At 53.2% G+C, this 70964-nt stretch overlaps 2 protein-coding genes across 5 annotated transcripts; both read left to right on the forward strand.

The window, feature by feature from the left end:
- Positions 1-2388: 2388 nt before the first annotated feature.
- Positions 2389-15140, forward strand: PHF23 (PHD finger protein 23). Of its 4 annotated transcripts, none has more exons than XM_077261451.1 (5): positions 2389-2709; positions 11859-11890; positions 12014-12112; positions 14313-14730; positions 14815-15140. In XM_077261451.1, the coding sequence occupies exons 1-5, from the start codon at positions 2673-2675 to the stop codon at positions 15003-15005; spliced, it is 777 nt and encodes a 258-aa protein (XP_077117566.1). In that variant the 5' UTR covers positions 2389-2672; the 3' UTR covers positions 15006-15140. The 4 variants fall into 4 exon arrangements, with proteins under 4 accessions (XP_077117566.1, XP_077117562.1, XP_077117564.1 ...); XM_077261447.1 differs by having other exon boundaries at positions 2534-2709; positions 11856-11890; XM_077261449.1 differs by having other exon boundaries at positions 2534-2709; positions 11856-11890; positions 12017-12112.
- A 7707-nt stretch (positions 15141-22847) lies between these two features.
- Positions 22848-52699, forward strand: DVL2 (dishevelled segment polarity protein 2). Its single transcript, XM_077261452.1, has 15 exons — positions 22848-23165; positions 30075-30144; positions 32058-32206; positions 32302-32408; positions 32873-32999; positions 36323-36413; positions 36843-36912; positions 37023-37162; positions 37816-37892; positions 38000-38067; positions 49634-49768; positions 49848-49997; positions 50397-50573; positions 50966-51190; positions 51274-52699. The coding sequence occupies exons 1-15, from the start codon at positions 23005-23007 to the stop codon at positions 51714-51716; spliced, it is 2190 nt and encodes a 729-aa protein (XP_077117567.1). The 5' UTR covers positions 22848-23004; the 3' UTR covers positions 51717-52699.
- The last annotated feature ends 18265 nt before the right edge of the window (positions 52700-70964 follow it).

Here is a 70964-nt window from a genome sequence, read left to right on the forward strand (position 1 = left end):
TGTACAGGCGCTCTCAGTACACGCACGCTCCCCGCTTTGTACAGCCGCTCTCAGTACACGCACGCTCCCAGCTCTGTACAGGCGCTCTCAGTACACGCACGCTCCCCGCTTTGTACAGCCGCTCTCAGTACACGCACGCTCCCAGGTCTGTACAGGCGCTCTCAGTACACGCACGCTCCCCGCTCTGTACAGACACTCTCAGTACACGCACGCTCCCCGCTTTGTACAGCCGCTCTCAGTACACGCACGCTCCCAGCTCTGTACAGGCGCTCTCAGTACAGGCGCTCTCAGTACACGCACGCTCCCCGCTTTGTACAGACACTCTCAGTACTCGCACACTCCCCGCTCGGTACAGGCGCTCTCAGTACACGCACGCTCCCCGCTCTGTACAGCTGTTCTCAGTACACGCACGCTCCCCGCTCGGTACAGGCGCGCTCAGTACACGCACGCTCCCCGCTCTGTACAGGCGCTCTCAGTACACGCACGCTCCCCGCTTTGCACAGGCGCTCTCAGTACACGCACGCTCCCCGCTTTGTACAGGCGCTCTCAGTACACGCACGCTCCCCGCTCTGTACAGACACTCTCAGTACACGCACGCTCCCCGCTCGGTACAGGCGCGCTCAGTACACGCACGCTCCCCGCTCTGTACAGGCGCTCTCAGTACACGCACGCTCCCCGCTTTGTACAGGCGCTCTCAGTACACGCACGCTCCCCGCTTTGTACAGGCGCTCTCAGTACACGCACGCTCCCGCTCTGTACAGGCGCTCTCAGTACACGCACGCTCCCCGCTCTGTACAGACGCTCTCAGTACACGCACGCTCCCCGCTCTGTACAGGCGCTCTCAGTACACGCACGCTCCCCGCTTTGTACAGGCGCTCTCAGTACACGCACGCTCCCCGCTCTGTACAGGTGCTCTCAGTACACGCACGCTGCCCGCTCTGTACAGCCGTTCTCAGTACACGAACGCTCCCCGCTCGGTACAGGCGCTCTCAGTACACGCATGCTCCCCGCTCTGTACAGGCGCTCTCAGTACACGCACGCTCCCCGCTCTGTACAGGCGCTCTCAGTAAACGCACGCTCCCCGCTTTGTACAGCCGCTCTCAGTACACGCACGCTCCCCGCTCGGTACAGGCGCTCTCAGTACACGCACGCTCCCCGCTTTGTACAGGCGCTCTCAGTACACGCACGCTCCCCGCTCGGTACAGGCGCTCTCAGTACACGCACGCTCCCCGCTCTGTACAGCCGCCCTCAGTACACGCACGCTCCCCGCTTTGTACAGCCGCTCTCAGTACACGCACGCTCCCAGCTCTGTACAGGCGCTCTCAGTACACGCACGCTCCCCGCTCTGTACAGCCGCTCTCAGTACACGCACGCTCCCCGCTCTGTACAGCCGCTCTCAGTACACGCACGCTCCCCGCTCTGTACAGCCGCTCTCAGTACACGCACGCTCCCCGCTCTGTACAGCCGCCCTCAGTACACGCACGCTCCCCGCTCGGTACAGGCGCTCTCAGTACACGCACGCTCCCCGCTTTGTACAGGCGCTCTCAGTACACGCACGCTCCCCGCTCGGTACAGGCGCTCTCAGTACACGCACGCTCCCCGCTCGGTACAGCCGCTCTCAGTACACGCACGCTCCCCGCTCTGTACAGGCGCTCTCAGTACAGGCACGCTCCCCGCTCTGTACAGGCGCTCTCAGTACACGCACGCTCCCCGCTCTGTACAGCTGCCCTCAGTACACGCACGCTCCCCGCTCGGTACAGCCGCCCTCAGTACACGCACGCTCCGCGCTCTGTACAGGCGCTCTCAGTACACGCACGCTCCCCGCTTTGTACAGGCGCTCTCAGTACACGCACGCTCCCCGTTCTGTACAGCTGCCCTCAGTACACGCACGCTCCCCGCTTTGTACAGACACTCTCAGTACACGCACGCTCCCCGCTCGGTACAGGCGCTCTCAGTACACGCACGCTCCCCGCTCTGTACAGGCGCTCTCAGTACACGCACGCTCCCCGCTCTGTACAGCCGCTCTCAGTACACGCACGCTCCCCGCTCTGTACAGACGCTCTCAGTACACGCACGCTCCCCGCTCTGTACAGCCGCTCTCAGTACACGCACGCTCCCCGCTCTGTACAGCCGCTCTCAGTACACGCACGCTCCCCGCTCTGTACAGGCGCTCTCAGTACACGCACGCTCCCCGCACAGTAGTGCCAGTTTCTCAGCACTATAGCACAAGGCGCATGCGCCACAAGCAGACGGAGCCGAATGCCAATGATAAGCCTACTGTCACGTGACTGGACGCCATCCAATGGCACTACAGCTCTGTTACTAGTTCCCAGAATGCTTTTCTTCCACACATGCGCTATTAACAACTTAGTCACATGTTGTTACATTGACGTATTTGTGCGCAATGTCTGCTGGGAGTTTTGCAGCTGGAATCGCTGTGCACGCCGGGTTTTGTAGTTTCTTGCCCTTAGTTCAGGCGGTCCTTATTGCTCTTCATGACTACAAGTTCCAGCAGTGACTGCGCGGCCAGCGGACTACTGTTCCCAGAGAGCATTGCGGGAAGCGAGCGGGCGACCAGGAGCGGCGGGAGGGGGTGACGGCGAGCTGTGTTGTTCTGCCTCAGGGGCCCGGCCGCGGAGGTTTGGCCCCATTTGGGGCCCTCACAGGCCAGTATGTTGGAGACTACGATGGGGGAAGCCAACAATGAAGGTAAATGGGGCTGAGGAGCGGCCTGTGTGTGTATATGGAGGCTGAGGAGCGGCCTGTGTGTGTATATGGAGGCTGAGGAGCGGCCTGTGTGTATATATGGAGGCTGAGGAGCGGCCTGTGTGTATATATGGAGGCTGAGGAGCGGCCTGTGTGTATATATGGAGGCTGAGGAGCGGCCTGTGTGTATATATGGAGGCTGAGGAGCGGCCTGTGTGTATATATGGAGGCTGAGGAGAGGCCTGTGTGTGTATATATGGAGGCTGAGGAGCGGCCTGTGTATATATGGAGGCTGAGGAGCGGCCTGTGTGTGTATATATGGAGGCTGAGGAGAGGCCTGTGTGTATATATGGAGGCTGAGGAGCGGCCTGTGTGTATATATGGAGGCTGAGGAGCGGCCTGTGTGTATATATGGAGGCTGAGGAGCGTCCTGTGTGTGTATATATGGAGGCTGAGGAGCGGCCTGTGTGTATATATGGAGGCTGAGGAGCGGCCTGTGTGTATATATGGAGGCTGAGGAGCGGCCTGTGTGTATATATGGAGGCTGAGGAGCGGCCTGTGTGTATATATGGAGGCTGAGGAGCGGCCTGTGTGTGTATATATGGAGGCTGAGGAGAGGCCTGTGTGTATATGGAGGCTGAGGAGCGGCCTGTGTGTATATATATGGAGGCTGAGGAGCGGCCTGTGTGTGTATATGGAGGCTGAGGAGAGGCCTGTGTGTATATATGGAGGCTGAGGAGAGGCCTGTGTGTATATATGGAGGCTGAGGAGAGGCCTGTGTGTGTATATATGGAGGCTGAGGAGAGGCCTGTGTGTATATGGAGGCTGAGGAGCGGCCTGTGTGTGTATATATGGAGGCTGAGGAGAGGCCTGTGTGTGTATATATGGAGGCTGAGGAGCGGCCTGTGTGTGTATATATGGAGGCTGAGGAGCGGCCTGTGTGTGTATATGGAGGCTGAGGAGCGGCCTGTGTGTATATATGGAGGCTGAGGAGCGGCCTGTGTGTATATATGGAGGCTGAGGAGAGGCCTGTGTGTATATATGGAGGCTGAGGAGCGGCCTGTGTGTGTATATGGAGGCTGAGGAGAGGCCTATGTGTGTATATATGGAGGCTGAGGAGAGGCCTGTGTGTATATATGGAGGCTGAGGAGAGGCCTGTGTGTGTATATATGGAGGCTGAGGAGAGGCCTGTGTGTATATGGAGGCTGAGGAGCGGCCTGTGTGTATATGGAGGCTGAGGAGCGGCCTGTGTGTATATATGGAGGCTGAGGAGAGGCCTGTGTGTATATATGGAGGCTGAGGAGAGGCCTGTGTGTGTATATATGGAGGCTGAGGAGAGGCCTGTGTGTATATATGGAGGCTGAGGAGAGGCCTGTGTGTATATGGAGGCTGAGGAGAGGCCTGTGTGTGTATATATGGAGGCTGAGGAGAGGCCTGTGTGTATATATGGAGGCTGAGGAGAGGCCTGTGTGTATATATGGAGGCTGAGGAGCGGCCTGTGTGTGTATATATGGAGGCTGAGGAGAGGCCTGTGTATATATGGAGGCTGAGGAGCGGCCTGTGTGTATATATGGAGGCTGAGGAGCGGCCTGTGTGTGTATATGGAGGCTGAGGAGCGGCCTGTGTGTATATATGGAGGCTGAGGAGCGGCCTGTGTGTATATATGGAGGCTGAGGAGAGGCCTGTGTGTATATATGGAGGCTGAGGAGCGGCCTGTGTGTATATGGAGGCTGAGGAGAGGCCTATGTGTGTATATATGGAGGCTGAGGAGAGGCCTGTGTGTATATATGGAGGCTGAGGAGAGGCCTGTGTGTGTATATATGGAGGCTGAGGAGAGGCCTGTGTGTATATATGGAGGCTGAGGAGAGGCCTGTGTGTGTATATATGGAGGCTGAGGAGAGGCCTGTGTGTGTATATATGGAGGCTGAGGAGAGGCCTGTGTGTGTATATGGAGGCTGAGGAGCGGCCTGTGTGTATATATGGAGGCTGAGGAGAGGCCTGTGTGTGTATATATGGAGGCTGAGGAGAGGCCTGTGTGTATATATGGAGGCTGAGGAGAGGCCTGTGTGTATATATGGAGGCTGAGGAGCGGCCTGTGTGTGTATATATGGAGGCTGAGGAGAGGCCTGTGTATATATGGAGGCTGAGGAGCGGCCTGTGTGTGTATATGGAGGCTGAGGAGAGGCCTGTGTGTGTATATATGGAGGCTGAGGAGAGGCCTGTGTGTGTATATGGAGGCTGAGGAGCGGCCTGTGTGTATATATGGAGGCTGAGGAGAGGCCTGTGTGTGTATATATGGAGGCTGAGGAGAGGCCTGTGTGTATATATGGAGGCTGAGGAGAGGCCTGTGTGTGTATATATGGAGGCTGAGGAGAGGCCTGTGTGTATATATGGAGGCTGAGGAGCGGCCTGTGTGTATATATGGAGGCTGAGGAGAGGCCTGTGTGTGTATATATGGAGGCTGAGGAGAGGCCTGTGTGTGTATATGGAGGCTGAGGAGCGGCCTGTGTGTATATATGGAGGCTGAGGAGAGGCCTGTGTGTGTATATATGGAGGCTGAGGAGAGGCCTGTGTGTATATATGGAGGCTGAGGAGAGGCCTGTGTGTGTATATATGGAGGCTGAGGAGAGGCCTGTGTGTATATATGGAGGCTGAGGAGCGGCCTGTGTGTATATATGGAGGCTGAGGAGAGGCCTGTGTGTGTATATATGGAGGCTGAGGAGAGGCCTGTGTGTATATATGGAGGCTGAGGAGAGGCCTGTGTGTATATATGGAGGCTGAGGAGCGGCCTGTGTGTATATATGGAGGCTGAGGAGCGGCCTGTGTGTATATATGGAGGCTGAGGAGCGGCCTGTGTGTATATATGGAGGCTGAGGAGCGGCCTGTGTGTATATATGGAGGCTGAGGAGCGGCCTGTGTGTATATATGGAGGCTGAGGAGCGGCCTGTGTGTATATATGGAGGCTGAGGAGAGGCCTGTGTGTGTATATATGGAGGCTGAGGAGAGGCCTGTGTGTATATATGGAGGCTGAGGAGAGGCCTGTGTGTGTATATATGGAGGCTGAGGAGAGGCCTGTGTGTATATATGGAGGCTGAGGAGCGGCCTGTGTGTATATATGGAGGCTGAGGAGCGGCCTGTGTGTATATATGGAGGCTGAGGAGAGGCCTGTGTGTGTATATATGGAGGCTGAGGAGAGGCCTGTGTGTATATATGGAGGCTGAGGAGAGGCCTGTGTGTATATATGGAGGCTGAGGAGAGGCCTGTGTATATATGGAGGCTGAGGAGCGGCCTGTGTGTATATATGGAGGTTGAGGAGCGGCCTGTGTGTGTATATGGAGGCTGAGGAGCGGCCTGTGTGTATATATGGAGGCTGAGGAGCGGCCTGTGTGTATATATGGAGGCTGAGGAGAGGCCTGTGTGTATATATGGAGGCTGAGGAGCGGCCTGTGTGTGTATATGGAGGCTGAGGAGAGGCCTATGTGTGTATATATGGAGGCTGAGGAGAGGCCTGTGTGTACAGTTAGGTCCATATATATTTGGACAGAGACAACATTTTTCTCATTTTGGTTATAGACATTACCACAATTTAATTTTAAACAAAACAATTCAGATGCAGTTGAAGTTCAGACTTTTAGCTTTCATTTGAGGGTATCCATATTAAAATTGGATGAAGAGTTTAGGAGTTTCAGCTCCTTAACCTGTGCCAACCTGTTTTTTAAAGGGACCAAAAGTAATTGGACAATTGACTCCAAGGCTATTTCATGGACAGGTGTGGGCAATCCCTTCATTATGTCATTCTCAACTAAGCAGATAAAAGGCCTGGAGATGATTTGAGGTGTGGTGCTTGCATTTGGAAGGTTTTCCTATGAAGTAAACATGCGGTCAAAAGTGCTCTCCATGAAGGTGAAACAAGCCATTCTTAAGCTGTGAAAACAGAGAAAAAACCCATCCGAGAAATTGCTACAATATTAGGAGTGGCAAAATGTACAGTTTGGTGCATCCTGAGAAGGAAAGAAAGCACTGGTGATCTCATCAATGCAAAAAGACCTGGGCGCCCACGGAAGACAACAGTGGTGGGTGATCGCAGAATAATCTCCATGGTGAAGAGAAACCCCTTCACAACAGCCAACCAAGTGACCAACACTCTCCCGGAGGTCGGCGTATCAATATCCAAATCTATCATAAAGAGAAGACTGCATGAAAGTAAATACAGAGGGTTCACTGCACGGTGCAAGCCACTCATAATTGTCAAGAATAAAAAGGCTAAAAACATCTAAAAAAGCCAGCACAGTTCTGGAAGAACATTCTTTGGACAGATGAAACCATGATCAACCTCTACCAGAATGATGGAAAGAGAAAAGTATGGCGAAGGCTTGGTACAGCTCATGATCCAAAGCATACCACATCATCTGTAAAACATGGCGGAGGCAGAGTGATGGCTTGGGCATGCATGGCTGCCAGTGGCACTGGGTCACTAGTGTTTATGGATGATGTGACACAGGAATGAATTCTGAGGTCTTCAGAGCCGCCATACTGTGTGCTCAGATCCAGCCAAATGCAGCCAAACTGATTGGTCGTCGTTTCATACTACAGATGGACAATGACCCAAAACATAAAGCCAAAGCAACCCAGGAGTCTATTAAAGCAAAGAAGTGGAATATTCCGGAATGGCCAAGTCAGTCACCTGATCTCAACCCAATTGAGCAGCATTTCACTTGTTAAAGACTAAACTTCAGACAGAAAGGCCACAAACAAACAGCAACTGAAAACCACCGCAGTGAAGGCCTGGGGAGCATCAAAAAGGAGGAAACAGCGTCTGGTGATGTCCATGAGTTCAAGACTTCAGGCAGTCATTGCCAACAAAGGGTTTTCAACCAAGTACTAGAAATGAACATTTTATTTAAAATTATTGAATCTGTCCAATTACTTTTGGTCCCTTTAAAAACAGGGTGGCACATGTTAAGGAGCTGAAACTCCTAAACCCTTCATCCAATTTTAATGTGGATACCCTCAAATGAAAGCTGAAAGTCTGAACTTCAACTGCATCTGAAATGTTTTGTTTAAAATTCATTGTGGTAATGTCTATAACCAAAAATGAGAAAAATGTTGTCTCTGTCCAAATATATATGGACCTAACTGTATATATGGAGGCTGAGGAGAGGCCTGTGTGTGTATATATGGAGGCTGAGGAGAGGCCTGTGTGTATATATGGAGGCTGAGGAGCGGCCTGTGTGTATATATGGAGGCTGAGGAGAGGCCTGTGTGTGTATATATGGAGGCTGAGGAGAGGCCTGTGTGTATATATGGAGGCTGAGGAGCGGCCTGTGTGTATATATGGAGGCTGAGGAGCGGCCTGTGTGTATATATGGAGGCTGAGGAGCGGCCTGTGTGTATATATGGAGGCTGAGGAGAGGCCTGTGTGTATATATGGAGGCTGAGGAGAGGCCTGTGTGTATATATGGAGGCTGAGGAGCGGCCTGTGTGTATATATGGAGGCTGAGGAGAGGCCTGTGTGTATATATGGAGGCTGAGGAGAGGCCTGTGTGTATATATGGAGGCTGAGGAGCGGCCTGTGTGTGTATATATGGAGGCTGAGGAGCGGCCTGTGTGTGTATATGGAGGCTGAGGAGCGGCCTGTGTGTATATATGGAGGCTGAGGAGCGGCCTGTGTGTATATATGGAGGCTGAGGAGCGGCCTGTGTGTATATATGGAGGCTGAGGAGCGGCCTGTGTGTGTGTGTGTATATATGGAGGCTGAGGAGCGGCCTGTGTGTATATATGGAGGCTGAGGAGCGGCCTGTGTGTATATATGGAGGCTGAGGAGCGGCCTGTGTGTATATATGGAGGCTGAGGAGCGGCCTGTGTGTATATATGGAGGCTGAGGAGCGGCCTGTGTGTATATATGGAGGCTGAGGAGCGGCCTGTGTGTATATATGGAGGCTGAGGAGCGGCCTGTGTGTGTATATATGGAGGCTGAGGAGCGGCCTGTGTGTATATATATGGAGGCTGAGGGGCGGCCTGTGTATATATGGAGGCTGAGGAGAGGCCGGTGTGTATATATGGAGGCTGAGGAGAGGCCTGTGTGTATATATGGAGGCTGAGGAGCGGCCTGTGTGTATATATATGGAGGCTGAGGAGAGGCCTGTGTGTATATATATATATATAGAGGCTGAGGAGAGTCCTGTGTGTGTATATGGAGGCTGAGGAGCGGCCTGTGTGTGTGTGTATGGAGGCTGAGGAGCGGCCTGTGTGTGTATATGGAGGCTGAGGAGCGGCCTGTGTGTATATATGGAGGCTGAGGAGCGGCCTGTGTGTATATATGGAGGCTGAGGAGCGGCCTGTGTGTATATATGGAGGCTGAGGAGCGGCCTGTGTGTATATATGGAGGCTGAGGAGCGGCCTGTGTGTATATATGGAGGCTGAGGAGCGGCCTGTGTGTGTATATATGGAGGCTGAGGAGAGGCCTGTGTGTATATATGGAGGCTGAGGAGCAGCCTGTGTATGTATATATGGAGGCTGAGGAGAGGCCTGTGTGTATATATGGAGGCTGAGGAGCGGCCTGTGTGTATATATGGAGGCTGAGGAGCGGCCTGTGTGTGTATATATGGAGGCTGAGGAGCGGCCTGTGTGTGTATATATGGAGGCTGAGGAGCGGCCTGTGTGTGTATATATGGAGGCTGAGGAGCGGCCTGTGTGTGTATATATGGAGGCTGAGGGGCGGCCTGTGTATATATGGAGGCTGAGGGGCGGCCTGTGTGTATATATGGAGGCTGAGGAGCGGCCTGTGTGTGTATATATGGAGGCTGAGGAGCGGCCTGTGTGTGTATATATGGAGGCTGAGGAGAGGCCTGTGTGTATATGTGGAGGCTGAGGAGCGGCCTGTGTGTATATATGGAGGCTGAGGAGCGGCCTGTGTGTATATATGGAGGCTGAGGAGAGGCCTGTGTGTATATATGGAGGCTGAGGAGCGGCCTGTGTGTGTATATGGAGGCTGAGGAGCGGCCTGTGTGTATATATGGAGGCTGAGGAGCGGCCTGTGTGTGTATATGGAGGCTGAGGAGCGGCCTGTGTGTGTATATGGAGGCTGAGGAGCGGCCTGTGTGTATATATGGAGGCTGAGGAGCGGCCTGTGTGTATATATGGAGGCTGAGGAGCGGCCTGTGTGTATATATGGAGGCTGAGGAGCGGCCTGTGTGTATATATGGAGGCTGAGGAGCGACCTGTGTGTATATATGGAGGCTGAGGAGCGACCTGTGTGTATTGTTATGATCTGGTGGCCTAGGAGCAGCATGAGACGTACTCTGGAGAAGGTGGTACCTGTACTGACCGCAGACCCTGAACTTAACACCGCAACTAGAAGTAGCCGTGGAATGTACCTAGCGCTCCCTGGACATCTCGACACAGCCGGAGGACTAATTACCCCTAGAGATAGAAAAGGGAAAACTATCTTGCCTCAGAGAAAATCCCCAAAGGATAGACAGCCCCCCACAAATATTGACTGTGAGAGGAGAGGGAAAAAACTTACACAGACTGAAATCAGAATTTAGCAAAGGAGGCCACTTCTAGCTAAATAGAAAGGATAGGACAGAGTACTATGCGGTCAGTATTAAAACACTAGAAAATATCCACCACAGAAAATACAAAATCTCCACATCTAACTAAACATATGGAGGGTATATCTGCATCTCCAGAGATACCAGCTTGGCAAAACAAATCCTTATACAGACCAAGCTGGACAAGACAAAAACATGGAAAAGAACTGAACAATAAGGCCACAGCATGTGGACAGCAAAAAATCAAGGCCAGAACTTATCTTTGTTGAAATGATCAGCAAAGCAGGAGAGACCAGGCAGGGAAGTGAATCCTCCAGGAACAGTGGACAACTGGCACTGACTAAAGGGTCAAGCAAGACTAAATAGCCCAGTCCGAATTGCAAAAAGTGGACACACCTGATGAATGCTGCGATCCAGAGACAGCAGCGCTACCACTTATAACCACCAGAGGGAGCCCAAGAGCAGAATTCACAACAGTGTATATATGGGGGCTGAGGAGAGGCCTGTGTGTATATATGGGGGCTGAGGAGCAGCCTGTGTATGTATATATGGAGGCAGAGGAGCGGCCTGTGTGTGTATATGGAGGCTGAGGAGAGGCCTGTGTGTATATATGGAGGCTGAGGAGAGGCCTGTGTGTGTATATGGAGGCTGAGGAGCGGCCTGTGTGTGTATATGGAGGCTGAGGAGCGGCCTGTGTGTGTATATGGAGGCTGAGGAGAGGCCTGTGTGTATATATGGAGGCTGAGGAGCTGCCTGTGTGTATATATGGAGGCTGAGGAGCTGCCTGTGTGTATATATGGAGGCTGAGGAGCGGCCTGTGTGTATATATGGAGGCTGAGGAGCGGCCTGTGTGTGTGTATATGGAGGCTGAGGAGCGGCCTGTGTGTGTGTATATGGAGGCTGAGGAGCTGCCTGTGTATGTATATATGGAGGCTGAGGAGGGAACAATGTATATAGACATCTGATGGTTGGAGTGTGGTATATCGGGGGGGGGGGGGGTGTTGGGTCTTCTGCACTGCTTGCTGGGAGAGCTGCCTTTTGGAGCCGTCTATGTGGCCTGTTGGGGCCCTCTGAGCGGCCTGTTGGAGGAGCGGCCTCTTGGCGGAGCGGCCTCTTGGCGGAGCTGCCTGTTGGGGTCCTCTTGGCGGAGATGCCTGTCGGCGTCCTCTGCGCGGCCTGTCGGGGTCCTCTGCGCGGCCTGTCGGGGTCCTCTGCGCGGCCTGTCGGGGTCCTCTGCGCGGCCTGTCGGGGTCCTCTGCGCGGCCTGTCGGAGGAGCGGCCTGCCGGGGTCCTCTGCGCGGCCTGCCGGGGGGTCCTCTGCGCGGCCTGCCGGGGGGTCCTCTGCGCGGCCTGCCGGGGTCCTCTGCGCGGCCTGCCGGGGTCCTCTGCGCGGCCTGCCGGAGGAGCGGCCTCTTGGCGGAGCGGCCTGTCGGGGTCCTCTGCGCGGCCTGTTGGAGGAGCGGCCTGTTGGGGTCCTCTGCGCGGCCTGTCGGGGTGTGGCGCTGTTTGTGGATGGTGATGTGCTGCACTGGGGGGCTTGCGCCGTATTTCGGGCCTCCTTGTATTTGGAAATGATTTTCTTACTCTTTTCTTCAGCAGAATCTGCCATGAGTGGGAAGTCTGTTGCTCAGGTAAATCCTTTGCCATGTTTGATATCTGCTGTCCTATGTGGATGCTGGGGGTCATACTTCCCTGGGTGGGGGTTGTTGGGACCCCCAGAGTGCGCAGGATTGTGACTCTGCTCCTTTCTCCAGCAGCCTCCTCAGAAACGTTCTCGGACCGTTGAAGATTTCAACCGTTTCTGCACTTTTGTCCTTTCATATGCGGGGTACAGGCCGACGCCAGCGAAAGAGGTGAGAGCTGGGGAAGGGGACGGGGGTCTGCAGTGGGGGATGGTGGGCTGTACGTGATGGTGGAGGAAGTGGGGAAGGAGTTGGAGGTGATGGTGGGGGAGTCTGATATGATGGAGGAGGGGGTGTTCAGTTGGAGGCAGGGTACGTCGGTTATTGCGAGGTGTGAAGGTAATGGAGGGTGCGTGGGGAGTAGAGATAATGGTCCGGAGGTGATTGGGGGGGATGTAGTCCTGGAAGTGATGGCAGGTAAGGTAGGCCTGTGGGTGATGGGATGGGGGAGGTAGGTAAGCCAGGAGGCAATGGCAGGTAGGTAGGTATGGAGGTGAGTATGGGGGAGGTAGGTAGGCCTGGAGGGGATGGCTGAGTGGGGTAGGTGGGCAGGCCGGCCTGGGGTGATGGCAAGGGAGATGGGCAGGCCTGGAGGGGACGTCGGGATGGGGGGTAGGTAGGTAAGCCTAGGCAATGGCTGAGTGGGGGATTTAGGTAGGCCTGGAGGCAACAGGAGCCGGAGGGGTATGTCAGTCTTGGAGTTGACAGCGGGGCAGGGGAGATAAGTGGGACGGAGGGGCTATGGTGGGGAATGGGGGATAGGCAGGCCTGGAGGCTATGGTGGGGCATCAGAAGTAGGCAGGGCTGGAGGCGATGGTGGGGCAGTGGAGGTGAGCAGGCCTAGAGGTGATGGCGGGCCAGGGGAGGCAGGCAGGCCTGGAGGTGATGGTGGGGCAAGGGAGGCGACAGCAGGCCTGGAGGCGATGGTGGGGCATCAGAAGTAGGCAGGGCTGGAGGCGATGGTGGGGCAGTGGAGGTGAGCAGGCCTAGAGGCGATGGCGGGCCAGGGGAGGCAGGCAGGCCTGGAGGTGATGGTGGGGCAAGGGAGGCGACGGCCGGCCTGGAGGTGATGGTGGGGCATCAGAAGTAGGCAGGGCTGGAGGCGATGGTGGGCTAGGGGAGGCAGGCAGGCCTGGAGGCGATGGTGGGCCAGGGGAGGCAGGCAGGCAGGCCTGGAGGCGATGGTGGGGCAGGGGAGGCAGGCAGGCCTGGAGGCGATGGTGGGGCAGGGGAGGCAGGCAGGCCTGGAGGCGATGGTGGGGCAGGGGAGGCAGGCAGGCCTGGAGGCGATGGTGGGGCAGGGGAGGCAGGCAGGCATGGAGGTGATGGTGGGGCAGAGGAGGTGAGCAGGCCTAGAGGCGATGGTGGGGCAGGGGAGGCAGGCAGGCCTGGAGGTGATGGTGGGGCAGAGTAGGTGAGCAGGCCTGGAGGCGATGGTGGGCCAGGGGAGGCAGGCAGGCCTGGAGGTAATGGTGGGGCAGAGGAGGTGAGCAGGCCTAGAGGCGATGGTGGGGCAGGGGAGGCAGGCAGGCCTGGAGGTGATGGTGGGGCAGAGGAGGTGAGCAGGCCTGGAGGCGATGGTGGGGCAGGGGAGGCAGGCAGGCCTGGAGGTGATGGTGGGGCAGAGGAGGTGAGCAGGCCTAGAGGCGATGGCGGGCCAGGGGAGGCAGGCAGGCCTGGAGGCGATGGTGGGGCAAGGGAGGCGACGGCAGGAATGGAGGTGGGCAGGCATGGAGGCGACGGCGGGCCAGGTGAGGTGGGCAGGCCTGGAGGCAATGGTGGGGCTGGGAAGGCAGGCAGGCCTGGAGGTGATGGTGGGGCAAGGGAGGCGGGCAGGCCTGGAGGCGATGACGGGCCAGAGGAGGCGGGCAGGCCTGGAGGCGACGGTGGGCTAGGGGGGGCGACAGCAGGCCTGGAGGTGATGGTGGGGCAAGGGACGCGACTGCAGGCGATGGCGGGCAGGCCTGACAGCGGGCCAGGGGAGGCGGGCAGGCCTGGAGGCGATGGTGGGGCTGGGGAGGCGGGCAGGCCTGGAGGCGATGACGTGCCAGAGGAGGCGGGCAGGCCTGGAGGCGATGGCGGGCCAGAGGAGGCAGGCAGGCCTGAAGGCGACGGTGGGCTAGGGGGGCGATGGCAGGCCTGGAGTCGATGGTGGGGCAAGGGACGCGACTGCAGGCGATGGCGGGCAGGCCAGGGGAGGCGGGCAGGCCTGGAGGCGTTGGCGGGCCTGGAGGCGATGGCGGGCCAGGGGAGGTGGGCAGGCCTGACAGCGGGCCAGGGGAGGCGGGCAGGCAGTCCTGGAAGTGTTGGCAGGCAGTCCTGGAGGCAGTGGTGCGGCTCATGTATGCTATTGTCCTCTGGTCCCCTTTAGGAGAAATCATGGAGTCCGCCACGTCCCACCACCCCACACAGGACGGAGGAGAGCGACGGCTGGGATTCCCCGGACCCTCCACACCTCCCTCTGACATCGGCGGGCTCAGGCCTCAGCACTATCCAGACTTTTGTCATGAAGGCTAAAGGGCAGAGCGGCAGCAGTAAGCGCCGGGGAGCGGAGCATTCCCGTGTGAAGAGAAGTTCTCGGCGGCGGAGGAGGCAGCGGTACCGCGGAGGGGCTGCGGGCAGGATGAGTGACACGGACACTGATGATGAGGATCTGGGGGAGCCACACATGGCCGCCTCGTCAGCCCCGCAGCCCCCTCCCAGTGCGGAGAGCAGTCGGGACGCCGCAGGCGGCAGCTCCAGTGATGCGGACACCCAAGTTATGGATGAAGACATCATGGTGGACTCAGGTGAGGAGGGTGGAGGGGGTGCTGCAGGCCTCGCTGGACGTGCTGCAGGGGTCCTCAGACTGATGCTTGTCTTGTTGCCGGCAGGTGACGATTCCTGGGATCTGGTGACGTGTTACTGTGAGAAGCCGTTTGCTGGGCGACCGATGATCGAGTGCAACATCTGCTGCACGTGGGTTCATCTGTCCTGCGCCAAAATCCGCAAAAGCAACGTGCCGGACATCTACTATTGCCAGAAGTGCCGGGAGGGCAGAGGCAGCAGCAAGGAGGAGCCCTGACCCCGCCTCCCGGACTCCTGGTCGTGTGACCCTCAGATGCCCTTGTAAATAGTGGACAGAATCTTTATTTTATTTTTTTGTCTCCTGTAAGAAATCCTGTTTGTATCCCAGAAATAAAAGTCCTTGTGTATAGCAGAGGTGGGTGCGGAGTCAGTGCTGAGCCATATGCGGGGGATGCAGCAACCTGCTACAAAGGCGGGTCCGGATCCCTGCACAGCCAAGGAGGTTGTCACCGGCTACAGAGTGGGGTCTGGATTCATTGCAGAGACGAGTGGGCGCTGCGGTGTCTGGAGTCACTGCAGAGGCGGGTGCGGAATCCGGGCCGAGCCACCTACAGAGGGTGCTGCAACCCGCCACAGGGGCTGCTGCAACCCGCCACGGGTGCGTCTGTAGATACTGCAGAGTTGAGGGGGGCATGGCAAGAGCGAGAGTTAGTGGTGAGCTACCAGCAGGGCATGCTGCTGCAGCGGCAGGTCCAGAGTCCGTGTTCAGCCACTTATGGAGGGTGCTGCAAGCAGCCAGGCAATGAAGAGACAAGGGGGCACCATGAGATTTGGAATCACAGCAGAGATGGGTGCAGAATCCGCGCTGAGCCCCCCACCGAGGGTGCTGCAATCCACTATAGGAGCGGGTCCAAAGTCACTGCAGAGGCGATGGTTCCCGCAAGGTCCGGAGTCAGTGTTTAGCCAAGGGAGGCAGCTCAAAGTCCGGAGTCAATGCCGATCTATGAGCAGGGGGTTCTGCAACCTGCTACAGAAGGGCAGATCCAGAGTCACTGCAGAGGCGGGTGCGGAATCCGGGCCGAGCCACCTACAGAGGGTGCTGCAACCCGCCACGGGTGCGTCTGTAGATACTGCAGAGTTGAGGGGGGCATGGCAAGAGCGAGAGTTAGTGCTGAGCTACCAGCAGGGCATGCTGCTGCAGCGGCAGGTCCAGAGTCCGTGTTGAGCCAAGGGAGGCAGCTCAAAAGTCCGGAGTCAATGCCGATCTATGAGCAGGGGGTGCTGCAACCCGCTACAGAGGGGCAGATCCAGAGTCACTGCAGAACTGAGGGAGGGGGTGCCATGAGATCGGGAGTCACTGCGGAGGCGCGCTGCAGAATAAAGGGGTGTGATAGTGGGGTACAGAAGAAGCAGGGGCTATGTAACATGTTGGGGGTATAATATATTGGTGTATGGTACAAACACTGGAGGTATATTACATTGGGTGTACAGTACACATACGTGGGCTGGTTTGTGGTTGTTCTCAACCTCTCAGGATTTTATGAAATTCTCATGTTATGCAATAACTTCTATCTGGATGGTAGCAGAAGTTCCAGATAGCCGCCATATTTATTGGGATTTCACCATTGCCCAGACTGGAATCATGACAAGGCTGCTGTCAGTTATCTGGCCATTATTGATTTGGGGCTTATAGGCAGGTGTCACATTAATGAAGAAATAAGCATATTCTTCCCCTATTCGCCCAGCAGCTGAAATTGTATGTTCCATCCCTATCTGATAAATACGAACGCTAATGGTCATGATTTTCTTTTGAAGACATTTTCTGGGCTGGCTATTGTAGCCTTTCCCGTGTCACTTGATTTCAAAATGCATTTCCTAGGAACAAATACCCTTCCACTTTGCTATTTATGTGTAAACACAGGTACCATATTGTTGGCCAGCTCTGAGTGCTTCTGTCTCATGTACCTGTCCAAAATATAACTCTGCCCATCCTCCTTCCTACTGCTGGGGTCTTGTGTCCTAACAGGAGCTCCTGCATGGTAAGATGTCCTGCTCCTTTATGCCCATTGTGCCAATCTGACTCTTGTAGATTCAGACTCAGCAGGGAGAAGGATGAGTGCCCCCTTCACTAGGGGCTTAGAGATTTCAGTATTTTCTATGTTGGGGGACAGTGCAGATACGGAGAATTATTATATTGGGGGTGCAAATGCAGGTATATTTAATACATATAATTTTATTGGGGTACGATAAATAATACGGAGGGATATTATATTGGGGTACAGTACAGATACAAGGTATATTGGGGTACAGTACACATACTGGGGTATATTGGAGGTGCGGTACAAATGCGGAAGAATATTATGTTGGGGCTACGATTCAGATACGGAAGTATATTCTATAGGGACCATACAGGTACTGGGGTATATTGGGGTACAGTTACAGGGCATATATGGGGGATGAGTACACATACAGGGTATAGTAAATACTGGAGATTTATATTGGGATACAGTACAGATACTGGGGTATATTATATGAGGACAGTACAGATACTGGGGTATATGAGGACAGTACAGATACTGGGGTATATTATATGAGGACAGTACAGATACTGGGGGTATATTAGGAGGACAGTACAGATACTGGGGTATATTATATGAGGACAGTACAGATACTGGAGTATATTATATGAGGACAGTACGGATACTGGGGGTATATTATATGAGGACAGTACAGATACTGGGGTATATTATATGAGGACAGTACAGATACTGGGGTATATTATATGAGAATAGTACAGATACTGGGGGTATATTATGAGGACAGTACAGATACTGGGGTATATTATATGAGGACAGTACAGATACTGGAGTATATTATATGAGGACAGTACGGATACTGGGGGTATATTATATGAGGACAGTACGGATACTGGGGGTATATTATATGAGGACAGTACAGATACTGGGGTATATTATATGAGGACAGTACAGATACTGGGGTATATTATATGAGGACAGTACAGATACTGGGGGTATATTATATGAGGACAGTACAGATACTGGGGTATATTATATGAGGACAGTACAGATACTGGGGTATATTATATGAGGACAGTACAGATACTGGGGTATATTATATGAGGACAGTACAGATACTGGGGTATATTATGAGGACAGTACAGATACTGGGGTATATTATATGAGGACAGTACAGATACTGGGGTATATTATATGAGGACAGTACAGATACTGGGGTATATTATATGAGGACAGTACAGATACTGGGGTATATGAGGACAGTACAGATACTGGGGGTATATTATATGAGGACAGTACAGATACTGGGGTATATGAGGACAGTACAGATACTGGGGGTATATTATATGAGGACAGTACAGATACTGGGGTATATTACATGAGGACAGTACAGATACTGGGGGTATATTATATGAGGACAGTACAGATACTGGGGTATATTATATGAGGACAGTACAGATAATGGGGTATATTATATGAGGACAGTACAGATACTGGGGTATATTATATGAGGACAGTACAGATACTGGGGTATATTATATGAGGACAGTACAGATACTGGGGTATATTATATGAGGACAGTACAGATACTGGGGGTATATTATATGAGGACAGTACAGATACTGGGGGTATATTATATGAGGACAGTACAGATACTGGGGTATATTATATGAGGACAGTACAGATACTGGAGTATATTATATGAGGACAGTACAGATACTGGGGGTATATTATATGAGGACAGTACAGATACTGGGGTATATTATATGAGGACAGTACAGATACTGGCGGTATATTATATGAGAATAGTACAGATACTGGGGTATATTATGAGGACAGTACAGATACTGGGGGTATATTATATGAGGACAGTACAGATACTGGGGTATATTATATGAGGACAGTACAGATACTGGGGTATATTATATGAGGACAGTACAGATACTGGGGTATATTATATGAGGACAGTACAGATACTGGGGTATATTATGAGGACAGTACAGATACTGGGGTATATTATATGAGGACAGTACTGATACTGGGGTATATTATATAAGGACAGTACAGATACTGGGGTATATTATATGAGGACAGTACAGATACTGGGGTATATTATATGAGGACAGTACAGATACTGGGGTATATTATATGAGGACAGTACAGATACTGGAGGTATATTATATAAGGACAGTACAGATACTGGGGTATATTATATGAGGACAGTACAGATACTGGGGTATATTATATGAGGACAGTACAGATACTGGGGTATATTATATGACGATAGTACAGATACTGGGGTATATTATATTAGGACAGTACAGATACTGGGGTATATTATATGAGGACAGTACAGATACTGGGGGTATATTATATGAGGACAGTACAGATACTGGGGGTATATTATATGAGGACAGTACAGATACTGGGGTATATTATATGAGGACAGTACAGATACTGGGGGTATTATGAGGACAGTACAGATACTGGGTATATTATATGAGGACAGTACAGATACTGGGGTATATTATATGAGGACAGTACAGATACTGGGGGTATATTATATGAGGACAGTACAGATACTGGGGTATATTATATGAGGACAGTACAGATACTGGGGTATATTATATGAGGACAGTACAGATACTGGGGGTATTATGAGGACAGTACAGATACTGGGTATATTATATGAGGACAGTACAGATACTGGGGGTATATTATATGAGGACAGTACAGATACTGGGGTATATTATATGAGGACAGTACAGATACTGGGGGTATATTATATGAGGACAGTACAGATACTGGGGTATATTATATGAGGACACTACAGATAATGGGGTATATTATATGAGGACAGTACAGATACTGGGGTATATTATATGAGGACAGTACAGATACTGGGGGTATATTATATGAGGACAGTACAGATATTATATGAGGACAGTGCAGATACTGGGGTATATTATATGAGGACAGTACAGATACTGGGGTATATTATATGAGGACAGTACAGATACTGGGGTATATTATATTAGGACAGTACAGATACTGGGGTATATTATATGAGGACAGTACAGATACTGGGGTGTATTATATGAGGACAGTACGGATACTGGGGGTATATTACATGAGGACAGTACAGATACTGGGGTATATTATATGAGGACAGTACAGATACTGGGTATATTATGAGGACAGTACAGATACTGGGTATATTATATGAGGACAGTACAGATACTGGGGTATATTATATGAGGACAGTACAGATACTGGGGTATATTATATGAGGACAGTACATATACTGGGGTATATTATGAGGACAGTACAGATACTGGGGGTATATTATATGAGGACAGTACAGATACTGGGGTATATTATATGAGGACAGTACGGATACTGGGGTATATTATATGAGGACACTACAGATAATGGGGTATATTATATGAGGACAGTACAGATACTGGGGTATATTATATGAGGACAGTACAGATACTGGGGGTATATTATATGAGGACAGTACAGATACTGGGGTATATTATATGAGGACAGTACAGATACTGGGGGTATATTATATGAGGACAGTACAGATATTATATGAGGACAGTGCAGATACTGGGGTATATTATATGAGGACAGTACAGATACTGGGGTATATTATATTAGGACAGTACAGATACTGGGGTATATTATATGAGGACAGTACAGATACTGGGGTGTATTATATGAGGACAGTACGGATACTGGGGGTATATTACATGAGGACAGTACAGATACTGGGGTATATTATATGAGGACAGTACAGATATTATATGAGGACAGTGCAGATACTGGGGTATATTATATGAGGACAGTACAGATATTATATGAGGACAGTACAGATACTGGGGTGTATTATATGAGGACAGTACGGATACTGGGGGTATATTACATGAGGACAGTACAGATACTGGGGGTATATTATATGAGGACAGTACAGATATTATATGAGGACAGTGCAGATACTGGGGTATATTATATGAGGACAGTACAGATACTGGGGTATATTATATGAGGACAGTACAGATACTGGGGGTATATTATATTAGGACAGTACAGATACTGGGGGTATATTATATGAGGACAGTACAGATACTGGGGTGTATTATATGAGGACAGTACAGATACTGGGGTATATTATATGAGGACAGTACAGATACTGGGGTGTATTATATGAGGACAGTACGGATACTGGGGGTATATTACATGAGGACAGTACAGATACTGGGGTATATTATATGAGGACAGTACAGATACTGGGTATATTATGAGGACAGTACAGATACTGGGTATATTATATGAGGACAGTACAGATACTGGGGTATATTATATGAGGACAGTACAGATACTGGGGTATATTATATGAGGACAGTACAGATACTGGGGTATATTATGAGGACAGTACAGATACTGGGGGTATATTATATGAGGACAGTACAGATACTGGGGGTATATTATATGAGGACAGTACAGATACTGGGGTATATTATGAGGACAGTACAGATACTGGGGGTATATTATATGAGGACAGTACAGATAATGGGGTATATTATATGAGGACAGTACAGATACTGGGGTATATTATATGAGGACAGTACAGATTCTGGGGTATATTATATTAGGACAGTACAGATACTGGGGTATATTATATGAGGACAGTACAGATACTGGGGTGTATTATATGAGGACAGTACGGATACTGGGGGTATATTACATGAGGACAGTACAGATACTGGGGTATATTATATGAGGACAGTACAGATACTGGGTATATTATGAGGACAGTACAGATACTGGGTATATTATATGAGGACAGTACAGATACTGGGGTATATTATATGAGGACAGTACAGATACTGGGGTATATTATATGAGGACAGTACAGATACTGGGGTATATTATGAGGACAGTACAGATACTGGGGGTATATTATATGAGGACAGTACAGATACTGGGGTATATTATATGAGGACAGTACAGATACTGGGTATATTATGAGGACAGTACAGATACTGGGTATATTATATGAGGACAGTACAGATACTGGGGTATATTATATGAGGACAGTACAGATACTGGGGTATATTATATGAGGACAGTACAGATACTGGGGTATATTATGAGGACAGTACAGATACTGGGGGTATATTATATGAGGACAGTACAGATACTGGGGGTATATTATATGAGGACAGTACAGATACTGGGGTATATTATGAGGACAGTACAGATACTGGGGGTATATTATATGAGGACAGTACAGATAATGGGGTATATTATATGAGGACAGTACAGATACTGGGGTATATTATATGAGGACAGTACAGATACTGGGGTATATTATATGAGGACAGTACAGATACTGGGGGTATATTATATGAGGACAGTACAGATACTGGGGGTATATTATATGAGGACAGTACAGATACTGGGGTATATTATATGAGGACAGTACAGATACTGGGGTATATTATATGAGGACAGTACAGATACTGGGGGTATATTATATGAGGACAGTACAGATAATGGGGTATATTATATGAGGACAGTACAGATACTGGGGTATATTATATGAGGACAGTACAGATACTGGGGTATATTATATGAGGACAGTACAGATACTGGGGGTATATTATATGAGGACAGTACAGATACTGGGGGTATATTATATGAGGACAGTACAGATACTGGGGGTATATTATATGAGGACAGTACAGATACTGGGGTATATTATATGAGGACAGTACAGATACTGGGGTATATTATATGAGGACAGTACAGATACTGGGGTATATTATATGAGGACAGTACAGATACTGGGGTATATTATATGAGGACAGTACAGATACTGGGGTATATTATATGAGGACAGTACAGATACTGGGGTATATTATATGAGGAGGACAGATATTATATGAGGACAGTACTGTTATTATATGGTGCAGTGTACAGTGGGCGTGTTTCTCTATGTGGGTGTGGCTTCAGTGTTGTGGGCGGAGATTTCTCGTTACACATAGTGGCCGTCAGCGCGGTGGGCGGATCCCTGCAGGGCACGGAGGCGGGGTTAGATGCGAGGGGGCGTGTTTACTGCGTGTTTTCTCTTCCTCCAGCGTGTACGCTGTGACGTCAGACGTAGGTCCCCGGACGCGGCGCTGCTGCAGGTACTCGAGTCCGCGGCTTTGGGCTCCTCTAGGCCGCACGATGGCGGAGACCAAGGTGATCTACCACCTGGACGAGGAGGAGACGCCGTACCTGGTGAAGGTGCCCGTGCAGGCCTCCGACATCCGCCTGCGGGACTTCAAGGCGGCGCTCGGACGGGGACACGCGAAGTATTTCTTCAAAGCCATGGACCAGGACTTCGGGTACCGGAACTGCTTACGTCTCCTCAACCGAACGCTGTATCCCCCCACACCCTCTATATACCGCCCTAAACCATCTATATACCGCCTGTATCCCCCCCCCCTGTATCCCCCCCTCCTCCCCCTGTATCCCCCCTCCCTCTGTATCCCTCCTCCCCCCTGTATCCCCTCCTCCCCCTTTATCCCCCCTCCCCCTGTATCCCTCCTCCTCCTCCCCCCCGTATCCCTCCTCCTCCCCCCCGTATCCCTCCTCCTCCCCCAACGTATCCCTCCTCCTCCCCCCCGTATCCCTCCTCCTCCCCCTCGTATCCCTCCTCCTCCTCCCCCCCGTATCCCTCCTCTTCCTCCTCCCCCCCGTATCCCTCCTCTTCCTCCTCCCCCCCGTATCCCTCCTCCTCCCCCCCGTATCCCTCCTCCTCCCCCCCGTATCCCTCCTCCTCCCCCCCCCGTATCCCTCCCCCCCCGTATCCCTCCTCCCCCCGTATCCCTCCTCCCCCCGTATCCCTCCTCCCCCCCCGTATCCCTCCTCCCCCCCGTATCCCTCCTCCCCCCCGTATCCCTCCTCCCCCCCGTATCCCTCCTCCCCCCCGTATCCCTCCTCCCCCCCGTATCCCTCCTCCTCCCCCCCGTATCCCTCCTCCCCCCCCCCCGTATCCCTCCTCCTCCCCCCCCCCCGTATCCCTCCTCCTCCCCCCCCGTATCCCTCCTCCTCCCCCCCGTATCCCTCCTCCTCCCCCCCGTATCCCTCCTCCTCCCCCCCCGTATCCCTCCTCCTCCCCCCCCGTATCCCTCCTCCCCCCCCCCCGTATCCCTCCTCCCCCCCCCCGTATCCCTCCTCCTCCCCCCCGTATCCCTCCTCCTCCCCCCCGTATCCCTCCTCCTCCCCCCCGTATCCCTCCTCCTCCTCCCCGTATCCCTCCTCCTCCCCCCCGTATCCCTCCTCCTCCCCCCCCGTATCCCTCCTCCTCCCCCCCGTATCCCTCCTCCTCCCCCCCGTATCCCTCCTCCTCCCCCCGTATCCCTCCTCCTCCCCCCCGTATCCCTCCTCCTCCCCCCCCGTATCCCTCCTCCTCCCCCCCCCGTATCCCTCCTCGTCCCCCCCCGTATCCCTCCTCCCCCCGTATCCCTCCTCCCCCCCCCGTATCCCTCCTCCCCCCCCCGTATCCTTCCTCCCCCCCGTATCCTTCCTCCCCCCCGTATCCTTCTTCCCCCCCGTATCCTTCTTCCCCCCCGTATCCTTCTTCCCCCCCGTATCCTTCTTCCCCCCCGTATCCCTCCTCCCCCCCGTATCCCTCCTCCTCCCCCCCGTATCCCTCCTCCTCCCCCCCGTATCCCTCCTCCTCCCCCCCCGTATCCCTCCTCCCCCCCCGTATCCCTCCTCCTCCCCCCCCGTATCCCTCCTCCCCCCGTATCCCTCCTCCCCCCCCCGTATCCCTCCTCCCCCCCCGTATCCTTCCTCCCCCCCGTATCCTTCCTCCCCCCCGTATCCCTCCTCCCCCCGTATCCCTCCTCCCCCCCCGTATCCCTCCTCCCCCCCGTATCCCTCCTCCCCCCCCCCCGTATCCCTCCTCCCCCCCCCGTATCCCTCCTCCCCCCCCCGTATCCCTCCTCCCCCCCCCGTATCCCTCCTCCTCCCCCCGTATCCCTCCTCCTCCCCCCGTATCCCTCCTCCTCCCCCCCCGTATCCCTCCTCCTCCCCCCCGTATCCCTCCTCCTCCCCCCCGTATCCCTCCTCCTCCCCCCCGTATCCCTCCTCCTCCCCCCCGTATCCCTCCTCCCCCCCCCCCGTATCCCTCCTCCCCCCCCGTATCCCTCCTCCCCCCCCGTATCCCTCCTCCCCCCCCGTATCCCTCCTCCCCCCCCCGTATCCCTCCTCCCCCCCCCGTATCCCTCCTCCCCCCCCCGCATCCCTCCCCCCCCCCCCCCCGCATCCCTCCCCCCCGCATCCCTCCTCCCCCCGCGTATCCCTCCTCCCCCCCGTATCCCTCCTCCCCCCCCGTATCCCTCCTCCCCCCCCGTATCCCTCCTCCCCCCCCCGTATCCCTCCTCCTCCCCCCCGTATCCCTCCTCCTCCCCCCCCGTATCCCTCCTCCTCCCCCCCCGTATCCCTCCTCCTCCCCCCCGTATCCCTCCTCCTCCCCCCCGTATCCCTCCTCCTCCCCCCCGTATCCCTCCTCCTCCCCCCCGTATCCCTCCTCCCCCCCCCGTATCCCTCCTCCCCCCCCCGTATCCCTCCTCCCCCCCCGTATCCTTCCTCCCCCCCGTATCCTTCCTCCCCCCCGTATCCCTCCTCCCCCCCGTATCCCTCCTCCCCCCCGTATCCCTCCTCCCCCCCGTATCCCTCCTCCCCCCATATCCCTCCTCCCCCCCCCGTATCCCTCCTCCCCCCCGTATCCCTCCTCCCCCCCCGTATCCCTCCTCCCCCCCCGTATCCCTCCTCCCCCCCGTATCCCTCCTCCCCCCCCCGTATCCCTCCTCCCCCCCCCCCCGTATCCCTCCTCCCCCCCCCATCCCTCCTCCCCCCCGTATCCCTCCTCCCCCCCCCCCGTATCCCTCCTCCCCCCCCCGTATCCCTCCTCCCCCCCCCCGTATCCCTCCTCCTCCCCCCGTATCCCTCCTCCTCCCCCCGTATCCCTCCTCCTCCCCCCGTATCCCTCCTCCTCCCCCCGTATCCCTCCTCCCCCCCGTATCCCTCCTCCCCCCCCGTATCCCTCCTCCCCCCCCGTATCCCTCCTCCCCCCCCGTATCCCTCCTCCCCCCCCCGTATCCCTCCTCCCCCCCCCGTATCCCTCCTCCCCCCCCGTATCCCTCCTCCCCCCCCGCATCCCTCCCCCCCGCGTATTCCTCCTCCCCCCGCGTATCCCTCCTCCCCCCGCGTATCCCTCCTCCCCCCCGTATCCCTCCTCCCCCCCGTATCCCTCCTCCCCCCCCGTATCCCTCCTCCTCCCCCCCGTATCCCTCCTCCCCCCCGTATCCCTCCTCCCCCCCCGTATCCCTCCTCCTCCCCCCCGTATCCCTCCTCCTCCCCCCCCGTATCCCTCCTCCCCCCCGTATCCCTCCTCCTCCCCCCCGTATCCCTCCTACCCCCCCCCGTATCCCTCCTCCCCCCCCCCGTATGCCTCCTCCCCCCCGTATCCCTCCTCCTCCCCCCCGTATCCCTCCTCCTCCCCCCCGTATCCCTCCTCCTCCCCCCCGTATCCCTCCTCCTCCCCCCCGTATCCCTCCTCCTCCCCCCCGTATCCCTCCTCCTCCCCCCCGTATCCCTCCTCCTCCCCCCCGTATCCCTCCTCCTCCCCCCCGTATCCCTCCTCCTCCCCCCCGTATCCCTCCTCCTCCCCCCCGTATCCCTCCTCCTCCCCCCCGTATCCCTCCTCCTCCCCCCCCGTATCCCTCCTCCTCCCCCCCGTATCCCTCCTCCCCCCCGTATCCCTCCTCCTCCCCCCCGTATCCCTCCTCCTCCCCCCCGTATCCCTCCTCCTCCCCCCCGTATCCCTCCTCCTCCCCCCCGTATCCCTCCTCCTCCCCCCGTATCCCTCCTCCTCCCCCCCGTATCCCTCCTCCTCCCCCCCGTATCCCTCCTCCTCCCCCCCGTATCCCTCCTCCTCCCCCCCGTATCCCTCCTCCTCCCCCCCGTATCCCTCCTCCTCCCCCCCGTATCCCTCCTCCTCCCCCCGTATCCCTCCTCCTCCCCCCCGTATCCCTCCTCCTCCCCCCCGTATCCCTCCTCCTCCCCCCCGTATCCCTCCTCCTCCCCCCTCACGTATCCCTCCTCCTCCCCCCTCACGTATCCCTCCTCCTCCCCCCCTCACGTATCCCTCCTCCTCCCCCCCTCACGTATCCCTCCTCCTCCCCCCCTCACGTATCCCTCCTCCTCCCCCCCTCACGTATCCCTCCTCCTCCCCCCCTCACGTATCCCTCCTCCTCCCCCCTCACGTATCCCTCCTCCTCCCCCCCTCACGTATCCCTCCTCCTCCCCCCCTCACGTATCCCTCCTCCTCCCCCCCTCACGTATCCCTCCTCCTCCCCCCCTCACGTATCCCTCCTCCTCCCCCCCTCACGTATCCCTCCTCCTCCCCCCCTCACGTATCCCTCCTCCTCCCCCCCCTCACGTATCCCTCCTCCTCCCCCCCCTCCCGTATCCCTCCTCCTCCCCCCCCCTCCCGTATCCCTCCTCCTCCCCCCCCTCCCGTATCCCTCCTCCTCCCCCCCTCCCGTATCCCTCCTCCTCCCCCCCCTCCCGTATCCCTCCTCCTCCCCCCCCTCCCGTATCCCTCCTCCTCCCCCCCCTCCCGTATCCCTCCTCCTCCCCCCCCTCCCGTATCCCTCCTCCTCCCCCCCCTCCCGTATCCCTCCTCCTCCCCCCCCTCCCGTATCCCTCCTCCTCCCCCCCCTCCCGTATCCCTCCTCCTCCCCCCCCCCGTATCCCTCCTCCTCCCCCCCCTCCCGTATCCCTCCTCCTCCCCCCCCTCCCGTATCCCTCCTCCTCCCCCCCCTCCCGTATCCCTCCTCCTCCCCCCCTCCCGTATCCCTCCTCCTCCCCCCCCTCCCGTATCCCTCCTCCTCCCCCCCCTCCCGTATCCCTCCTCCTCCCCCCCCTCCCGTATCCCTCCTCCTCCCCCCCCTCCCGTATCCCTCCTCCTCCCCCCCCTCCCGTATCCCTCCTCCTCCCCCCCCTCCCGTATCCCTCCTCCTCCCCCCCCTCCCGTATCCCTCCTCCTCCCCCCCCTCCCGTATCCCTCCTCCTCCCCCCCCTCCCGTATCCCTCCTCCTCCCCCCCCTCCCGTATCCCTCCTCCTCCCCCCCCTCCCGTATCCCTCCTCCTCCCCCCCTCCCGTATCCCTCCTCCTCCCCCCCCCCTCCCGTATCCCTCCTCCTCCCCCCCCCTCCCGTATCCCTCCTCCTCCCCCCCCTCCCGTATCCCTCCTCCTCCCCCCCCTCCCGTATCCCTCCTCCTCCCCCCCCTCCCGTATCCCTCCTCCTCCCCCCCCTCCCGTATCCCTCCTCCTCCCCCCCCTCCCGTATCCCTCCTCCTCCCCCCCCTCCCGTATCCCTCCTCCTCCCCCCCCTCCCGTATCCCTCCTCCTCCCCCCCTCCCGTATCCCTCCTCCTCCCCCCCCTCCCGTATCCCTCCTCCTCCCCCCCCTCCCGTATCCCTCCTCCCCCCCCTCCCGTATCCCTCCTCCTCCCCCCCCTCCCGTATCCCTCCTCCTCCCCCCCCTCCCGTATCCCTCCTCCTCCCCCCCCTCCCGTATCCCTCCTCCTCCCCCCCCCTCCCGTATCCCTCCTCCTCCCCCCCCTCCCGTATCCCTCCTCCTCCCCCCCCTCCCGTATCCCTCCTCCTCCCCCCCTCCCGTATCCCTCCTCCTCCCCCCCCTCCCGTATCCCTCCTCCTCCCCCCCCTCCCGTATCCCTCCTCCTCCCCCCCTCCCGTATCCCTCCTCCCCCCCCCTCCCGTATCCCTCCTCCTCCCCCCCTCCCGTATCCCTCCTCCTCCCCCCCTCCCGTATCCCTCCTCCTCCCCCCCCTCCCGTATCCCTCCTCCTCCCCCCCTCCCGTATCCCTCCTCCTCCCCCCCTCCCGTATCCCTCCTCCTCCCCCCCTCCCGTATCCCTCCTCCTCCCCCCCTCCCGTATCCCTCCCGTATCCCTCCTCCTCCCCCCCGTATCCCTCCTCCCCCCCTCCCCCCCGTATCCCTCCTCCCCCCCCTCCTCCCCCCGTATCCCCCCTCCTCCCCCCCGTATCCCCCCGTATCCCCCCGTATCCCCCCTCCTCCCCCCCGTATCCCCCCTCCTCCCCCCCGTATCCCTCCTCCTCCCCCCCCGTATCCCTCCTCCTCCCCCCCCGTATCCCTCCTCCTCCCCCCCCGTATCCCTCCTCCTCCCCCCCCGTATCCCTCCTCCTCCCCCCCCGTATCCCTCCTCCTCCCCCCCCGTATCCCTCCTCCTCCCCCCCGTATCCCTCCTCCTCCCCCCCGTATCCCTCCTCCTCCCCCCGTATCCCTCCTCCTCCCCCCCCGTATCCCTCCTCCTCCCCCCCCGTATCCCTCCTCCTCCCCCCCCGTATCCCTCCTCCTCCCCCCCCGTATCCCTCCTCCTCCCCCCCCGTATCCCTCCTCCTCCCCCCCCGTATCCCTCCTCCTCCCCCCCCGTATCCCTCCTCCTCCCCCCCGTATCCCTCCTCCTCCCCCCCCGTATCCCTCCTCCTCCCCCCCCGTATCCCTCCTCCTCCCCCCCCGTATCCCTCCTCCTCCCCCCCCCCGTATCCCTCCTCCTCCCCCCCCGTATCCCTCCTCCTCCCCCCCCGTATCCCTCCTCCTCCCCCCCGTATCCCTCCTCCTCCCCCCCCCGTATTCCTCCCCCCCCGTATCCCTCCTCCCCCCCCCGTATCCCTCCTCCTCCCCCCCCGTATCCCTCCTCCTCCCCCCCCCCGTATTCCTCCCCCCCCGTATTCCTCCCCCCCCGTATTCCTCCCCCCCCGTATCCCTCCTCCTCCCCCCCCGTATCCCTCCTCCTCCCCCCCCGTATCCCTCCTCCTCCCCCCCCCGTATCCCTCCTCCTCCCCCCCCGTATCCCTCCTCCTCCCCCCCGTATCCCTCCTCTCCCCCCTCCTTCCTCCCCCCCCTGTATCCCTCCTCCATCCTACCCCTGTATCCCTCCTCATCCCCTCGTCCTCTCCTGTCTCCTCGTCCTCTCCTGTCTCCTCGTCCTCTCCTGTCTCCTCGTCCTCTCCTGTCTCCTCGTCCTCTCCTCGTCCTCTCCTATCTCCTCATCTCCCCTCTTCCTCTCCCGCCTGCTCCTCCTTTCCCGCCTGCTCACCCCTTCTTGTTGATTTGATGTCTGGTATTTGCCTGGTCACGTGGTGGCTCCGCCCCCTTGGACGCCATCTTTTGATGATCTCTCTGTGACCCTGTAGGGTGGTGAAGGAGGAGATCTCCGATGATAATGCTAAGCTGCCGTGTTTCAATGGTCGTGTAGTATCGTGGGTAAGTGTGCTTGAGACATCTATGTGGTGGAATTTCTTCAGGTGTCGGGGGTGCGGTGGGATTTCTCTGGCTGTGGCTGTCGGGGGTGCGGTGGGATTTCTCCGGCTGTGGCTGTCGGGGGTGCGGTGGGATTTCTCCGGCTGTGGCTGTCGGGGGTGCGGTGGGATTTCTCCGGCTGTGGCTGTCGGGGGTGCGGTGGGATTGCTCCGGCTGTGGCTGTCGGGGGTGCGGTGGGATTGCTCCGGCTGTGGCTGTCGGGGGTGCGGTGGGATTTCTCTGGCTGTGGCTGTCGGGGGTGCGGTGGGATTTCTCCGGCTGTGGCTGTCGGGGGTGCGGTGGGATTGCTCCGGCTGTGGCTGTCGGGGGTGCGGTGGCATTGCTCCGGCTGTGGCTGTCGGGGGTGCGGTGGGATTGCTCCGGCTGTGGCTGTCGGGGGTGCGGTGGGATTGCTCCGGCTGTGGCTGTCGGGGGTGCGGTGGGATTGCTCCGGCTGTGGCTGTCGGGGGTGCGGTGGGATTGCTCCGGCTGTGGCTGTCGGGGGTGCGGTGGGATTGCTCCGGCTGTGGCTGTCGGGGGTGCAGTGGGATTTCTCCGGCTGTGGCTGTCGGGGGTGCGGTGGGATTGCTCCGGCTGTGGCTGTCGGGGGTGCAGTGGGATTTCTCCGGCTGTGGCTGTCGGGGGTGCGGTGGGATTTCTCCGGCTGTGGCTGTCGGGGGTGCGGTGGGATTGCTCTGGCTGTGGCTGTCGGGGGTGCGGTGGGATTGCTCTGGCTGTGGCTGTCGGGGGTGCAGTGGGATTTCTCCGGCTGTGGCTGTCGGGGGTGCGGTGGGATTGCTCTGGCTGTGGCTGTCGGTGGTTCAGTGGGATTGCTCCGGCTGTGGCTGTCGGGGGTGCGGTGGGATTGCTGTGGCTGTCGGAGGTGCGGTGGGGTTGCTGTGGCTGTCGGGTGGGGTTGCTGTGGCTGTCGGGGGTGCGGTGGGATTGCTCCGGCTGTGGCTGTCGGGGGTGCAGTGGGATTTCTCCGGCTGTGGCTGTCGGGGGTGCGGTGGGATTGCTCCGGCTGTGGCTGTCGGGGGTGCGGTGGGATTGCTCTGGCTGTGGCTGTCGGGGGTGCGGTGGGATTGTTCCGGCTGTGGCTGTCGGGGGTGCGGTGGGATTGCTCCGGCTGTGGCTGTCGGGGGTGCGGTGGGATTGCTCCGGCTGTGGCTGTCGGGGGTGCGGTGGGATTGCTCCGGCTGTGGCTGTCGGGGGTGCGGTGGGATTGCTCCGGCTGTGGCTGTCGGGGGTGCCTTGGGATTGCTCCGGCTGTGGCTGTCGGGGGGTGCGGTGGGATTGCTCCGGCTGTGGCTGTCGGGGGGGTGCGGTGGGATTGCTCCGGCTGTGGCTGTCGGGGGGTGCGGTGGGATTGCTCCGGCTGTGGCTGTCGGGGGGTGCGGTGGGATTGCTCCGGCTGTGGCTGTCGGGGGTGCAGTGGGATTGCTCCGGCTGTGGCTGTCGGGGGGTGCGGTGGGATTGCTCCGGCTGTGGCTGTCGGGGTTGCAGTGGGATTGCTGTGGCTGTCGGGGTTGCAGTGGGATTGCTGTGGCTGTCGGGGTTGCAGTGGGATTGCTGTGGCTGTCGGTTGTGCGGTGGGATTGCTCCGGCTTTGGCTGTTGGGTGCGGTGGGATTTCTCTGGCTGTGGCTGTCGGGGGGTGCGGTGGGATTGCTCCGGCTGTGGCTGTCGGGGTTGCAGTGGGATTGCTGTGGCTGTCGGGGTTGCAGTGGGATTGCTGTGGCTGTCGGTTGTGCGGTGGGATTGCTCCGGCTTTGGCTGTTGGGTGCGGTGGGATTTCTCTGGCTGTGGCTGTCGGGGGTGCGGTGGGAATGCTGTGGACCACTGGGTCTGTGACATCATATACCTTTTTCCTGGTAGTTGGTGTCCGCTGAGAACACGCCTCCTGAGCAGGCTCCTCCCCCTCCTCCAGACCTGCGGCCTGAACCGTCCCCGCTTCCTCCTCCACTCCCCCCACCGCCTGCGGAGAGAACCAGCGGCATTGGGGATTCCCGGCCTCCCTCCTTCCAGTGAGTGTGTCCCCCCTTGCCTCGCCTGCCCTTTCCGCCCCTTCCTGCACCGCGGGGAAATATCATTATAGGTAAATATTATTTTTATGTCTTAGTCCTAACGTGTGCGACAGTGCTGAGAACCTGGACCAGGAGACCGAGACCGAGTCTGTGGTGTCCGTACGGCGAGAGCGGCCGCGGCGGAGAGAGAGCGGGGACCAAGGTGAGGGCATCATGAGCATGCATCCCTAGGCCGGAGGCGATGTGGATGACGTGCGTATTATGGGGGTGTGTGGAGAGACGCGCGCTCTTTCTGCCGGGCAGGGGGAGGCGCGCGCTCTTTCTGCCGGGCAGGGGGAGGCGCGCGCTCTTTCTGCCGGGCAGGGGGAGGCGCGCGCTCTTTCTGCCGGGCAGGGGGAGGCGCGCGCTCTTTCTGCCGGGCAGGGGGAGGCGCGCGCTCTTTCTGCCGGGCAGGGGGAGGCGCGCGCTCTTTCTGCCGGGCAGGGGGAGGCGCGCGCTCTTTCTGCCGGGCAGGGGGAGGCGCGCGCTCTTTCTGCCGGGCAGGGGGAGGCGCGCGCTCTTTCTGCCGGGCAGGGGGAGGCGCGCGCTCTTTCTGCCGGGCAGGGGGAGGTCTTGCACATTCTGTATAGGGTCTCCCCCCTGTGATCGGTGTTGGTCGTGTTGCAGGCGGTGGTCGGGCCCTGAATGGCCGTGGAGAGCGTCACCTCTCTGGATACGAGTCGTCCTCCACCCTCCTGACCAGTGAGATAGAGACCAGCATCTGTGACTCTGAGGAAGAGGATGCCATGAGCAGGTGCGACCCCCGTGTGTGGGGGGCTGTGTGTCCTGTGTATGTAGGGGGGCTGTGTGTCCTGTGTATGTAGGGGGGCTGTGTGTCCTGTGTATGTAGGGGGGCTGTGTGTCCTGTGTTTGTAGGGGGGAGCTGTGTGTCCTGTGTATGTAAGGGGGCTGTGTGTCCTCTGTATGTAGGGGGGGCTGTGAGTCCTGTGTATGTAGGGGGGGCTCTGTCCTGTGTATGTAGGGGCGGGGGCTGTGTGTCCTGTGTATGTAGGGGCGGGGGCTGTGTGTCCTGTGTATGTAGGGGCGGGGGCTGTGTGTCCTGTGTATGTAGGGGCGGGGGCTGTGTGTCCTGTGTATGTAGGGGGGCTGTGTGTCCTGTGTATGTAGGGGCGGGGGCTGTGTGTCCTGTGTATGTAGGGGCGGGGGCTGTGTGTCCTGTGTATGTAGGGGCGGGGGCTCTGTGTCCTGTGTATGTAGGGGCGGGGGCTCTGTGTCCTGTGTATGTAGGGGCGGGGGCTGTGTGTCCTGTGTATGTAGGGGCGGGGGCTGTGTGTCCTGTGTATGTAGGGGCGGGGGCTGTGTGTCCTGTGTATGTAGGGGCGGGGGCTCTGTGTCCTGTGTATGTAGGGGCGGGGGCTCTGTGTCCTGTGTATGTAGGGGCGGGGGCTGTGAGTCCTGTGTATGTAGGGGCGGGGGCTGTGTGTCCTGTGTATGTAGGGGCGGGGGCTGTGTGTCCTGTGTATGTAGGGGCGGGGGCTGTGTGTCCTGTGTATGTAGGGGCGGGGGCTGTGTGTCCTGTGTATGTAGGGGCGGGGGCTGTGTGTCCTGTGTATGTAGGGGCGGGGGCTGTGTGTCCTGTGTATGTAGGGGCGGGGGCTGTGTGTCCTGTGTATGTAGGGGCGGGGGCTGTGTGTCCTGTGTATGTAGGGGCGGGGGCTGTGTGTCCTGTGTATGTAGGGGCGGGGGCTGTGTGTCCTGTGTATGTAGGGGCGGGGGCTGTGTGTCCTGTGTATGTAGGGGCGGGGGCTGTGTGTCCTGTGTATGTAGGGGCGGGGGCTGTGTGTCCTGTGTATGTAGGGGCGGGGGCTGTGTGTCCTGTGTATGTAGGGGCGGGGGCTGTGTGTCCTGTGTATGTAGGGGCGGGGGCTGTGTGTCCTGTGTATGTAGGGGCGGGGGCTGTGTGTCCTGTGTATGTAGGGGCGGGGGCTGTGTGTCCTGTGTATGTAGGGGCGGGGGCTGTGTGTCCTGTGTATGTAGGGGCGGGGGCTGTGTGTCCTGTGTATGTAGGGGCGGGGGCTGTGTGTCCTGTGTATGTAGGGGCGGGGGCTGTGTGTCCTGTGTATGTAGGGGCGGGGGCTGTGTGTCCTGTGTATGTAGGGGCGGGGGCTGTGTGTCCTGTGTATGTAGGGGCGGGGGCTGTGTGTCCTGTGTATGTAGGGGCGGGGGCTGTGTGTCCTGTGTATGTAGGGGCGGGGGCTGTGTGTCCTGTGTATGTAGGGGCGGGGGCTGTGTGTCCTGTGTATGTAGGGGCGGGGGCTGTGTGTCCTGTGTATGTAGGGGCGGGGGCTGTGTGTCCTGTGTATGTAGGGGCGGGGGCTGTGTGTCCTGTGTATGTAGGGGCGGGGGCTGTGTGTCCTGTGTATGTAGGGGCGGGGGCTGTGTGTCCTGTGTATGTAGGGGCGGGGGCTGTGTGTCCTGTGTATGTAGGGGCGGGGGCTGTGTGTCCTGTGTATGTAGGGGCGGGGGCTGTGTGTCCTGTGTATGTAGGGGCGGGGGCTGTGTGTCCTGTGTATGTAGGGGCGGGGGCTGTGTGTCCTGTGTATGTAGGGGCGGGGGCTGTGTGTCCTGTGTATGTAGGGGCGGGGGCTGTGTGTCCTGTGTATGTAGGGGCGGGGGCTGTGTGTCCTGTGTATGTAGGGGCGGGGGCTGTGTGTCCTGTGTATGTAGGGGCGGGGGCTGTGTGTCCTGTGTATGTAGGGGCGGGGGCTGTGTGTCCTGTGTATGTAGGGGCGGGGGCTGTGTGTCCTGTGTATGTAGGGGCGGGGGCTGTGTGTCCTGTGTATGTAGGGGCGGGGGCTGTGTGTCCTGTGTATGTAGGGGCGGGGGCTGTGTGTCCTGTGTATGTAGGGGCGGGGGCTGTGTGTCCTGTGTATGTAGGGGCGGGGGCTGTGTGTCCTGTGTATGTAGGGGCGGGGGCTGTGTGTCCTGTGTATGTAGGGGCGGGGGCTGTGTGTCCTGTGTATGTAGGGGCGGGGGCTGTGTGTCCTGTGTATGTAGGGGCGGGGGCTGTGTGTCCTGTGTATGTAGGGGCGGGGGCTGTGTGTCCTGTGTATGTAGGGGCGGGGGCTGTGTGTCCTGTGTATGTAGGGGCGGGGGCTGTGTGTCCTGTGTATGTAGGGGCGGGGGCTGTGTGTCCTGTGTATGTAGGGGCGGGGGCTGTGTGTCCTGTGTATGTAGGGGCGGGGGCTGTGTGTCCTGTGTATGTAGGGGCGGGGGCTGTGTGTCCTGTGTATGTAGGGGCGGGGGCTGTGTGTCCTGTGTATGTAGGGGCGGGGGCTGTGTGTCCTGTGTATGTAGGGGCGGGGGCTGTGTGTCCTGTGTATGTAGGGGCGGGGGCTGTGTGTCCTGTGTATGTAGGGGGGCTGTGAGTCCTGTGTATGTAGGGGCGGGGGCTCTGTGTCCTGTGTATGTAGGGGCGGGGGCTGTGTGTCCAGTGTATGTAGGGGGGCTGTGTGTCCAGTGTATGTAGGGGGGGCTGTGTGTCCTGAGTATGTAGGGGGGGCCGGGGCTGTGTGTCCTGTGTATGTAGGGGCGGGGGCTGTGTGTCCTGTGTATGTAGGGGCGGGGGCTGTGTGTCCTGTGTATGTAGGGGCGGGGGCTGTGTGTCCTGTGTATGTAGGGGCGGGGGCTGTGTGTCCTGTGTATGTAGGGGCGGGGGCTGTGTGTCCTGTGTATGTAGGGGGGCTGTGTGTCCTGTGTATGTAGGGGGGCTGTGAGTCCTGTGTATGTAGGGGCGGGGGCTCTGTGTCCTGTGTATGTAGGGGCGGGGGCTGTGTGTCCAGTGTATGTAGGGGGGCTGTGTGTCCAGTGTATGTAGGGGGGGCTGTGTGTCCTGAGTATGTAGGGGGGGCCGGGGCTGTGTGTCCTGTGTATGTAGGGGGGGGCTGTGTGTCCTGTGTATGTAGGGGCGGGGGCTGTGTGTCCTGTGTATGTATGTAGGGGGGGGGGTTGTGTCCTGTGTATGTAGGGGGGCTCTGTGTCCTGTGTATATGGGGGCTCTGATCATGTGATCCTGTACCATCCTTTTTATGGGGTCTCTTGTTCCATGATGTTTAGGTTCAGCAGCTCCACCGAACAGAGCAGCGCATCTCGTCTGCTGAAGCGTCACCGCCGGAGGCGTAAGCAGCGCCCCCCGCGCCTTGAGAGGGTGAGCAGAGTGTGATGAGGCCGCTGGGCCCCTCTGTAGCCCCTGCCCCGCGCTCCCCCGTAGCCCCTGCCCCGCGCTCCCCCGTAGCCCCTGCCCCGCGCTCCCCCGTAGCCCCTGCCCCGCGCTCCCCCGTAGCCCCTGCCCCGCGCTCCCCCGTAGCCCCTGCCCCGCGCTCCCCCGTAGCCCCTGCCCCGCGCTCCCCCGTAGCCCCTGCCCCGCGCTCCCCCGTAGCCCCTGCCCCGCGCTCCCCCGTAGCCCCTGCCCCGCGCTCCCCCGTAGCCCCTGCCCCGCGCTCCCCCGTAGCCCCTGCCCCGCGCTCCCCCGTAGCCCCTGCCCCGCGCTCCCCCGTAGCCCCTGCCCCGCGCTCCTCCATAGCCCCTGTGCCCCTGCCCCACGCTCTTCCATAACCGCTGCTGTTCTGTCTTTCAGGCCTCCTCGCTCAGCAGTGTGACCGACTCCACCATGTCCCTGAACATCATTACAGTGACTCTGAATATGGGTGAGAGGAGTCTATGTGGTGTGGGGGCTGCCAGCAGGGGTCTCGTGTATGTGGTGGGTGCGGTTGTGTACTCGGTGCTTCTCTCTGATATTTCCTCATTGTGTTCACAGAGAAATACAACTTCTTGGGCATCTCCATCGTGGGGCAGAGTAACGAGCGCGGGGACGGAGGCATCTACATTGGATCCATTATGAAGGGTGGAGCTGTGGCAGCTGATGGGAGGATTGAGCCAGGGGACATGCTGCTGCAGGTGAGCACACAGTCTCTCTCCCCACGCTGGCATCCTTCTGACCCCCCCATCCCCATCTTGGCGCCCCCACCAATTATCTACTCCCCTTTCCCTACACCCTCCCCTCCTCCCCCCTACACCATTTATCTACTCCCCCCCCCCCCCCCCCTACACCAATTATCCACTCCCCCCCAACAATTATCTACCCCCCCCACCAATTCTAACCCTTCCGACCTGCCAGCCTCGCCTCTCCTCTTTCTTCCGCGTCCCCCTTCGTCCGTCTTTCCGCTCCTCCCTCCGTCCGTCTTTCCGCTCCTCCCTCCGTCCGTCTTTCCGCTCCTCCCTCCGTCCGTCTTTCCGCTCCTCCCTCCGTCCGTCTTTCCGCTCCTCCCTCCGTCCGTCTTTCCGCTCCTCCCTCCGTCCGTCTTTCCGCGCCTCCCTCCGTCCGTCTTTCCGCGCCTCCCTCCGTCCGTCTTTCCGCGTCTCCCTCCGTCCATCTTTCCGCGCCTCCCTCCCTTAGTCCTTTCGCACCTCCCTCCATCTTTTCACGCCTCCCGTCCTTTCGCACCTCCCTCCGTCCATCTTTCCGCGCCTCCCTCCGTCTGTCCTTCCGCGCTCTTCGCCTTGCTCCGCCCGTCTTTACATCCCTCGATGAGATCTGGCATCTCGTGCAGGTGAATGACATTAACTTTGAGAACATGAGCAATGATGACGCGGTGCGGGTCCTGCGAGACATCGTCCATAAACCCGGGTAAGAGAGCCAGCACGAGGTGGTGGGCAGTGGGTGTACAGGGTTTGGGGGTGTGGGGTCAGGGCAGGCAGGTAGGTGTCTGAAACATTCCTGTGATTCTCTTTCAGGCCAATTGTATTGACTGTTGCGAAGTGCTGGGATCCTTCTCCACAGGGTTACTTCACACTGCCACGCAGTAAGTGCCACCCCACTCAGTCAGCCCTCGGTTTGTCGAGCTGCCTCTCCCTTCTCGTCTGCCGTAGCCCTCAGTTTGTTGCACCACTTCCTGTTTCTCCTCCACCTTGTCCCTTTTGTTTGCCGTGCTGCCTCCCCTTTCTCCTCTGCCTCGGCCCTTAGTTTGTTGCGCCGGCTCCACCTCATTCTCCTCGGCCTTTAGTTTGCCTGCCGCCTCCCCCTTCTCTACCTCCTCGGCCTTCAGTTTGCCTGCCACCTCCCCCATCTCTACCTCCTCTGCTTCGTCCCTCATTTTGCCTGTCACCTCCTCCATCTCTACCTCCTCCGCTTCGTCCCTCATTTTGCCTGGCACCTCCCACTTCTCTACCTCCTCCGCCTCGGCCTTCAGTTTGCTTGGTACCTCCCCCTTCTCTACCTCCTCCGCCTCGGCCTTCAGTTTGCCTGCCACCTCCTCCATCTCTACCTCCTCCTCTTCGTCCCTCAGTTTGCTTGGTACCTCCCCCTTCTCTACCTCCTCCGCCTCGGCCTTCAGTTTGCTTGGCACCCCCCTTTCTCTCCTAGGATCGCTAGAGTAGCAATTCCCCTAGGAATAAAGGAATCGCACACAAAACCGCTGCAACCAACATAACCTACAACAAAGTGAATGAATCCAACAAAGTATCACCAGCAGGAAACACCAGCTGGGGAAGGTATAAACAGCTGCCCCCGAGAGGTGATAGGGCAGACAAACAGAATAAATGAAAAACGCCTGTTACCCAAAACTGAGAAACAAAGAATGAAGAAAAGGTGAATCTGTTGTGGCTGAGCGGAAAGAGACGCCGACCACCGAACACAGGATCATGGGGTTGAGTCCAGACGCATAACAGAATCCCACCTTCTACGAGGGGCCGCTGGACCCACCGAGATCCCCCCCCAACTGCTGACATCGCAGATAGAACTACCTCATTAGGCGATCGGCCTGTAGGTCTTAAGATTGCTAGACTCGTTCCACCTCATACTGCTTGTCCTCCTCCAAATGTATCTCAGCACTGCCCTGAGGACCCAGTGCCCCTTCAAACTTAAGAGACTTGGAAGGAATTATTAATCCTCCATGCAACCGGGAGTTGGAGTTTAATAGTCACCTGATTAATGATCTTGATTATCTAATACGGTCCTACAAATTTAGGAGCAAATTTTCTAGCTGGAACTTTGAGACTGAGAACTTTAGAGGATAACCAGACAAAATTTCGCACCTCAAAGACAGGAGCCCTCCAACTGTTGCGACATTTCTATCCCAAATGATTTGTATCAAGTGCTTGGTAAAGATCTTTGGGATCGAAACGTCGCCACAGAAGGTGGAATAAATGTGACTTACAGTCACCAACCACTGAGGCGCTGTCCTTATTCTTTATATGATGTTTGGACGTCTTCCAAGAGGGACTCCTGGGATATGACGTGCGCTGCAACTGTGAGTAAAGTTAACCCTATGTTTTCATGAGGTGCTATGTTCTATCAATTATTTGATTGAGGAACCCTCCAACGTTTGCGGTTCTCAGTTCATTTGGAACGATCACAAGTTATCAGAAGACCTCTTTTAAGTACTCCTAATCAAACGAAGAATATTTTTCATCCTCTGGTATAGTGGACTGCAAACATGAAAAATATCTGAAAACCCTTACAACAAAAAAGGCGAGGTGCTGGTAGCAGTAAAGGTGCAGTTATTGAGTGTGAACTCGGCCAAAGAAAGAGAATCCACCCAGTCGTCTTGATTAGATGAGACAAAACATCTTTGTCACGTACCCACTTCTCAGCACGTGACTTGGGGTTGCGCCTGCAAGGGTTAATCTATCTGCCCTTGCTCAGTCCAGCATTCAGCCTGTGTTCTATGCTGTAATGGGAGCATAAATCACACCCCGACACAGTCCACACGCCCTGCTTCATGCACGCTGCCACCACTCACCGAGCACACGGGCGATGAGTCCCAGAAAATATCACTACTACTGTCTGCCGATCACTAGGGTCACACGCTCTAAGGCTATGGATTATTTAAGAGCATACAAGGTTCAAACTTATTAAAGTTGTAAGCTTTAATAGTAAAGGTACACAGCTTACAATACAGGATAGAAAAATATGGAAATAAAATTTGACATACAAATATGCAAAACAGTTATAAAATAAAAGGGAGAAAACTTACAGAAATATCTAAACTTTGCAGTCCGGCATTCCGCTCCCTGAGGGGGGGAGATGAATATGGAATGGATCACATCACCTTGGCTGCCCCTCAATCTGTGAACCGGTTTCTAAGTGTAAAGGCCTAATTTATAAATTTAACCTGGAGTTCAGATTTCTGGACCAGCCTCTCAGGTTAATATTCTAATTCCTGGTTTGTGACTGGACTATGGCTACTCTACAAATGAATACATTATTTTCCTCTGAACACTCTTTGTGTAATCCTTCTCAGAGTAAATATACAATGTCAGGCTACAATATGGCGTCTCTCCATCAAAGACAGCAGGAGGTGTGAAATGTTTCCAATTCGTGTGTGTTCCCAGGAAGGCCCCCTGGGGATCAGAGACCAGGAAAATTGTCTTCTCAGGATAACATAGGTTGTGACCTTTGTGAAGAGCTGCAGCCTGGAAACATCTGCTATCACCTTTTTGAGACCTGCAGCCTAGAACAGATGTTAATTACTGCTAGTCATATAGCCATACATATACATGTTTCACTACAATCTTAAATATTGTTCCAATTCCTGGTTCATTCTCTCCATCTGACCATTAGCCTCAGGATGATAACCTGAGGAGAATGAAAGCTTAATTCCCAACCTAGCACAAAAGCTAGCCATAAACTGAACCCTTCTATTGAACAAAATGTTTTGGGGAATCCCATTTAACTTAACGGCATGAGCTAAACAATGGAGGTAAACTCTTAGCTGTAGGCAATTTTGATAGACGGACCAAGTGAACTATCTTGCTAAAACAGTCCACCACCACCCGCACCACAGTATTACCACCAGAATTATGCAAATCTATGACAAAATCCATAGACCGGTTGGTCCAAGGTCGAGTGGGAACCTCGTTAGGCAAAAGAAACCCTTCCGGAACCTGGCGACAGGCTTTAGACATGGTGCAAATCCAGCACTTCTGTGCATAGTTATCCACATCTTTTCAAGCACTCTACCACCAAAAGGACCTGGAAACTGCTCTGTAGGTGGCAGAGGAACAAGGATGTCCAGTCAACACAGTCATGTACTCCATTAATAAGATCAGTACGAAGCAAGGAAGACACACAATACTTCCTGGGTGGCAAGCCCTCTAGTGCACCCCCCTGAGCGTCCATAGTGTGATCGATACCCAAAGCGCCCACTACCACCCCTTCAATAAGCTGTAAATTTTTAGTATCTGGGAGATATGTCACATAGAAATCAAACCAAGCCAAAAAGAGGGTGCATCTGGCTTGTCAGGTACTTAGCGGTGTCAACATGCAGTAAATTTTTGTGATTAGTAAAGACTGTTACTCTATGCCTAGACCCCTCCTGCCAATGTCTCCATTCCTCGAAAGCTCTCTCAACAGCCAAGAGTTCCCGATCACCTATATATCATAGATGGACTCTGCTTGTGAGAATTTCCAAGAAAAAAAAAGCACAAGGATAAAATTAACTGTTCTTCTGTGAAAGAACAGCAGCCATCCCTACAGAAGAGGCGTCCACCTCCACCACAAATGGCAAATCATCATCGAGTTGACTGAGGACCAGAACTTTAGAAAAGGAGAGCAGCAAGAGCATCTACAGCCTCAGAAGACCAAGAGATCAAGTCGGCACCTTTCTTGGTCATATCAGTAAGAGGTTTGTCTATGACTCAGAAGTTTAGAATGAACGTACGATAATAATTAGCGAAATGGAAGTACCTCTGTAGAGCTTTAAGATTAGTAGGTTGCACCCAATCAACGACGGCCTGTACCGTATTGGGATCCATTTGAAAACCTTCAGCAGAAACCTAATGACCCAAAAACTGAATCTCCTGCACCTCAAACTGACACTTCTCTAGTTTAGCAAATAAATGATTCTCACGAAGAACCTGAAGCACCTGCCAAATAAGCTCCTCACGAGAACCTGAGTAAATCAAATATACTACCCAAAGAAGAAAAATTTATAAAGTTCTGAAATGCAGCAGGACCTTTGGTCAAACCAAATGGCACCACCAAATTCTCAAAGTGATCCTCTGGAGTATTGAAGGCAGTCTTCCACTCATCACCTTACCGAACAAGTATATGGTTCTATGCTCCTCTCAGATCCAGTTTAGAAATCGCTTGGTCCCTGCTAGTTGATTAAACAGATCAGGAATAAGAGATAACAGGTATGGGTTATGTACAGTAATCTCATTAATCTCTCTAAAATCCAAACAAGGACGTAAACCACCATCTGTTTTCTTAACAAAGAAAATCCCCATTGCGACTGTTGAGGTGGAAAACCTTATGTGACCTAGGATCCCTAGAGTAGCAGTTCCAAAAGGAATAAAGGAATCTCACACGAAACCGCTGCAAACAACACAAACTACAGCAAAGTGAATCCAACAAAGTCCATCACCAGCAGGAAACGCCAGAAGGGGAAGGTATTTAAAGCTGCACCCAAAAGGTGATAGGACAGACAAACAGAGTAAATGGAAAATTCCTGTTACCCAAAACCGACAAAAACAAAGATAACAGAACTAAAGCCCCCAAAAGAAGAGGTGAATTGGTTGTGGCCCAGTGGAAAGAGATGCCGACCAAAGAACACAGGATCAATTGGTCAAATCCTGACGCATGACACTGGACCGCCTCTCCCTTCTCTACCTCAGCCTTCGGTTTGCTTGCTGCCTCCCCTTTCTCTGTCTCTTTCTTTCTGTTTGCATGCTCCTTCTCCATCTCCTCTGCCCTCGACTTGCCACCTTTTCACCTTGGCCCTCGGTTTGCTGCGCCGATTTCCCTTCACCTTGGCTTGCTGCTCCACCTCCCTTCGCCTCTTCCCTCAGTTTGCTACTTTGCCTCCCCCTTCTCTACTTCATCTGCCTTCGCCCTCTGTTTGCTGCACTGCTGTCTCCTTACCCTTCTTTTCCGCCTCTGCCCTCAGTGCGCCTCCTCCTCGGCTTCGGTTTGCCTACCGCCTCCCTCTTCTCTACCTCCTGCGCCTCGGCCTTTGCTTTCTGCGCTACCTCCCTCTTTTCATCCACTCTGGTTTTCTGCGCTGCCTCCTCTTTGGCCCTCGGTTTGCTGCACTGCTTTCCCTTCTCCATCTTGGATTGCTACTCCTCCCCTTTCTTCGCCTCAGCTTTCAATTTGCTACTCTGCCTCCTCCCTTGTCTACCTTCTCTGCCTTAGCCCTCTCTTTGCTGCTCCGCCTCCCCTGTTGTCCATCTTAGCCCTCTGTTTGGCATGTTGTCTCTTCCTCACCCTTCTCCACCTCTGCCCTCTGTGCGCCGCTTTCTCCTCTGTTTCGGTTTGCTTGCTGCTTTGCTTTCTGTGCTGCTTCCCCCTTTTTGTCCACTCCGGTTTTCTGCACCCCCTTGTCCGCCTCTGTTTGCCACACTGCTTCCCCCTTTTCCTCCGCCTCGGCCCTTGGTTTGTTGCGCACCCTCCCTGTTCTCCGCCTCTGCCCTCGGTTTTCTCTGTCAAGGTGTCACGCGTCACAAGGAGGGTATATTTATCATCCCCACCGTTCACACTAATATGTCATGAACCGGGGTTGTTTGGTTGCCCCTGTTTCTTTCTGAAGGGGATTTATCTATATCCCAGTTCCGGTTTGGAACTTGCAGCTCTCTGGCGCCCCCCTTCCCCTCAGGTCAGACAGGGTACTACACCTAGGATAATTAGTCACCAGAAAGGCTGCCTTACTTTGTACTGGCTAATGGGCACACTGCAGCGAGGGAGATATAACTACTCCCACTCAGGCGGGAACAATAATTATCAACGTCATCTGTCACTACCAGGTCTTCCAAACGCACAGGACCAATCCGCTGCCACCAGATCCGATTTCTTAATGAATAACTGGTCTGGAGCCAACCTAAATTAGTAGCGTAATTCACTTCAGAGCAGGGGTGTTAAACTGCTTTCCTCAAGGGCTGCAAACAGGTCATGTTTTCAGGATTTCCTTGTATTGCACAGGTGATCATTTAATCACCTGCACAGAATGATTCCAGCACCTTGTGCAATGAGAAGGAAATCTTGAAAACACGCATGGTTTAACCCCTTCATGACCCAGCCTATTTTGGCCTTAATGACCTTGCCGTTTTTTTGCAATTCTGACCAGTGTCCCTTTATGAGGTAATAACTCAGGAACGCTTCAACGGATCCTAGCGATTCTGAGATTGTTTTTTCGTGACATATTGGGCTTCATGTTAGTGGTAAATTTTAGGTCGATAATTTCTGAGTTTATTTGTGAAAAAAACGGAAATTTGGCAAAAATTTTGAAAATTTTGCAATTTTCACATTTTGAATTTTTATTCTGTTAAACCAGAGAGTTATGTGACACAAAATAGTTAATAAATAACATTTCCCACATGTCTACTTTACATCAGCACAATTTTGGAAACAATTTTTTTTTTTGCTAGGAAGTTATAAGGGTTAAAATTTGACCAGTGATTTCTCATTTTTACAACAAAATTTACAAAACCATTTTTTTTAGGGACCACCTCACATTTGAAGTCAGTTTGAGGGTTCTATATGGCTGAAAATACCCAAAAGTGACACCATTCTAAAAACTGCACCCCTCAAGGTGCTCAAAACCACATTCAAGAAGTTTATTAACCCTTCGGGTGTTTCACAGCAGCAGAAGCAACATGGAAGTAAAAAATGAACATTTAACTTTTTAGTCACAAAAATGATCTTTTAGCGAAATTTTTTTTATTTTCCCAAGGGTAAAAGGAGAAACTGGACCACAAACTTTGTTGTCCAATTTATCCTGAGTACGCTGATACCTCATATGTGGGGGTAAACCACTGTTTGGGCGCAAATGAAAAATTGGCTCCAATCTTTAGCGGACACCATGTCGCGTTTGGAGAGCCCCCGTGTGCCTAAACATTGGAGCTCCCCCACAAGTGACCCCATTTTGGAAACTAGACCCCCCAAGGAACTTATCTAGAAGCATAGTGAGCACTTTTAACCCCCAGGTGCTTCACAAATTGATCCGTAAAAATGAAACAGTACTTTTTTTTCACAAAAAAATTATTTTAGCCTCAATTTTTTCATTTTCACATGGGCAACAGGATAAAATGGATCCTAAAATTTGTTGGACAATTTCTCCTGAGTACACCGATACCTCACATGTGGGGGTAAACCACTGTTTGGGCACATGGTAAGGCTCGGAAGGGAAGGAGCGCCATTTGACTTTTTGAATGGAAAATTAGCTCCAATCGTTAGTGGACACCATGTCGCGTTTGGAGAGCCCCTGTGTGCCTAAACATTGGAGCTCCCCTACAAGTGACCCCATTTTGGAAACTAGACCCCCCAAGGAACTTATCTAGATGCATAGTGAGCACTTATAACCCCCAGGTGCTTCACAGAAGTTTATAACGCAGAGCCGTGAAAATAAAAAATAATTTTTCTTTCCTCAAAAATGATTTTTAGCCCAGAATTTTTTATTTTCCCAAGGGTAATAGGAGAAATTGGACCCCAAATGTTGTTGTCCAGTTTGTCCTGAGTACGATGATACCCCATATGTGGGGGTAAACCACTGTTTGGGCGCACGGCAGGGCTCGGAAGGGAAGGCACGCCATTTGGCTTTTTGAATGGAAAATTAGCTCCAATCATTAGCGGACACCATGTCACGTTTGGAGAGCCCCTGTGTGCCTAAACATTGGAGCTCCCGCACAAGTGACCCCATTTTGGAAACTAGACCTCCCAAGGAACTAATCTAGATGTGTGGTGAGCACTTTGAACCCCCAAGTGCTTCGCAGAAGTTTATAACGCAGAGCCGTGAAAATAAAAAATAATTTTTCTTTTCTCAAAAATGATTTTTTAGCCCACAATTTTTTATTTTCCCAAGGGTAACAGGAGAAATTGGACCCCAAAAGTTGTTGTCCAGTTTCTCCTGAGTACGCTGATACCCCATATGTGGGGGTAAACCACTGTTTGGGCGCACGTCAGGGCTCGGAAGGGAAGTAGTGACATTTGAAATGCAGACTTTGATGGAATGGTCTGAGGGCGTCACGTTGCATTTGCAGAGCCCCTGATGTGCCTAAACAGTAGAAACACCCCACAAGTGACCCCATTTTGGAAACTAGACCCCCCAAGGAACTTATCTAGATTTGTGGTGAGCACTTTCAACCCCCAAGTGCTTCACAGAAGTTTACAACGCAGAGCTGTGAAAATAAAAAATCATTTTTCTTTCCTCAAAAAAGATGTTTTAGCAAGCAATTTTTTTATTTTCACAAGGGTAACAGGAGAAATTGGGCCCCAATGTTTGTTGCCCAGTTTGTTGTGAGTACAGTGATACCTCATATGTGGGGGTAAACCACTGTTTGGGCGCACGTCAGGGCTCGGAAGGGAAGTAGTGACATTTGAAATGCAGACTTTGATGGAATGGTCTGAGGGCGTCACGTTGCATTTGCAGAGCCCCTGATGTGCCTAAACAGTAGAAACACCCCACAAGTGACCCCATTTTGGAAACTAGACCCCCCAAGGAACTTATCTAGATGTGTGGTGAGCACTTTCAACCCCCAAGTGCTTCACAGAAGTTTACAACGCAGAGCTGTGAAAATAAAAAATCATTTTTCTTTCCTCAAAAAAGATGTTTTAGCAAGCAATTTTTTTATTTTCACAAGGGTAACAGGAGAAATTGGGCCCCAACAGTTGTTGCCCAGTTTGTCCTGAGTACGCTGGTACCCCATATGTGGGGGGTAAACCACTGTTTGGGCGCATGGCAGGGCTCGGAAGGGAGGGAGCACCATTTGACTTTTTGAATGCAAGATTGGCTGGAATCAATGGTGGCGCCATGTTGCGTTTGGAGACCCCTGATGTGCCTAAACAGTGGAAACCCCTCAATTCTAACTTCATCACTAACCCCAACACACCCCTAATCCTAATCCCAACTGTAGCCATAACCCTAACCACAACACACCCCTAACCACAACCCTAACCCCAACACACCCGTAACCCTAATTCCAACCCTAATCCTAACCCTAATCCCAACCCTAACCCTAATCCCTACCCTAACCACAACTGTAACCCCAACACACCCCTAACCCTATCCGTAACCCTAACCACAAGCCTAATCTTAACCCTATTTCCAACCCTAACTCTAATTCCAACCCTAACCCTAAGGGTATGTGCCCACGTTGCGGATTCGTGTGAGATTTTTCCGCACCATTTTTGAAAAATCTGCAGGTAAAAGGCACTGCGTTTTACCTGCGGATTTACAGCAGATTTCCAGTGTTTTTTTGTGCGGATTTCACCTGCGGATTCCTATTGAGGAACAGGTGTAAAACGCTGCGGAATCCGCACAAAGAATTGACATGCTGCGGAAAATACAACGCAGCGTTTCTGCACGGAATTTTCCGCACCATGGGCACAGCGGATTTGGTTTTCCATAGGTGTACACGGTACTGTAAACCTGATGGAAAACTGCTACGAATTCGCAGCGGCCAATCCGCTGCGGATCCGCGGCCAATCCGCGGCGGATCTGCAGCCAAATCCGCACATGCCATAACCCTAACCCTACCTGTAACCCTAACCCTACCCCTAACCCTACCCGTAACCCTAGTTCTAACCCTAACCCTAGTTCTAACCCTAGTGGAAAAAGAAAAAAAAATATTTTCTTTATTTTATTATTGTCCCTACCTATGGGGGTGATAAAGGGGGGGTGTTTTGTTTATTAATTTTTTTATTTTGATCGCTGTGATAGAACCTACCACAGCGATCAAAATGCACTTGTAATGAATCTGCCGGCCGGCAGATTCGGCGGGCGCACTGAGCATGCGCCCGCCATTTTGGAAGATGGCGGCGCCCAGCGAGGAGATGGACCGACACCGGGAGCCTCGGTAAGTATAAGGGGGGGAGATCGGGGCACGGGGGGGGGGCGTCGGAGCATCGGGGGGTGACATAGGAGCAGGGGGGGAGCGGGCAGGAGGACGGGGGAGCGGAGCACAGGACGGAGGGGACCACAGGACGGAGGGGACCGGACCCCATAACGGAGGACTGGGGGGGCGATCGGTGGGGTGGGGGGGGGGGGTCACTTCAGGTTTTCCAGCCATGGCCGATGATATTGCAGCATCGGCCATGGCTGGATTGTAATATTTCACCAGTTTTTTAGGTGAAATATTACAAATCGCTCTGATTGGCAGTTTCACTTTCAACAGCCAATCAGGGCGATCGTAGCCACGGGGGGGTGAAGCCACCCCCCCTGGGCTGAAGTACCACTCCCCCTCTCCCTGCAGATCGGGTAAAATAGGAGTTAACCCTTTCACCCAATCTGCAGCGACGCGATCATTCCATGACGCCACATAGGCGTCATGGGTCGGATTGGCACGGGTTTTCATGACGCCTACGTGGCGTCATGGGTCGGGGAGGGGTTAAGGCCCTCGAGGAATGCAGTTTGACACCCCTGCTTCAGAGGACGTGACAGCACGTTATAGAGCAAGGAGAAGCGAAGCTAGTAATTTTATATATTTTACTCCAAAAAGGTAGGCAGTGTTTAGAAAGGATAAAAGGATATAAAAGAAGACAAGTATATGTACAGTACAATTAAAAATAAAAAGGGATTAACAGAAGAAAATCGACTTATGGTTCTTTCATATCATGGCTGACCATGTGCTGCGGGAGAAGGGCATATATCCCAGTGTATGACACATTGGACTCTCAGCTCGTTCCTTGGACTGGTGAAGACTGATGTCTCACTCACTTATCTCCGTGCCCAAACCCAAGGCACTCCCCCTGTGATGACCTCACTCAGAGGCTTAATACTCACCTTCCTTAACATTCTGAAAAGCCATTTTTACACATATTTTGGCGTATGAACCTCGTAACAGAAAGACAACGTTATCACTATGCTCAGTAAGTCCTGAAGGTTAATTTAAGTGGAAACATGTTAGGAGCCCAAGTTAAGCAGTACTGCGTTTCTCACTTTCGGCTAAGCGCTGGGCTCCCCAACCCCACCAGTTAGGAGCCCTGTCCCTGCGGTTTCCGGAAATATGAGCTGCCTATTTCTGTGACTATCCTGTTTTGATATATTTGGTCTTAAAGGACCACTGTAGCTACACAAAGGAATTGCCATGCTTTGCTGCTTTTGGCTTCACAGTTGCAAACAAAGACATTCCTGAGGGAGGGGGTAAAGAGTGGCTTAGAATTTCACTGTGCTAGCAGGCAGAGAAAAGAAGGGCGGTCGAATCTGCAGCGTGTCTGTCCTCAGCTCTTGGATGTTGCAGAGCTCAGTGTGCGTGATAATAGACAATCAAATACCTCATGTTTCTGACACTAGGTTTGCCACGCCTTCTCCTCTGAGTGAGCTCTTGGTTTGCCACGCCTTCTCCACCTTGGCCCTAGGTTTGCCGTGGCGCCTCCCCCTTCACCGCTTTTGCCATTGTTTTCCCGTGCTGCCTCTCACTCTGTTCTTTCTGTAGATGAACCCATTCAGCCAATTGACCCTGCGGCCTGGGTGTCTCACTCCGCGGCCATGAGCGGCTCCTTCCCCGTGTATCCGGGCAGTGCGTCCATGAGCAGCATGACCTCCAGCACATCAGTGACAGAGACTGAGCGTGAGTGCCATATGGGTGGTGGTCATGACTGCTTAGGTGGTCTGTGAGTGGTCCCTCCTCACTTTCTCTTTCTTTGCAGTTTCTCATGCTCTTCCCCCGGTGTCTCTCTTCAGCCTCTCCATTCATACAGACTTGGCTTCGGTGGTGAAGGTTATGGCATCTCCAGAATCTGGCCTTGAAGTCCGAGATCGCATGTGGCTGAAGATCACTATCCCCAACGCTTTCCTAGGTACAGTACAAGCAGAATACCAGAATCGAGTGGGTTGCGGGAGGTTGAACCAAGGGCGGGGAGTGGATGGGGAAGGCCCGGACCGAGGGCGCGGAGTGGATGGGGAAGGCCCGGACCGAGGGCGCGGAGTGGAATTGGGAAGGCCCGGACCGAGGGTGCAGAGGGGGTGGGGAGTCTTGTCCAAGGTGGCATGATTGGGGTGGGGTGCCACAGCAAGATGAAGTGGGGGAGCTTACAGCAATGGTAAGATGGTGGTTGCACCTCAGGGCTGTTTCACAATATTTTGGGAATCTCCTCCTACCTGTCTTGTGTGGTCAGTGATGTAGGCTAGGAGGGTGGTGGTGGTGGAACCATGGTTTAGTCAATCCTTCCTGCAGCTAGTCCACTCTCCTCTCCTAGGTTCAGATGTGGTGGACTGGCTCTATCACCATGTTGAAGGCTTTCAGGACAGGCGAGAGGCTCGAAAATTTGCCAGTAACTTGCTGAAGGCCGGATTCATCCGTCACACTGTCAATAAGATCACCTTCTCGGAGCAGTGCTACTACATCTTCGGGGACCTGACCAGCTGCGAGAACTGTAAGTGTCTGATAGGTGGCATCGGGGCTCTGGAGTTGGTATAAAATGGAGCGACTCCTATCGTTAATAATACATTGGGTGCAGTAGTACACTGCATGATGTGCTGTAAATGTTCCCATCAGAATTTGGGTAGGTTCTGTTTCTGATCTGAGGGTCTCGGCTGTTAGTAGAGATGAGTCTGTGCTGCACTTTATGCACATGCTCAGTAGTGACTGGGTCTATGGCGTCGGAGTCAGGGTGAGTCGGAGCTTTGGCTTACTGACTCCTCAGCCGTGGGTGACAGTATGGTGCCACGTGGGTGGGGGGGGCAAGAGTTTGGTACCTGCAAGGGGAGCATTAGGGCACAGTGCCTGCAGGGGGCGCACTCGTCACTCTGTTGTCTTTTCTTGCAGACATGGCCAATCTCTCCCTGAATGACAATGATGGCTCGAGTGGAGCTTCTGATCAGGACACCCTGGCTCCCCTGCCACTTCCTGGAGCGTCTCCGTGGCCTCTGCTTCCCACCTTTTCCTACCAGTATCCGGCACCTCATCCATACAGCGCCCAGCCCCCCGCTTACCATGAGCTCTCCTCCTATAGCTACGGCCTTGGCAGTGCCGGGAGCCAGCACAGTGAAGGTGAGTGTCCGCCCCATGCTGGAGACATCACTGTGTCTGCTGGGGAGCTGAGATCTTACCCACAATCCTCCTTTCCTCTGCAGGGAGCAGGAGCAGCGGCTCTACGCGCAGTGATGGGGGTCGTGGGGTTCAGAAGGAAGATCGTTCTGGAGGTGGTGGAGACTCCAAGTCTGGCTCAGGTAGTGAGTCTGAATACTCTACCCGGAGCAGCCTGAGGAGAAGTGGAGAAGCGGGCCCCCCCAGTGAACGGTCCACATCCACCCGCTCACAAGTAGCATCTCACCACCCTCCATCGGTGCACTCGTATCCTGCCCCGGGGGTCCCACTCTCCTACAACCCCATGATGCTGATGATGATGCCGCCACCTCCTCTGCCGCCGCAGTCATGTCCTCCGTCATCTGTTCCTCCCGGAGCTCCACCTCTCATGCGTGACCTGGCCTCCATACCTCCAGAGCTGACGGCCAGCCGTCAGTCTTTCCACATGGCCATGGGTAACCCCAGCGAGTTCTTTGTGGACGTCATGTGATGCCGAGTGGTGTGCACTTCTTAACACTAATACATTTCAGTGATCTCCTAGTCGAGCGCAGAGGCCGATGGCGTGGAGTCCAGGGCGGAGGAGTCTGCCAATTATGACCAAAACTAGTATCCCGATGGTGAGGTGATGTTGGCTTCTTACATGGTACGTGTGGGGGGCAGACCCCCAAATATCGAACTTTGCCTCAAACACTAATTGTATCCATGCACATGTATGATGTAGAGCAGACGGTACGGGCACCACCGCCGTGATTATGAAGTATTGTTTTATTGTTTCTCCATATTAGCAGTGTTTGTTTTATTCCTCCCTTCTGTGACCGGTGTACGGCTTCAGGAGGGGGGACGCGTACGAGCGTTGTAAGCTTATGTTACTATGTTATAACTCCATGTAATGCTGTGGCTGTGAACCCAACCGATCCTTCCAGCGATCACTGATGAGCAGACTCGTCCGCCTGCAGTACGACAAACTGATCATTGACAGCCTGATCAGTGTTCGGCCTGGAGCACAAGCCGATCATCAATGGCCGGATCAGTGCTCATCAGTGATCAGCATGGAGTACAATGAGACCATCATGGATGGCCGGATCAGTGCTCATCACTGATCGGCCTGGAGTACGAGCTGGTCATCGATGGCCGGATCAATGTGATCTGTATGGCATACAACGAGTCTATCATCAATGGCTGGATCAATAATCAGCCTGGAGAACGACAAGCCGATCGACAGCTGGTTCAGTGTGCTTGCTCACTGATCCTGCTCCCATCAATCACTGATGAGCAGACTCGACTGCCTGCAGTATGATAAGCTGATCACCGATGGCTGGATCTTTGTGCTCTTAGATCCTCAGGATGTGACCTGTGCCTTGCGCAAGTGAAGGAATAAGTATGTGACCCCACGGGGTGGGCCTCCGCCGCGAAGGAATAAGTGCCTCTATTACTTGCTTTTTATGGTATTTATTACTTTTTTAGTGTATAAACCCAACAATAAAATGTAAAAAAAAAAAAGTATTTTATAAACTCAGTGTGAGGAGTCATCTGTCGGCCGTGGACTCTGCCGCTCATTACTGTAGGTGAGGAATCTGACCTTGCCCGTCTCAGCCTTCTGTTTTTTTTGTGCTCTCCCTCGTGTCATGTCTGACTGGCTCCTGGGTGACAGCGCGGTGGAGGCGACCACGGACACCGTGTGCATGTAACTGTACAGCACGAGTGGGCGCAGCCAGACTGTCAAGTGTCTTCTTCACAGCATCCAGCCAACATGGACATCTGCAGGTTTATAATGAGGAGTTCATGTCTCTTCCTGAAATACTCGGTGTCAACATCACAACTACCAATTCCACCAAATTGTTGTGCACAACACTCGTTACGGTGGGGGACCCCACATCCCACCCTTGCTCATCCACTCGCCTGTCACAATAGGCTGACAATGAGCTGAGCGCCCCCACAGCTGGGTTCACATCACACTTTCTGCTGCCATTATTCACTGTTTTGTTCGGCCATTAGGACACCTCCACTGGGTCAAACACTAGGGCCACCACCTAGCTTTCCCGGCACTTGATGGGGCCTACCCACTCTCTGACATATACAGGGTAACAAAACCAAGCTATTCTCACAATCATCAGGGTCTTGTGTGTTCGCTATCCCTCCTAGCTTTACGTAATCTGCAAATTTGATTAGTTTACCTTCAGTTCCCTTATCTAGATAATTTATAAAGATGTCCACTTGTAACACTGGTTCCAGGACAGAGCCTTGTGGAATCCCACTTGTAACACTGGTTCCAGGACAGAGCCTTGTGGTATCCCACTTGTAACACTGGTTCCAGGACAGAGCCTTGTGGTATCCCACTTGTAACACTGGTTCCAGGACAGAGCCTTGTGGTATCCCACTTGTAACACTGGTTCCAGGACAGAGCCTTGTGGTACCCCACTTGTAACACTGGGGCCGGGACAGAGCCTTGTGGTATCCCACTTGTAACACTGGTTCCAGGACAGAGCCTTGTGGTATCTCACTTGTAATACTGGGGCCGGGACAGAGCCTTGTGGTATCCCACTTGTAACACTGGTTCCAGGACAGAGCCTTGTGGTACCGCACTTGTAACACTGGTTCCAGGACAGAGCCTTGTGGTACCCCACTTGTAACACTGGTTCCAGGACAGAGCCTTGTGGTACCGCACTTGTAACACTGGTTCCAGGACAGAGCCTTGTGGTATCCCACTTGTAACACTGGTTCCAGGACAAAGCCTTGTGGTATCCCACTTGTAACACTGGTTCCAGGACAGAGCCTTGTGGTATCCCACTTGTAACACTGGGGCCGGGACAGAGCCTTGTGGTATCCCACTTGTAACACTGGTTCCAGGACAGAGCCTTGTGGTATCTCACTTGTAATACTGGGGCCGGGACAGAGCCTTGTGGTATCCCACTTGTAACACTGGTTCCAGGACAGAGCCTTGTGGTATCTCACTTGTAATACTGGGGCCGGGACAGAGCCTTGTGGTATCCCACTTGTAACACTGGTTCCAGGACAGAGCCTTGTGGTACCCCACTTGTAACACTGGTTCCAGGACATAGCCTTGAGGTACCGCACTTGTAACACTGGTTCCAGGACAGAGCCTTGTGGTACCGCACTTGTAACACTGGTTCCAGGACAGAGCCTTGTGGTATCCCACTTGTAACACTGGTTCCAGGACAAAGCCTTGTGGTATCCCACTTGTAACACTGGTTCCAGGACAGAGCCTTGTGGTATCCCACTTGTAACACTGGGGCCGGGACAGAGCCTTGTGGTATCCCACTTGTAACACTGGTTCCAGGACAGAGCCTTGTATCTCACTTGTAACACTGGGGCCGGGACAGAGCCTTGTGGTATCCCACTTGTAACACTGGTTCCAGGACATAGCCTTGAGGTACCGCACTTGTAACACTGGTTCCAGGACAGAGCCTTGTGGTACTGCACTTGTAACACTGGTTCCAGGACAGAGCCTTGTGGTATCCCACTTGTAACACTGGTTCCAGGACAGAGCCTTGTGGTATCCCACTTGTAACACTGGTTCCAGGACAGAGCCTTGTGGTATCCCACTTGTAACACTGGTTCCAGGACAGAGCCTTGTGGTATCCCACTTGTAACACTGGTTCCAGGACAGAGCCTTGTGGTACCCCACTTGTAACACTGGGGCCGGGACAGAGCCTTGTGGTATCCCACTTGTAACACTGGTTCCAGGACAGAGCCTTGTGGTATCTCACTTGTAATACTGGGGCCGGGACAGAGCCTTGTGGTATCCCACTTGTAACACTGGTTCCAGGACAGAGCCTTGTGGTATCTCACTTGTAATACTGGGGCCGGGACAGAGCCTTGTGGTATCCCACTTGTAACACTGGTTCCAGGACAGAGCCTTGTGGTATCTCACTTGTAATACTGCGGCCGGGACAGAGCCTTGTGGTATCCCACTTGTAACACTGGTTCCAGGACAGAGCCTTGTGGTATCTCACTTGTAACACTGGGGCCGGGACAGAGCCTTGTGGTATCCCACTTGTAACACTGGTTCCAGGACAGAGCCTTGTGGTATCTCACTTGTAATACTGGGGCCGGGACAGAGCCTTGTGGTATCCCACTTGTAACACTGGTTCCAGGACAGAGCCTTGTGGTACCGCACTTGTAACACTGGTTCCAGGACAGAGCCTTGTGGTATCCCACTTGTAACACTGGTTCCAGGACAGAGCCTTGTGGTATCCCACTTGTAACACTGGTTCCAGGACAAAGCCTTGTGGTATCCCACTTGTAACACTGGTTCCAGGACAGAGCCTTGTGGTATCCCACTTGTAACACTGGGGCCGGGACAGAGCCTTGTGGTATCCCACTTGTAACACTGGTTCCAGGACAGAGCCTTGTGGTATCTCACTTGTAATACTGGGGCCGGGACAGAGCCTTGTGGTATCCCACTTGTAACACTGGTTCCAGGACAGAGCCTTGTGGTACCGCACTTGTAACACTGGTTCCAGGACAGAGCCTTGTGGTATCCCACTTGTAACACTGGTTCCAGGACAGAGCCTTGTGGTATCCCACTTGTAACACTGGTTCCAGGACAGAGCCTTGTGGTATCCCACTTGTAACACTGGTTCCAGGACAGAGCCTTGTGGTACCCCACTTGTAACACTGGGGCCGGGACAGAGCCTTGTGGTATCCCACTTGTAACACTGGTTCCAGGACAGAGCCTTGTGGTATCTCACTTGTAACACTGGGGCCGGGACAGAGCCTTGTGGTATCCCACTTGTAACACTGGTTCCAGGACAGAGCCTTGTGGTATCTCACTTGTAATACTGGGGCCGGGACAGAGCCTTGTGGTATCCCACTTGTAACACTGGTTCCAGGACAGAGCCTTGTGGTATCTCACTTGTAATACTGGGGCCGGGACAGAGCCTTGTGGTATCCCACTTGTAACACTGGTTCCAGGACAGAGCCTTGTGGTATCTCACTTGTAATACTGCGGCCGGGACAGAGCCTTGTGGTATCCCACTTGTAACACTGGTTCCAGGACAGAGCCTTGTGGTACCGCACTTGTAACACTGGTTCCAGGACAGAGCCTTGTGGTATCCCACTTGTAACACTGGTTCCAGGACAGAGCCTTGTGGTATCCCACTTGTAACACTGGGGCCGGGACAGAGCCTTGTGGTATCCCGCTTTTAACACTGGTTCCAGGACAGAGCCTTGTATCTCACTTGTAATACTGGGGCCGGGACAGAGCCTTGTGGTATCCCACTTGTAACACTGGTTCCAGGACAGAGCCTTGTGGTATCTCACTTGTAATACTGGGGCCGGGACAGAGCCTTGTGGTATCCCACTTGTAACACTGGTTCCAGGACAGAGCCTTGTGGTACCCCACTTGTAACACTGGTTCCAGGACATAGCCTTGAGGTACCGCACTTGTAACACTGGTTCCAGGACAGAGCCTTGTGGTATCCCACTTGTAACACTGGTTCCAGGACAGAGCCTTGTGGTATCCCACTTGTAACACTGGTTCCAGGACAGAGCCTTGTGGTACCCCACTTGTAACACTGGTTCCAGGACAGAGCCTTGTGGTACCCCACTTGTAACACTGGTTCCAGGACATAGACTTGAGGTACCGCACTTGTAACACTGGTTCCAGGACAGAGCCTTGTGGTACTGCACTTGTAACACTGGTTCCAGGACAGAGCCTTGTGGTATCCCACTTGTAACACTGGTTCCAGGACAGAGCCTTGTGGTATCCCACTTGTAACACTGGTTCCAGGACAGAGCCTTGTGGTACCCCACTTGTAACACTGGTTCCAGGACAGAGCCTTGAGGTATCTCACTTGTAACACTGGTTCCAGGACAGAGCCTTGTGGTATCCCACTTGTAACACTGGGGCCAGGACAGGGCCTTGTGCTACCGCCCTTGTAACACTGGGGCCGGGACAGAGCCTTGTGGTACCCACTTGTAACGCGGGGCCGGGACAGAGCCTTGTTGTACCCACTTGTAACACTGGTTCCAGGACAGAGCCTTGTGGTATCCCACTTGTAACACTGGCTCCTGGACAGAGCCTTGTGGTATCCCACTTGTAACACTGGTTCCAGGACAGAGCCTTGTGGTATCCCACTTGTAACACTGGTTCCAGGACAGAGCCTTGTGGTATCCCACTTGTAACACTGGTTCCAGGACAGAGCCTTGTGGTACCCCACTTGTAACACTGGTTCCAGGACAGAGCCTTGAGGTATCTCACTTGTAACACTGGTTCCAGGACAGAGCCTTGTGGTATCCCACTTGTAACACTGGTTCCAGGACAGAGCCTTGTGGTACCCCACTTGTAACACTGGTTCCAGGACAGAGCCTTGAGGTATCTCACTTGTAACACTGGTTCCAGGACAGAGCCTTGTGGTATCCCACTTGTAACACTGGTTCCGGGACAGAGCCTTGTGGTATCCCACTGGTAACACTGGGTCCAGGACAGAGCCGTGTGGTCCCCACTTGTAACACGGTGGCTAGGACAGAGCCTTGTGGACCTCACTTGTAACACTGGTTCCGGGACAGAGCCTTGTGGTATCCCACTTGTAACACTGGGGCCAGGACAGAGCCTTGTGGTATCCCACTTGTAACACGGTGGCCAGGACAGAGCCTTGTGGACCCCACTTGTAACACTGGGGTCAGGACAGAGCCTTGTGGTTGTTACGGATCTGCAACACAGGACTAAGGTAGAATGGGGAAAACTGACTCTGCACTGAGACTAGGCTGAAACCCTACGATGGAGTGGGCGACCCATTCCTTGCGAATAGACCCACCGACAATCCTAGGTTAATCTCAAGCGAATACCTATAGATAAGGGGAAAGGGTACCCTAAAAGAACTAAGGACTGGGTACAAAAATGGGTCACCTCCTAATAGAAAACACAGAGAAGGCTGCAGAAACCAATAGAAATCTCCTGTGAAAAGCCTTAACCTTGAGGCTGAGACGTCCACAGCATTCACCCAGGAATTGTCCTCGGGACCCAAACCCTTCCAGGACACAAGATACTGTAACCCTCCTCTATACCATCTGGAATCTAGAATGCGTGAAATCTCAAACTAGCAGTCCTCAATTGGAGGAGCAGATGGCATAGTCACCTTATCTGGCGTGTCAACCTTCAGCAAAGATACATGAAAAACAATCAATTTTCCAGGATGAAGGAATGTCTAATCTCACCGCTGCCGAGTTGACAATGTGAACCACTTTGAAAGGTCCTACAAACTTTGGCCCCCAACTTTTTAGAAGGGATCTTCAAACGCAGATTCCTAGAGGACAACCAAACCATGTCCCCAACAACAAACTTCGCCTCCCTTCTACTCTTTCAAAAAATTTCATAGACCTCCTATTAGCCTGTTTATCCCCTTTACCCCCAAGGGTGGTTTGCACGTTAATGACCAGGCCAATTTTTACAATTCTGACCACTGTCCCTTTATGAGGTTATAACTCTGGAACGCTTCAACGGATCCCAGTGATTTTGACAGTTTTCTCGTGACATATTGTATTCATGTTAGTGGTAAAATTTATTTGATATTACCTGCGTTTATTTGGAAAAAAAAAGAAATTTGGCGAAAATTTTGAAAGTTTCGCAATTATCCAACTTTGAATTTTTATGCCTTTTTGAGTACCCCTCAAGGTGCTCAAAACCTTATTCAATAAGTTTATTAACCCTTCAGGTGTTTCACAGGAATTTTTGGAATGTTTAAAAAAAAGGTACATTTAACTTTTTTTCACAAAAAATTCACTTTAGCTCCAGTTTGTTTTATTTTACCAAGAGTAACAGGAGAAATTGGACCCCAAAAGTTGTACAATTTGTCCTGAGTACGCCGATACCCCATATGTGGGGGTAAACCACTGTATGGGCGCATGGCAGACCTCAGAAGGGAAGGAGTGCCATTTGACTTTTCAATGCAAAATTGACTGGAATTGAGATAGGATGCCATGTCACGATTGGAGAGCCCCTGATGTGCCTAAACATTGAAACCTACCACAAGTGACACCACACCAGATGTGTGGTGAGCACTTTGACCCACCAAGTGCTTCACAGAAGTTGATAATGTAGAGCTGTAAAAATAAAAAAACATTTTTTCACCCCAATTTTTTATTTTCCAAGGGTAACAGAAGAAATTGAACCACAAAAGTTGTTTTGCAATTTGTCCTGAGTACGCTGATACCCCATATGTGGGTGTAAACCACTGTTTGGGCGCATGGCAGAGCTCGGAAGGGAAGGAACGCTGTTTGACTTTTCAGTACAAAATTGACTGGAATTGAGATGGGACGCCATGTCGCGTTTGGAGAGCCCCTGATGTCCCTAAACATTGAAACCCCCACAAGTGGCACCATTTTGGAAAGTAGACCCCCTAAGGAACTTATCTACACTCACCGGCCACTTTATTAGGTACACCATGCTAGTAACGGGTTGGACCCCCTTTTGCCTTCAGAACTGCCTCAATTCTTCGTGGCATAGATTCAACAAGGTGCTGGAAGCATTCCTCAGAGATTTTGGTCCATATTGACATGATGGCATCACACAGTTGCCGCAGATTTGTCGGCTGCACATCCCAAAGATGCTCCATACAAGGCAGGATGGATCCATGCTTTCATGTTGTTTACGCCAAATTCTGACCCTACCATCCGAATGTCGCAGCAGAAATCGAGACTCATCAGACCAAGCAACGTTTTTCCAATCTTCTGTCCAATTTCGATGAGCTTGTACAAATTGTAGCCTCAGTTTCCTGTTCTTAGCTGAAAGGAGTGGCACCCGGTGTGGTCTTCTGCTGCTGTAGCCCATCTGCCTCAAAGTTCGACGCACTGTGCGTTCAGAGATGCTCTTAGGCCTACCTTGGTTGTAACGGGTGGCGATTTGAGTCACTGTTGCCTTTCTATCAGCTCGAACCAGTCTGCCCATTCTCCTCTGACCTCTGGCATCAACAAGGCATTTCCGCCCACAGAACTGCCGCTCACTGGATTTTTTTTCTTTTTCGGACCATTCTCTGTAAACCCTAGAGATGGTTGTGCGTGAAAATCCCAGTAGATCAGCAGTTTCTGAAATACTCAGACCAGCCCTTCTGGCACCAACAACCATGCCACGTTCAAAGGCACTCAAATCACCTTTCTTCCCCATCCTGATGCTCGGTTTGAACTGCAGGAGATTGTCTTGACCATGTCTACATGCCTAAATGCACTGAGTTGCCGCCATGTGATTGGCTGATTAGAAATTAAGTGTTAACAAGAAGTTGGACAGGTGTACCTAATAAAGTGGCCGGTGAGTGTAGATGTGTGGTGAGCACTTTGACCCACCAAGTGCTTCACAGAAGTTTATATTGTAGAGCTGTAAAAATAAAAAATCATTTTTTCACAAAAATGATCTTTTCACCCCCAATTTTTTATTTTCCAAAAGGTAACAGGAGAAGTTGGACCCCAACAGTTTTTGTCCAATTTGTCCTGAGTACGCTGACACCCCATATATGGGGGGAACCACCGTTTGGGCGCATGGCAGAGCTTGGAAGGGAAGGAGCGCCGTTTGGAATGCAGACTTAGATGGAATGGTCTGCAGGCGTCACATTGCGTTTGCAGAGCCCCTGATGTACCTAAACAGAAACCTCCCACAAGTGACCCCATATTGGAAACTAGGCCCCCCAAGGAACTTATCTAGATGTGTTGAGAACTTTGAACCCCCAAGTGCTTCACTACAGTTTATAACGCGGAGCCGTGAAAATAAAAAATATTTTTTCCACAAAAATTATTTTTTAGCCTCCAGTTTTGTATTTTCCCAAGGGTAACAGGAGAAATTGGACCCCGAAAGTTTTTGTCCAATCTGTCCTGAGTACGCTGATACCCCATATGTTGGAGAAAACTACTGTTTGGGCGCATGGCAGAGCTTGGAAGGGAAGGAGCACTGTTTTACTTTTTCAAAGCAGAATTGGCTGGAATTGAGATCGGACACCATGTCGCATTTGGAGAGCCCCTGATGTGCCTAAACAATGGAAATCCCCCAATTCTAACTGAAACCCTAACCCAAACACACCCCTAACCCGAACATGCCCCTAACCCTAAAAACCAACCACATCCCTAACCCCAACACACCCTGTCAGGACTCTGAACATTTTTTATTACCTTTTTGTGCATTACTGTCCTTTTCCAAGATGGCGTCTTTGGTCTCATGTGCACTGTGTCTTCCTGCTATAAAACTCCACCCCAGCCTTCAGTCTGTGCTAGAGTACTCTGCCTTGCATCCAGCTCCTGACCTCTGGTGACTCCCTGGCTATATACCTGCTCCTGTGAACATGTGGGGTTATCCTGCTACTCTGCTCTGAGTTCCTGCTGCATACACCAGTTCCAGTAATCCTCCTTCATCTGCTGCTCGTGTTTGCTTCCATCTGCATTTGCTGGACATGTAAGCTGTTTCTGCTCTGCAAGAACCTGAGACTATTACCCAGACCTCCCTGGTTGAGCTAAGATATTATTTGAACTGCCTTATAAGCATATCTATCTGTGTTTGGACTAAGACAAGGATTTATTCGTGTCATGTGTCCTCAAGAATAACTGTGCTTCATAGACTTTCTGCATGATTGCATTTTCCTCTGAAGTTTCCTATAGACTGCTGAGCTGCATTTGGTGTTTGCACCAAGTGTTGGGGACTTGAGTTTCTCTGCACCTGTTTGAATCACCGTGTGATAATATAGACTTTACCACTTATAAAACTGTGTCCTGTAGTTGTCTTGTTCCACGCAAAGCAAAGAGTCTCCTAAGTTATCCACTATAATTATTACACACCCCTAATCCCAACCCTAACCACATCCCTAACTCCAACACACCCCTAACCACACCCCTAACCCTGACACACCACTAACCCCAATCCCAACCGTAAATGTAGTCCAAACCCTAACTTTAGCCCCAACCCTAACTGTAGGCCTAACCCTAACTTTAGCCCCAATCCTAACCCTAACTGTAGCCCCAACCCTAACTGTAGCCCCAACCCTAACTGCAGCCCCAACCCTAACTTTAGCCTAACCCTAACTTTAGCCCCTAACTCTAACCCTAACTTTAGCCCTAACCCTAACTGTAGCCCTATCCCTAACTGTAGCCCTAACCAGGGCCGTATTTAGAGTTTCTGCTGCCCTAGGCACTTTTAGTGCTGCCTCCCCCTTTGGTGAGTATGACACTATCGGCAGTGACTTTGGCAAGAATCGCTGATGTGAAAGTCGCCTTTTGCAGCAGATCCGGCAGTTTTTCTGCATGTGCCGCGTAGCGGATCACTTACGTCAACACTGCGTTCGGCCTCATTAATTCCCTATGGGATTTGTGTGTGCCGCGGCAAATTTTAGACCTCACCCATTTCACAACTAGTCACACCCATATCCACGTCCCAACCACAGCCATTTAGTACTGCTGATCACACTGTTTTATATACAATAATTATAAACAAAAAAATATGGCCACAGTGCTCCATACTGTATAATGGCCACACATGATGCTCAATACTGTATAATGGCCACACATGATGCTCCATACTGTATAATGGCCCCACATGATGCTTAATACTGTATAATGGCCACAAATGATGCTCAATACTGTATAACTTCCACCACACATGATGCTCCATACTGTATAATGGCCACACACAGTTCTCCATACTGTATAATGGCCACACAGTGCTCCATACTGTATAATGGCCACACATAATGCTCCATACTGTATAATGGCCACACATAGTGCTCCATACTGTATAATGGCCACATACAGTTCTCCATACTGTATAATGATCCCACATGATGCCCCATTCTGTATAACGGCCACACATGATGCTCCATACTGTATAATGGCCACACATGATGCTCCATACTGTATAATGGCCATTGGCCACACACGATGCTCCATACTGTATAACGGCCACACATGATGCTCCATACTGTATAATGGCCATTGGCCACACATGATGCTCCATACTGTATATTGGCCACACATGATGCTTCATACTGTATAACGGCCACACATGATGCTCCATACTGTATAATGGCCATTGGCCACACACGATGCTCCATACTGTATAACGGCCACACATGATGCTCAATACTGTATAATGGCCACACAGTTCTCCATACTGTATAATGATCCCACATGATTCTTAATACTGTATAATGACTCCCCCCTCCTGTATGCATGGCTCATAGTTCACCCCCCACTGTATGCATGGCTCATATTCTCCCTCTTGTATGCATGGCTCATATTTCACCCCCCTGTATGCATGGCTCATATTCCCCCTCCTGTATGCGTGGCTCATATTCCCTCTCCTGTATGCATGGCTCATATTTCCCCCCGCTGTATGCATGGCTCATATTTCCCCCTCCTGTATGCATGGCTCATATTCCCCCCCTGTATGCATGGCTCATATTCCCCCCCAGAATGCATGGCTCATATCCCCCCCCCTGTATGCATGGCTCATATTCCCCCCCTGTATGCATGGCTCATATTTCCCCCCCCCCCTGTATGCATGGCTCATATTTCCCCCCCCCCCCCCCGTATGCATGGCTCATATTTCCCCCTCCTGTATGCATGGCTCATATTCCCCCCCAGAATGCATGGCTCATATTCCCCACCCTGTATGCATGGCTCATATTCCCCCCCCCCTGTATGCATTGCTCATATCCCTCCCCCCCCCGTATGCATGGCTCATATTCCCCCCCCCGTATGCATGGCTCATCTCTCCACCCCACCCCCCGCTCCCATCTTGAGTGGCGCGGCTTACCGTCCTCCTTCATCCCCCCTCCCCTTTTCCCCCGTCCCTCATACTTACCTGTTCCTCACCACGCGGCCGCGCCGACATCCCTCTGGCTCTGTCCCGACTCCCGCCGCAGCACCTTCCTGCGTGAGCGGTCATGTGATACCGCTCATTAAGGTCATGAATATGCACATATTCATGACCTTAATGAGTGGTACCACGTGACCGCTCATTCAGGAGCGCTGCAGAAGCCGAGACCAGGCATCGCTGGAGCAGGGTGAGTATCGTCTTCAAGGAGGGTGGGTGGGAGGCGGGCGGCTGGGGCGAGGGGGGGGCGGGGTCGGTCGAGAGGTGACCCAGCTTTTATAAAAAAAAAAAAAAAAACAACAACAAACCTTGCTCAGGTGCTGCCCCCTGAATTGTCCCCGCCCTAGGCACGTTCCCTCACGTGCCTAGTGGCAAATACGGCCCTAGCCCTAACCCTAACTTTAGCCCTAACCCTAATGGGAAAATAAAAGTAAATACATTTTTGAAATTTTATTATTTTTCCCTAACTAAGGGGGTGATGAAGGGGGGTTTGATTTACTTTTATAGCGGGTTTTTTAGCGGATTTTTATGATTGGCAGCCGTCACACACTGAAAGACGCTTTTTATTGCAAAAAATAGTTTTTGTATCTCCACATTTTGAGAGCTATAATTTTTCCATATTTTGGTCCACAGAGTCATGTGAGGTCTTGTTTTTTGCGGGACGAGTTGACGTTTTTATTGGTACAATTTTAGGGAACGTGACATTTTTTGATTGCTTTTTATTCCTATTTTTGTGAGGCAGAATGAACAAAAAACAGCAATTCGTGAATTTCTTTTGGGGGGGGGCATTTATACCGTTCCACATTTGATAAAATTGATAAAGCAGTTTTATTCTTCGGGTCAGTACGATTACAGCGATATCTCATTTATATCTTTTTCTATGTTTTAGCGCTTTTATACGTTAAAATCTATGTTATATAAAAAATAATTATTTTTGCATCGCTTTATTCTGAGGACTATAACTTTTTTATTTTTTCGCTGATGATGCTGTATGGCGGCTCGTTTTTTGCAGGACAAGACTTTTTCAGCGGTACCATGTTTTTTTTTATATCCGTCTTTTTGATCGCGTGTTATTCCACTTTTTCTTCAGTAGTATGATAATAAAGCGTTGTTTTTTGCCTTTTTTTTAGGGTGATCACTGAAGGGGTTAACTAGTGGGACAGTTTTATAGGTCGGGTTGTTACGGACGCGGTGATACTAAATATGTGTACTTTTAATGTTTTTTTTTTTTATTTAGAAAAATAAATGTATTTATTGGAACAATATATATATTTTTTCTTTATTTAGGATTTTTTACACGTGTTTTTTTTTTTTTTTTTTTTTTTTACTTTGTAACATTGCCCTAGGGGGGGGCCATCATACTATAGTGTCAGATCACTGATCTGACACTTTGCAGTACACTGTGTCAGATCAGCAATCACACAGGCACTGAAGGAGGTTTGCCGGCGCCTGCTCTGAGGAGGAGGTAGGAGATCCTCGGAGCAACGCAATCACATCGCGTTGCTCCGAGGGTCTCAGGGAAGCACACAGGGAGCCCCCTCCCTGCGCGATGCTTCCCTATGCCGCCGGAATGCTGCAATCATGTTTGATCGCAGTGTTCCAGGGGTTAATGTGCCAGGAGAGGTCCGCTCCTGGCACATAGTACCGGATGCCAGCTGCGATAGCTGACACCCAGCCCCGATCGGCCGCGCTCCCCCCGTGAGCGCGGCTGATCGGTGATGACGTACTATCCCGTCGGTGGTCATACGGGCTCATACCACCTCAACGGGATAGTACGTCATGTCAGGAAGGGGTGAAGATTATGGCGCACACTGGTCCAAACCCTTTCCAAATTTCCAGAAAAACTCCTCCTCAGGCACCGCCGCCCCAATCCTAGAAAAAGGACCGAAAGATGGATTCTTCCCAGTACAACAAAAGAAAGGAGAACACCCAGCCGAAGAAGATGTATGATTATTGAGAGCAAACTCGGCTAATGGTAGATATTCCGACCACATCTCCTGATTGTCCGCTACAAAACTGCTCAACGTCCTGGTTCTTCCTCTCGGTCTGTCCATTGGACTGCGGATGATAACCCAACGAAAATGACAAATGAACCTTAAGTCTGTCACAAAAGGCACGCCAAAAGCGAGCCACAAACTGTGGTCCCCTATGGGAGACAATGTCCGTGGGAACACCATGGAGCCTGACAATCTCTTTCACAAAGGCCCTGGCAAGTGTCTTAGCGCAGGGTAATTTATTGAACGGGACTAGTTACATCTTACTAAACCGGTCCACAACGACCCAGATAACAAAAACCCTCAGAGACCGGCAGTTCGGTGATAAAATCCATTGCAAGATGCGTCCATGGAGAACTAGGAACCTCTAACGGGCAAAGCAACCCTGCCACCGGAGCATGAGAAGCTTTAGACCTAGCGCACACGGTACACTGACGCACCCACTTGACAATTTCTCTTAGCCACCCTGGCCACCAGAAACTCCGACCGATCGACTTTTTGTTTCGGCAATCTCTGGATGACCCACCAAACAAGACTCATGACATTCCGTAAACAAAGCTCTCCTCAGGGCTTTAGGCACAAATAATTTCCCATACGGAGTGTTAGTTGGTGCCTCATCCCGGGCTTTAAGAATGCTATTTTCCAACTCAGAACCTAATGCTGCCACGACCACCCCTCTCTGCAGTATAGATTCTTCCTTTTCAGTATTAACTGCTGGGGAGAAACTTCGAGACAAAGCATCAGCTTTAACATTTTTTGTCCCAGGAATATATGTCCCAGAGAAATGGAACCGGGCAAAAAACAATGCCCACCTAGCTTGACGTCATTCAAACGTTTAGCAGCATCCAGATAGATCAGGTTCTTATGATCAGTAAAGACTTGTATAGGCTGTCTAGCGCCCTCCAAAAAATGTTGGCAATGCTCAAACGCAAGCTTAATAGCCAGCAATTCTCGGTTCCCAACATCGTAGTCGAGCTCCACCTCTGAAACTTTCTTAGAAAAGAAAGCACAGGGATGCACCCCATCCTCTCCCTCCTGGGACAGAACAGCCCCCACTCCTACTGATGAGGCGTCCACCTCTGCCAGAAAGGGCTTAGTCTCATCTGTCTGGATCAAAACAGGAGCAGAGCTAAACCTCTCCTTGAGATGCTCAAAAGCCTTAACAGCTTCAGGGGACCATTGGACTGTATTGGAACCCTTCTTAGTAACATTAGTAAAGGGTTTTGCGATAACAGAAAAATTCTTTATGATTTTTCTATAATAATTAGCAAACCCCAAAAATATCTGAATCGACTTCAGGCATTCAGGTCTAGGCCACTCCAATACCGCCTGAACCTTCACCGGGTCCATCTCAAAACCATCACTGGAAACAAAGTACCCCAAAAAACACTAATTTTCTGTACCGCAAACTCGCATTTCTCCAGTTTAGCAAAGAGTGTGCTTTCTCTCAGAATCTGCAGAACCGCACGGACTCTCTGCCAATGCGACTCCAGATTGGGCGAATAGATCAATATATCATCCAAATAAACAAATCACACTCCTACCGAACAACGGCCTCAGGATGTCGTTAATGAAATTTTGAAAGAACGCCGGAGCATTTGTAAGGCCGAAAGTCCTCAAAATGACCTTCCGGGGTATTAAAGGCTGTCTTCCATTCATCGCCTTCTTCAACCCGCAGCAAATTATATGCCCCACGGAGATCGATCTTAGAGAACCACTTGGCTCCAACTAATTGGTTAAACAAATCCGGAATTAGTGGCAAGTGGTAAGGATTGCGCACAGAGATCTTATTAATCTCCCTGAAATCCAGACACGGCCTAAGACCCCCATCTTTTTTTTTTTTTACAAAAAAGAGCGCCACAGGGGACTTAGAGGGTGTTATATGACCTGCAGCAAGACTAGTCTGCAGGTATTCCTTTAAGGCCTCCCTCTCGGGAATCGTCAGATTAAATAAACAACTCTTAAGGCCCCGTCTCACTTAGCGACGCTAAAGCGATCCCGACAACGATACGACCTGTCAGGGATCGTTGCTGCGTCGCTATGTGGTCGCTGGTGAGATGTCAAACAGTGAGATCTTCCCAACGATCGCAGCTGCGATCTCACTGTTTGACATCTCACCAGCGACCTGTACAACGATGTCACATGGGAGCTATTATGACGATTCAGTGTCTGAGTCGTCAACAAGGTCGTTGGTAAGGTGTCAAACACAGCGATGTGTGCTACCCAGCGGGACCTCAACGATCAAAAAAAGGTCCAGGCCACTCCGACACGACCAGCGATCTCACAGCAGGGGCCTGGTCGCTGCTACGTGTCACACATAGCGAGATCGCTACGGAGGTCGCTGTTGCGTCACAAAACTTGTGACTCAGGAGCGATCTCGCTAGCGATCTCGCTATGTGAGACGGGGCCTTTAGGGAGAGGTTCAACACGCGGTACAGAGACCACACAGAGTATAATCCTTGTATAAATATTTTATTTAAGCAAGTAAATAAGAACAAGTCAAAGACACAAGATAAAAATAAACTACTGGAGACCACAATCAACAGGGACACTGTGATCAGCATAAACCAATGCCCAAATTTGAAGATCAGTGCTCCAACCTCAGAATAAATTAAATATAAAGTGTGAATAAAGAATAAATGCGAAAAAATTAAATTTTTAAGTAGCAGCTTTTACAAAAAAGTGCAATGTGCAGCATGTCCGTGGTGGACTATTTTGAAAAGCTTAAAGCCAACATAAGAGGTGAGCAATACTTACAGTTAAATTGAACAGGCACGGTGCTGGTAACAGGAGGTCCCCGCCGCCCCAACGCACGTTTCGTATAAACTTCTTCAGGAGGCGTCCTCTCTTAGGGAGAGTAGCACCTGTGATGAACTCAATAGCGCAATCAAAATCTATGAGGTGGTAGAGCTTGTGACTCCACTTCTGAAAATACTTTCCAGAATTCCTGAATAGCTTCAGGTAGCTCTTTTTTCACAACACCTGCAATGCGTACATCACAACATTTCCCATAACACTCCTGACCCAGGATCTTATCGTACTTGACGACCAGTCCAGTACAGGATTGTGCATTTTTAACCAGGGTAACCCCAGGACAACTGGAAAAGGCAATTTATCAAGTACAAACAAATCTAAAGATTCCTGGTGTTCCATATTCACAGTGAGTGGAAACTCGGTGACCTTTCGAGAAATGCACCCATGCTCTAAAGGAGTGTTATCAATCGCCACTACAGGAAAAAGGCATGATAAAGGTACAGAATCAATCTTATACTTGTCTAGAAATTGTTGATCAATCAAATAAAGTGCAAAACCACAGTCCACCATCAATCGAATGACCACGACAGGAAGAACTACCAGAAAAAGAAACTCTTGCCGACTGTAAAAATGCAATGCGAAAGGGAGGGTTATTCTGATTGACCTTCTTTTCTCTTTTCCTTGTTTATGCGTCCTTCACATTGCTTAATAAAATGGTCAGCCTTACCACAATAAAGGCATAGCCCCTCAGAGAATCTTCTCTGCCTTTCCTGGGAACGAGAGGACATCGCCCCAAGTTGCATCAGCTCCCCACAGTCAACGGGGCTCTCCAACAAAATTGAAACTTTCTCATTCTGTCTACCTCTCAATCTTCTATCCACCTGGATAGCTAATTGCATAGCAGCCTCAAGTGTAGCAGGTGCAGGATGTGCAAATCTTTAACCCTGTCATTCAAACCTGCTAAAAACTGACTCTTGAGTGCTGGATCATTCCAGCTGACCTCTGCAGACCATCATCTGAACTGGGTACAATATCTTTCAGCGTCGCCAGAACCCTGTTTCAGCCGCCTGAGTTCTGCCTCGGCTGTAGTGACCCGATCAGGATCATCATATAACACCCCCATAGCAGAAAAAAACGCTTCTACTGACATCAAACAAGGGTTATCCGAACGCAATGAAAATGCCCAAACTTGCAGCTCACCTCGCAATAATGACATAATATTCCCCACACGCTGTAATTCAGCCCCTGAAGACCTGGGTCTAAGCCGAAAATAAAGTGAACATGCATTTTCAAACAAAAAAAAATTCCTGCCTTTTACCAGAAAAACATTCAGGCAAACCCGCCTTAGGTTCTTCATAGCGGAATCCAGGGCAATTACTCTCGTGCTGCTGTAAGCTGGCAACTTCCAACGTTAACCCTTGCAGACGCTGAGCAATATCTTGAACACTGTTCAGATTGCAGAAATCCGGGAGGGGTGTTTTTTTTTTTTTCATACTTCTTTCTGGCTGGACAAACTGTTACGGATCTGCAACACAGGACTAAGGTAGAAGGGGGAAAACTGACCCTGCACTATGACTAGGCTGAAACCCTACAATGGAGTGGGCGACCCATTCCTTGCGAATAGACCCACCGACGATCCTAGGTTAATCTCAGGCGAAGACCTATAGATAAGGGGAAGGGGTTCCCTAAAAGAACTAAGGACTGGGTACAAATACGGGTCACCTCCTAATAGAAAACAAAGAGAAGGCTGCAGAAACCAATAGAAAACAGAAACTAAGGCTAGCAGAACCAGAGGTACCAGCACTGTAGAAAACAGAAACTAAGGCTAGCAGAACCAGAGGTACCAGCACTGCACAAATAACACACACAGAAGACAAAGCAAAGCACCAAGCTAGAGCTCACGCAGATAAACACTTGTCCAGCAAGGACTGGGAGGCAGGTGCTGGGTAATAAAGAGTGATACAAACACCTGACCCAAGACAAACCCAGCACCAGAGGAAAAAGACCAGCAGCCAGAACTCCACACTAAAATGGCGGATAGTCACAAACTAAACAGTTTCTAACAGTGGTCCCCACTTGAAACACCAGTTATGAGTCCACTTTTCCGTAGCCTCGTCAATCCATACTTGATCAGTTTTTCATTAAGGATAGAATGAGATATTTTATTGTGTCGATATCACAG

The sequence above is a fragment of the Ranitomeya variabilis genome, chromosome 5 (genome assembly GCF_051348905.1).
Source record: "Ranitomeya variabilis isolate aRanVar5 chromosome 5, aRanVar5.hap1, whole genome shotgun sequence".
In the NCBI taxonomy this organism is placed as follows: Eukaryota; Metazoa; Chordata; class Amphibia; order Anura; family Dendrobatidae; genus Ranitomeya; species Ranitomeya variabilis.

Coding starts and splice junctions, on each gene's coding strand:
- PHF23 (XM_077261447.1), top strand. CDS start 2,673: ATGTTGGAGACTACGATGGGGGAAGCCAACAATGAAG. Junction 2,710..11,855: donor GGGGGAAGCCAACAATGAAG/GTAAATGGGGCT, acceptor TCTTTTCTTCAG/CAGAATCTGCCATGAGTGGG. Junction 11,891..12,013: donor GTGGGAAGTCTGTTGCTCAG/GTAAATCCTTTG, acceptor TCCTTTCTCCAG/CAGCCTCCTCAGAAACGTTC.
- DVL2 (XM_077261452.1), top strand. CDS start 23,005: ATGGCGGAGACCAAGGTGATCTACCACCTGGACGAGGAGGAGACGCCG. Junction 37,163..37,815: donor CAGGGGACATGCTGCTGCAG/GTGAGCACACAG, acceptor CATCTCGTGCAG/GTGAATGACATTAACTTTGA. Junction 50,574..50,965: donor CCTGACCAGCTGCGAGAACT/GTAAGTGTCTGA, acceptor CTTTTCTTGCAG/ACATGGCCAATCTCTCCCTG.